The 72089-nt window shown below is 35.4% G+C and overlaps 7 protein-coding genes and 2 pseudogenes across 8 annotated transcripts; 3 read left to right on the forward strand and 6 right to left on the reverse strand.

Annotated features, from left to right (window-relative positions):
• Positions 1 to 9619: 9619 nt before the first annotated feature.
• On the reverse strand, positions 9620 to 11041 carry LOC143618622 (UDP-glycosyltransferase 88B1 pseudogene; annotated as a pseudogene).
• Positions 11042 to 20467: 9426 nt separating this feature from the next.
• On the forward strand, positions 20468 to 22002 carry LOC143618613 (uncharacterized). The gene is made up of 3 exons (XM_077090749.1): positions 20468 to 20813; positions 20904 to 21854; positions 21916 to 22002. Exons 1-3 carry the CDS (start codon positions 20646 to 20648, stop codon positions 22000 to 22002), a joined length of 1206 nt encoding a protein of 401 aa, XP_076946864.1. The 5' UTR covers positions 20468 to 20645.
• A 1574-nt stretch (positions 22003 to 23576) lies between these two features.
• Positions 23577 to 26211, reverse strand: LOC143618614 (ferric reduction oxidase 2-like; annotated as a pseudogene). The gene is made up of 7 exons (XR_013151053.1): positions 26033 to 26211; positions 25714 to 25950; positions 25090 to 25417; positions 24621 to 24861; positions 24299 to 24546; positions 23827 to 24267; positions 23577 to 23733 (listed from the first exon to the last, which is right to left on the reverse strand). The product of XR_013151053.1 is annotated as a ferric reduction oxidase 2-like (transcript).
• A 940-nt stretch (positions 26212 to 27151) lies between these two features.
• On the reverse strand, positions 27152 to 27831 carry LOC143618624 (uncharacterized). The gene has a single exon (XM_077090757.1). The coding sequence runs from the start codon at positions 27804 to 27806 to the stop codon at positions 27306 to 27308; it is 501 nt and encodes a 166-aa protein (XP_076946872.1). The 5' UTR covers positions 27807 to 27831; the 3' UTR covers positions 27152 to 27305.
• Positions 27832 to 34073: 6242 nt separating this feature from the next.
• On the forward strand, positions 34074 to 37135 carry LOC143618623 (septum site-determining protein minD homolog, chloroplastic). Its single transcript, XM_077090756.1, has 2 exons — positions 34074 to 34629; positions 36503 to 37135. The coding sequence occupies exons 1-2, from the start codon at positions 34110 to 34112 to the stop codon at positions 36928 to 36930; spliced, it is 948 nt and encodes a 315-aa protein (XP_076946871.1). The 5' UTR covers positions 34074 to 34109; the 3' UTR covers positions 36931 to 37135.
• Positions 37136 to 38441: 1306 nt separating this feature from the next.
• On the reverse strand, positions 38442 to 41888 carry LOC143618615 (glutaminyl-peptide cyclotransferase-like). Its single transcript, XM_077090750.1, has 11 exons — positions 41616 to 41888; positions 40832 to 40888; positions 40672 to 40707; positions 40459 to 40523; positions 40305 to 40368; positions 40112 to 40229; positions 39923 to 40020; positions 39767 to 39837; positions 39651 to 39678; positions 39522 to 39573; positions 38442 to 38720 (listed from the first exon to the last, which is right to left on the reverse strand). Exons 1-11 carry the CDS (start codon positions 41886 to 41888, stop codon positions 38602 to 38604), a joined length of 981 nt encoding a protein of 326 aa, XP_076946865.1. The 3' UTR covers positions 38442 to 38601.
• A 1110-nt stretch (positions 41889 to 42998) lies between these two features.
• On the reverse strand, positions 42999 to 45234 carry LOC143618620 (small ribosomal subunit protein eS10z-like). The gene is made up of 4 exons (XM_077090755.1): positions 45163 to 45234; positions 43991 to 44270; positions 43761 to 43899; positions 42999 to 43207 (listed from the first exon to the last, which is right to left on the reverse strand). Exons 2-4 carry the CDS (start codon positions 44185 to 44187, stop codon positions 43124 to 43126), a joined length of 420 nt encoding a protein of 139 aa, XP_076946870.1. The 5' UTR covers positions 44188 to 44270; positions 45163 to 45234; the 3' UTR covers positions 42999 to 43123.
• Positions 45235 to 48635: 3401 nt separating this feature from the next.
• On the reverse strand, positions 48636 to 51904 carry LOC143618619 (protein REVEILLE 6-like). Its single transcript, XM_077090753.1, has 8 exons — positions 51615 to 51904; positions 50074 to 50133; positions 49621 to 49744; positions 49405 to 49530; positions 49221 to 49328; positions 48989 to 49098; positions 48827 to 48886; positions 48636 to 48743 (listed from the first exon to the last, which is right to left on the reverse strand). The coding sequence occupies exons 1-8, from the start codon at positions 51801 to 51803 to the stop codon at positions 48636 to 48638; spliced, it is 885 nt and encodes a 294-aa protein (XP_076946868.1). The 5' UTR covers positions 51804 to 51904.
• Positions 51905 to 58722: 6818 nt separating this feature from the next.
• On the forward strand, positions 58723 to 59436 carry LOC143618625 (heavy metal-associated isoprenylated plant protein 39-like). Its single transcript, XM_077090758.1, has 3 exons — positions 58723 to 58744; positions 58864 to 58939; positions 59026 to 59436. Exons 1-3 carry the CDS (start codon positions 58739 to 58741, stop codon positions 59346 to 59348), a joined length of 405 nt encoding a protein of 134 aa, XP_076946873.1. The 5' UTR covers positions 58723 to 58738; the 3' UTR covers positions 59349 to 59436.
• The last annotated feature ends 12653 nt before the right edge of the window (positions 59437 to 72089 follow it).

Here is a 72089-nt window from a genome sequence, read left to right on the forward strand (position 1 = left end):
GTTACAGTATCTACATATTTACGCTTCATAGTTTACAACATATGACTTCAATAGATGGTGAAGTTTTAGTTAGGAAAAATGGTTTTTATTGGTCCCAACTTTTTCATTTTTGCCGGCGCTGGTCCCAACTTTCATTTTGGTAGGCAACGGTCCCAACTTCAACATTCGTTGCTTCCACCAATCCGCGACTGACGGAACACTAACTCCGTTATGTTTTTGCTTACGTGTCAATCTGAGTTGTCAAAAACATATTACGTGGCAGCCACCAGAACCCTAACTCTTCAACGCTCACTCAAAACCACCGGATCCGCCCTCTCCGTCTTCGCTTCCGGCGAACCCCTCGCTGTCGCCGACCAAACTCCCGCCGTCCTCCTCCCCACCCCTTCCTCCACCACCACCAAACCCCCTTCACACACAAACACCACTGAGTCGCCACACAACACACAGAGAAAGAGAGAATGACGAAGTTCGATCCATGGCCCGTATTCTTCAAGCGAGAGTTCAACCGTAACTGGCCGTTCCTTATTGGATTCGCCATCACCGGCACCATCATAACCAAATTCTTCCTTGGTCTTACCGGTACGCATCCAATTCCTCTTCAAATCAGATTCGATTTAAAACAGGTTCATTGATGGAGGTTAACGGCGGGTGCCGGAACCGATCTGGGTTTTGAGCTAGCAACAGATGGAGAGCGGGTCGACGGCGCCGGTGGTGGTGGTGGTGGGGGTTGGTGGAGGTGGAATGAAGGGGATTTGGTGGAGGTGGAGGAAGGGGTGAGGAGGAGGACGGCGGGAGTTTGGTCGGCGACAGCGAGGGGTTCGCCGGAAGCGAAAACGGAGAGGGCGGATCCGGTGGTTTTGAGTGAGCGTTGAAGAGTTCTGGTGGCTGCCACGTAATAAACCAATAATCCACGGTGGCTGCCACGTAATATGTTTTTGACAACTCAGATTGACACGTAAGCAAAAACATAACGGAGTTAGTGCTCCGTCAGTCGCGGACTGGTGGAAGCAACGAATGTTGAAGTTAGGACCGTTGCCAGCCAAAATGAAAGTTGGGACCAACGCCGGCAAAAATGAAAAAGTTGGGACCAATAAAAACCATTTTTCCTTTTAGTTAATATGTCTTTTTGTTTCATTGTATAATTTATAAATATGTGACATAACTTATAATTATGTTTTAAATTGTTATTTTTTTTCTATTTGTCTTTTGTATGTTGGGTTTTTTTAATTAAAATAACAATGTGATACCTTATAATAATAATAATGCTATATTATCCGACATTTACAATTCATTAAAATGTATGTAACACACGCGCACATGCGCACGCGCGTGCACACGCGCACACACACATATATATATATGAAGTTTTATATATTTTTCATCCGTGTGTAACACGATATTTAACCTAGTATAAATCATTATATTTGTTATTCCATCATATATCCATAACACAAGGACAAATTAAATTAAGTAATACAACTATTTAAGTTTATTATACTGTTTAATGCATATGGTTAGTAGTTTACGGGACAATTTTCTTTTAGAAACAATCATCCACGAACTTTGTTATTTAAAAAATAGTTAAATATCATTACCTAAGTTTAGGTTATTTACATAATACATACATTTTTGGCCTTCCTTTTTTATCCATGTATTTCCTTTTAATTTCATTCTTATACCAACTTTCTCTTCAATATTTAAACAACCATAACGTTTTCTATGTTAATAATTTATTAAATAAATCACACCATAATAATAAGTATGATATTCTCTTTAACTTGATTATAGCATTGTTATAGCTTCTTAATTAAAAAAAATAAAATAATAATAATAATAAGCATGTTACTTGATGTATATGTTATCGGCTGCACCGCACAAGCACCTCTATAGAAACATACATGTATATATCTACCTATTCTAATAAAGTAAAATAAATGTGGATACTTGTCATGTTTTGGTTAATTCTCACAATTTTTTCCCTCCAAAACTAATATACCCTAATATATGTAATAAATCAATAATTATTCACTTTTCTTTTACACTATATTTATATAATATCTATATATTTTTATAAATATAAATATTAACATTTTATTTTACTATATATTTTAAAATACTTGATGAATTTTAAAAATCAACAACAAATCATGTTTTTCAAATGAAAATTGTTTCGGGTTTTTTGTGGAACTTAAATTAGATTTTATGGGTCAAAAGTTGGTAAATAGATTGTTTAGTACAAGTTAACTGCATTTAGGTCAAAATTTGTTACGGGCCAAAAATGAAAATTTTGAGTGCTTTTAAAAGTTTGAGAATGCAAAATAGATTTATCGTCAAATTTGTTGTGAGTTCAAAGTGTTGACTTTAAAATGTCAAAAGTATGAAAGTTAGAATTTTAAACATGATTCAGGTTTCAAATTTATTTTTAAGGGCATTTTTTGAAATAATCAAAATGTTCGGGATTTGGCAAATTGACTATTTTTTCCATTAAAATTTAAAAAAAGATTGCGAATATTTTCGACATGCCAACCTCATGCCTATCAATGCTTCTAACCTTTATCAAATTTGAAATATTTATGTCAACATTAATTTTTTCTTAAATGGTGATCAGAACATTGTATGGGAAGCATGTCATGCAAAACTATGCTTAAATGAAACAAAATATTCACAAAATTGAATGGGTTAAGATGTTATTTTTTATATTGTCATTATGACAACCTCTAAAACTTATCAAAATCTTTTTCATGGTGTAGCTCAGAAACACATAGTTCTTGAAGAACATCCATTGCTACAATTTAATGTCCTACTTTCCTTTGATGGGTGGCAAATTGATAAATATATCAATAACGGTAACGCCTCTTTTGTATTTAGGCTGAGTGGTTAGAACTACTATTGTATGAGAAGTCTTATTTCCGAAATTGGTTCATAACCAAAATTCTTTCAATTATACATATGACACACCGAGGATGAATTTTTCAATAGAAAGAAGCATTCTCGGGTACATTTTTGCACCCCCAATTTTTTTATTAAATTCATTTAAAAAAAATCATTTTGTGATATAAATAAAATCAATTTATGTACACACTGTTGACGTAGGCTGTCGCAGTCTACTCAAACAATTAATTTTAAGACTTAAATACCTATACTAGTACGGGTAAGTAAGGTCGTCTCCACAGGGACTCAAGGAAAGTGCAAGTTTATTTAATTTATAACTAATTATTTAATCTAAGCGGACAGACGATGTCAAATGGTTTTTATGAAAAGATTTAACTAAAACTAATTATTACTTAAAAAGATTTGTAGACAATATTAATTAAAAGGCCATTTTGACGTAGGTTGTCGCAGTCTACTCAAAAACAATTATTTAAAGACTTAAATACCTATAACAAGTACGGGTAAGTAAGGTCGTCTTCACAGGAACTCAAGGAAAGTGCTAATTTTAATACTACTAAATTAATTATTAAACAAAGGCGGACATACGATGTCAAGCGGTTTTTAGAAAAAGATTTAATTAAAACTAATTATTACTTAAAAACGATTTTACTCGGGTTGTACTCGTGTTGGAGAGGCCCGTATCACGTGTTTGGATGTGTAAGCTGTGACCGAGTCAAATATATTACTCGGGTTTGACTCGTGGTGGAGAGGCTCGTGTCACGTGCTTAGGTCTTACCGCGTCTGGGTCAAATATATTACTCAAGTCTTGACTCGTGGTTGAGAGGCCCGTGTACGTGTGTTCGATGATGAATGTATTATTTGGTGAACTATATTTATTTATTTTATTATTATCCTCTCTGTTGTTTAGAACTATAACTTTGAAATAAAGTATGAAATATTGTTTATGAAAAACTTGAACTCACTCAGCTCTAGCTGACTTTGTGTGTATGTTAGATTGACTTTCAGGTTAAGGAGTGCATGTTACCACTTGGACGTGCTGGATGCTACTCGGACTTGATGGCATTTCTAGATGAGGACTTTAAAATAAAACAAACACTTCACTTTATATTTAGTTTTGGCATTTTAGATACTTAACTTTTTCCCACTGCTTATCATTTGGTATTTTTCCGGTTTTGGGAATTTTTTATGCTTATGAATTTCCGTTGTTAAATTACTCTGAGCTGGTTTTAAATAAAATGAAACGTTTGGTTTTAAATTTTTGGTGAAATTGTGGATGTGGTTACCAACTATAGGATTCCCGGGATTCGGGGTCTTACACAGAATGATCATTCCTTGTTTTCAAAGTCTATGGGATCATTAGTGGTTTATGTCGCTGTATATGTCGATGATATTTTAGTCAATGGGAATAATTTGGAAGAGATCAATAATCTCAAGACTTTCCAGGATTCATCTTTCAAAATCAAAGATCTGGGAAGTCTCAATTATCTTTTGAGAATGGAGGTTCTTTACACTACAAAATGTGTTATCATGTATCAACGCAAGTTCGCTAAGGACATGCTTTCCGAATTTGATACTTCCAATCTTTTTGTCACCAACTCTCCATTGCCTCATCATTTACAACTTAAAGCTCATGAGAGACTTGTTCTTGATGATCCTTTACGATACAGGAAACTTGTTGGTAAACTTAATTACCTTACTCACATAAGACCTGATATTGCTTTTGCTGTTCAATTTCTGAGTCAATTCATGCAAGGCCCGAGGATGTCTCATTGGAATGCAGCACTTCACACTCTCTCATATGTCAAAGGAACTTTATCTCAAGGATTATTCTTCAAAAATACTCTTTCCTTTGCTCTACAGGCATTCTGTGGTTCGGACTTGGCAGCTTGTCTTAATACTCGCCGCTCGGTTAGTGGTTCTTATATTTCAGTTGGGGGCTCTCCGATTTCTTGGTAATCTAAGAAGCAGCCTACTGTTTCTTTGAGCTCAGCTGAAGCCGAGTACCGATCTCTTGGACGTGTAACTGCTGAACTTGCCTGGTTGACATCCCCCCCCCCTCTTCGTTTGTGAAATTTTGTATACATCTCCCCCCAGTTTCTTAGTCCAAGCTTCGCTACTGGTAATATGGAGTCGGTTTGTCTTGTGCCTTTATTCGGTTAGGTTAGAGTTGCGCGAGAGCGAGTTTTGGTCTTGTCCGGTTTAGATTTGCATGCGAATAAATGTCTTAGATTGGGTTAGATATTGTTACCCCTTTATCCCTAGAGTTCCTAGTACAAATTTTAATTGGGTTTTGTCTCATTGAGTTTGAGAGGAGATGTTAGTTAGTTAATAAGACCGAGAGGTGATCTAGCGAGCTTTAGTTGATTTATCTTTAGATTCTAGTGTCGTGTGATTGGTTAATTCCATAGAAACAATTAAACTGTCAATAGGATTCTTAGCCTAGGTAATCGTTTCTCCATATCAGTTAAATTCTCATTAAGTTTGTTAAGTTAATTAAATTAGTTAAATAAGTTAGTTATAAAATAAATTAAAATAAACAAATTAGGTTATTAGGCGGGACTTGGTTAGGATTTAGTATTCTGAGCCACCTGAAGTGTCTTCGAGTTCGATATACAGACTTGCTTTTCTGTGCTGCTACACGACTGATATGTAACACCCCGACACTAGGCGTAATATGCCAGGGCGGAATATGTCGTACAGATTGCTCACAAGCTCATGACACTATTAATGTGACAAATATAATTATTTCATTTTATTAAATCACAAGTACACAATTTGCATGAATCAAATAACAATACAAGAACTTTGAATTTCAATAAGATATGTTTCTAATAACATAATTGTCCAACTATCTAGTAGTCTTAAAATCTTCAAATTAAACCTCAACCTGCAGCTTTAAAATAATATACTTGGTCAAAATAATGTTGGTGAGCTTTCATAAGTTTCTGTAGGTATATATAAGAAAACGTGCGATTCACTAATAATCATGCAATATATATTCTGGCATAAAGTAAATGAAAGCGAATAATTTTATCCTCCCGTTCCTTTAGCCGAAACCGAAGTAATAGGGGAAATGAGAGCCACCATGCATAGCAACCGAAGTTGAAGCGTTATGCGGCACATGTACATCCCGTCAGACCATCCCACTATGTGTATGTGTATGTGTATGCGCATGTGTATGTGTATGCGTCTCTTCCACCAGAAAAACAATAAACACGTTTTCACATATGAACAATATGAAAGAATAATATTCAACACGAATGATATAATGCGAATCGGTTTGAAAAAAAGTGCATAACTAATGAGGTAAAAATTAGTAACTTGCTACACCCCAAATATATCGTAAAGCGTTAAAAAGGGGTTCTGAAAATTCACTTGATAAAGCTAAGTGGACAAAAGATGAAATTGAACGTTTAAGCGAGCTGAACCAGGCGAGTTCAGTTCGACAAGCGGCCCTAGAAAATATTTCTAGGTTCAATATCGAATTCAAGAAAATAAACGGAAATGAAATACTTAGAAGATTCGGTTCATGGTCTAGTGTTTTAAACCTTTGAAAGCAAATATATATATTTACTCTATAATTGTATATTTTTAGAGTTTCGTCATAAAGTTTATAAGATGGTTATTTTTAATTATTTACAAGTTTGGGTCATAATATATCTTAGTCATGTTATTAAGTTGGGTTCGTTTCAAGAAAATCTCAAACGGCCCAAAAACGAGTTTAAGCGAGTGGTTCGTTTCCGGTAAGACCCAAACTCAACTTTTATGATGGGATCGTTTCCGACATGTTAAAAATACTATTTTTGAGTTGATGAGATGAAAAGAACTAGATTTTATATGTTGGAAAAAAAATAACTAAACTAAACCGAATGTGTATAAACGAGTCAAGTTCGTTTTGATGAACTTACGCTAGTGTCAAATTGATTTCAACATAGCGTCAAGTTCTCAAACATATCCGATGGTTGATCACAAGAATAAAATAAACCTGAAACTTAATCGGTTTGGGTTTTGGAAGTCAAAGTTGGAAAACAACCAGGATCTAGCTCATTCGTTATACCAAACAACCAATTTAAAATATTCAAAACATTATTAAGTCTCATCCAAACATGAGAAACATAAACCAAGCCAATCAGTAAAAGTTTTGCGGAAGCATAAAGTAAATGGTTTAAAAATAAATAGCCACTTGCTCAAACATGCACAACCCATCAAATGTAAACAATATCAAATAAAACTTCATTTGGCAAGTGCGACTCTAGACATATGCAATGCAACCCCCTCCTTAGCACATCTAGCAACCTAGGCAAGTATAAATACTCAATGGTCAACACGAGTTTGGTGAGTTCATAAGTTGTAGTAAAAAGCAGTATATATACTATACATAGTATAAGAAGTGAATGTAGATTTAGCATTTTCCGAATAGACCATGGAAGCTAACTCATTACAAGCTACTAATGTTTGAACCGAAGCTGGCTGTTTGTATACCTTCTTACCAAGTATATCACAAAGCAAAACCGAAGTGAGTTTGTCAAACCCAGTAGTACTACTTAAATTTCCCGCGATCCCATCCTAATGGTTCAAGGTATGTAAGGACTTTAAGTGATATGAGGGCATCTAGTATATAACTATGATATATAAGAAACTACACATATCCAAAACAAGTCGCTGCGTTTTCCTCCAAAAAACCAGTATATAAGTATGTCCGTGTTTTCAACCTAGAAAACAAGTATAAGCAAATGTTTTGTGTTTTCAATCCAGAAAACGAGTAAGGGAAAATGTTGTGTTTTCAATCCAGAAAAAAAGTATACGAAAATAGCTTTGTGTTTTCACTCAAGAAAACAAATAGGAAAAAGCATGAACTCACCTGGTATCGCATGTAATAGACTTTTCTAAAAACCAAAAGGATGCACTTGACTTGCTAACTGTTACCTAGTATAAGTGTATAAGTTATGAGAGTGTGTTCAACAACACATGACTCTAAGACCACATATGGACTCACACACAAACACAAACTTGACCTAACGAATCTTTGGTGATTGCAATTAAGTTCAATAGTTTTTGGTTGTTCTAGCATGCATCCTATGTCACATCATGATCAAATCATCAAGCAATTTTTATATAATTCAAATTCTGATCAAGCAGTTTAAAAGACAAAGATTTTATTCTCTAAGAAAAACTTATAAATAAATTCTACAGAATTTACCACAGTAGCATATATGAATTAGGTTTCTCAAACAATTTTTATTATATTTTTCTCATGCATACAAAACTCGCAATAATTCAATCGTTGCAGATAAGTACCAACAGTTTAGCATATATATTGTGCAACAAAAAGTAGTTTCATGGTTCTCTCAAATCATTTATCCAAATTATGCAAGGCTAATTGGTTTGCCTTCTAAACTCTTAATACTAAGTTCCAGAAGTGGAACCAACCCATTTAGTTTTATAATAAAAGAGTTACGATGTCGGGAAGATAGAATAGAATCTGACTCCCCACGTCAGCTTTGACACATTTGTTTGTAAAATCATAAAAACTATTCAAAACTCGTTCAAAAACTACAAAATTTACCTTTTTGGAAACTAGACTCAGAATACTATATCTTAGAATCAAGAAGCAATCAAAAGAACCTAACTATCATTGAGTTACAGTCACCACAATAAACAAGAACAAATCAGTCAGCAAACTATTGTTATCAAAAATCAAACCTTAACATGTTTATGACATCTCTAGGGTTCTAATTCGTCAATTAAGATCATAATCATCAATATTACAAAACTTTGGAAAATTAAGGTTTATCAAAAACTCATCAAAACATGAAATTGGTACATAAAACTTACCAATTAACGTTAGGAATGATGAAAATCACTCAAAGACACCACCAATTGCAAGAATCAAGATTGAATTGGACTTGTGTGTGTGTGTAGTTCATGATAGAGGGAGAAGAAAGAAAGGTCGACATCTGATTAGGGGGGATTTAGGGTTGGGTTGTTTTATTTAATATATTTTAATCAATTTTACAAGAATGGTCCCTATTGAAACAAGTTTGGCTTTAAACGAATTTTTTAACAATGAACCGGGTTATAACAAATCATTATGACTAAAATACTAACCCGTGTTAATAAAAACAAATTCTCGTTGATATCTTTGTTAAAACTATTTTATAAAAGCCGAAAACGTACAAATGACGCGCAATCAATCAAAATTTCACACAACAAGCTACGAACTAAACATATAATTATTTAGCACGTAGTTTCACATAGATAATATTATAAACATATGCTTGAAGTATTATTTTTATATAATAACTAATAACATGTTAAGCAAGAATAATGTACTAAATCATGTAACACATAAAATCATCTGGCACATAACAATCATATCCGAATTATTTAAACATATCCGATTCAACATTAATCACCAACGCGTACTGACAGACTCATGTATGTGACTCATTATTTACTGGTGTAAATATTATACATGACATGTAAGATAACGGAGTTCGGGTTAACAGTGTTAACGTGAAAGTGCAGGGTGTCACATCGTGCTTTCAGGTTTGATAATTAACGAATGTTACAAACCGATACACTTGCTAAAGCTTAGTAAGGTTATTCCGATTTTAAAGCTTAGTTGTGAGTTGCGACATTTTAATATTATTTCTATATATAGCTTCCATCACATCAATGATAGATTAATAGGATAGGGGAGTAAAAACAATAGGACGAGTATGTTTACCATTACTTATTTCGACATGAGTGACTACCACAATGCAACTAACTTCGACAGAGCCACCCGGGAAGACCCGCCCTCATTCAACGCCTTAGCCGCCTCCTCTTTTTTTGCCACTACCAACTCTCTAACTACTTTACCTTCATCCGCCTCCATCAACTGTCTAACCTGCTTCTCCACCTCTATTGTCGTCACCATCCCACCCTCTGATTCTTCCATTGGTAACGCCAACTTCATGTCATCGCTGATCAACACCACCTTATTAAACCTTTGTTCTGCATAAAGCGGCCATGCCACCATTGGGACCCCAGCACGCACAGCTTCCAAGACTGAGTTCCACCCACAGTGTGTCACAAAGCCACCCACAGACTTGTGGTTGAGAACAGCCACTTGTGGCGCCCATTTCTTCACCACGAGCCCTCTATCTATTGTATGATCCAAGAAACCTTCAGGTAGGAGTAGATCCAAGTCCGGCTCTGGGGACGGCAGAAAACAGTCTTCTTTTTTGTTTGATGGTGGGCTTCTAACCACCCAAAGAAACCGATATCCACTCTTCTCCAGCCCCTTCGCAATCTCCTTCAACTGATCACTCGAAAACACACCCAAACTCCCAAAGCACAAAAACACAACACTTCGGCTCGGTTGCAAATCTAGCCAATTCAAGCACTCATGTGAACCATCAGCACCAGCCGCCACCAACGGTCCCACACGGTAGATTGGTGGTGTAGGTCCATCTGGGACACAAACTCCGTCAGTTATTGCTTTAATCGCTCTTGGCTCCAGTGAATCAAACGTGTTGATGATGATTCCAGCTGATTTGGGCAAGTGCTCGCATATCTCAAGAAAACTAGAATAATCAATAGAGGTTTTATCAAGAAGTAGGCTTATCATATCCGATGACGGTATTGGTGGCAAACCCGGAGAATGGATGAGTGTATTCATATCCTTAAAGCTTTTAGTAGTGGTTTTGTGAAGTGTAGGAACGTAAAGGGATTGTGCTAGGCAGCATGCACCGGAAGTAAAGAAGTAGTAAACAGGCAGGTTAAACTTCTTAGCCACAGGCATAGACGACATACAAAAAGTGTCCATGACAAACGCGGTGATGTTAGAAGATGAGGAAATAGATTGTAAAGCTTGATGGACGTTGGGGTTGCTTTGTCGAATGAGTTCGAAGATGATGGCTTCCATTGAAGGGAAAACTAGGGGATCAAGAGGGATATCAGGGAGGTGGTGGAAGGAGATCGCGGGGAAGGTGGCAGACATGTGACGGACATAGGAGGCGGTTTTGCCGGTGTTGAATGAGGGGATAAGAGTCAGGACGATGATGGAGTACGAAGGGTGGTGTTTGGTAATGAGTTTTTCGAGCTCCACCATTGAAATGAGGTGGCCCATGCCCGGAGATGGATACAAAACTATAGTCGCCATTTGTGTGATTGCTTAAGAGATTAAGAATGAATGGAGTATGAAGTTATATAAAATTATATGAAAATTAGGTGAGGTTTTGAAACGTTTTTAAATAAAAGCAAACAAACAAACGAGTGTTGTCTTCCATTTTCTGTGTGTCCGAAATGGCTAGGCGGTCGGAGTTTTTGCAATCGGTGGTTAGGTGGTTGGAGTTTTTGCAACCGATGACTAAGCGGTCGGAGTTTTTTTTGCAACCGATGGCTAGACGGTCGGAGTTTTTGCAACCGGTTGCTAGGCGGTCAAAGTTTTTTGCAACCGATGGGTAGGCGGTCGGTGTTTTTGCAACCGGCAGTCGGAGTTTCTGCGACCGTTTATTTTCGGTTGCAAATTGCAGGAAAAATATATGAATTGTGACGGTTTTAGCGGTAGCAAAATATAATCCACATATTAAAATGTTTTATGACCGGGTCTCCCCATCGTGATCTGGAGGAGTAGGGGGACTTAGGTCAACTATTATATTAATCGGTCATCAAATCATCCCATCAAAATAAACAAACCCCAAATCTCCTTTCCACCATACCAGGCCACCACCTATCACTGGATAATTCATGGGAGATCTTCAAAGCTAATCATTCAATTTCACATGGAGATTCAAGCCTCTTCATCTTCGAATCACGTACTCTTATTTCTTTCTATTTCTACCTTTCATCATCGTTGTTCTATAAGCCCTAGTTTCGTTAAGTGTTCAATTCGGTACTTTAGTTTGGTGAAATTGAAGCTTCGCGTGTGTAATTCGTGTCTATAAAGTTCGTCGATTCAATTAATGAAGTGCTTGATGATTTTGTAAGCCCTAATTTCATTAATCACTCGATTCGGTACTTTAATTTTATGAAATTGAAGCTTCATGTGAGTAAGTCGTGTCTAGAACCTTACTTTCGTTAAGGTTTTGATTGTTTAAAACCTAATTTTGTTAATCGTTCGATTCGGTACTTTAATTTGATGAAATTGAAGCTTCGTGTACGTAACTCGTGTCTGGAACCTTCGTCGGTTTAATTCATGAATTGTTTGATTAGGTACAAGTATTAATGCACATGCCCTATATGAAGATGATTTGATAATTGTGTGTGAATTGGCTGTAAGTTTAAATTCATCTTTTAGGTTATTTTGGTGCTCGTTCATTTATTTTGTGTGTGAATCGGCTTTTAACGGTGAGGATTTTGAAATTGTAGTGGCCAAAGCAGTTGAGTGCTCCACTTGAGGTTGTGGATCCTGAAATTGTAGATACAATGAGCTTGAAAAAGCTCGTCAATGGAAGGTCACCTCTTATTATCCGATACTGTTACTTTGGATCTATGAGCTTATTGTTGGAAGATGCTGGAAAGAAGCTAGTTGATGCTCGTCATTATAACAAAGATTGGAGCTCTTAACAACAGTTCAGAGTTTATGAAAAATACAATTTGAATCTCCTTACTTTGTGAATTCTTCATTTCTTGATATAGTTGCATTCTATTTTGACTATATAAACAGTAATGCTTTTCCATCGCTTGATGCTATAAGTAGACTTACAGTTCTATTATGTGAAGTGAGTTTCATTTACATATACTTAGGGCTGCAAACGAACACGAACAGAGCATGCTTGTGTTTGTTCATTTAACTTTAACCGAATAAACGATCAAACACAAAAAATTAAATGAATGCGTTGCATGTTCGTATTCGCTCGTGAAGAAAACGAAGATGTTTGTACTCGATCACGCTCGCTCATTAACATGCTCTAGTAAGGTACTAACCAACTTTTCTTGATAATAATACAATTACATAATTTCACAACTGCAAACAATTTAATTAATATATTATATCTTGTGAAACAGAGTAACTATTGCTAGATGACATATTAGCTAAAGTCCTATTAATGCAATTGCATTTTTAGCTGATGGAAGATATTTAGCAACTGTTGGCAGCTATGGTAAACTTTGTTTAATTGTTATATTAATTTATTAATACATATATAAGTCAGTTCCTTAAATCTTAATTCTTTATATTACTTTTTTACATAAGTTATTTACAAGGGTGTTTCTGCTACTGCTTAACCTAAATTGAACAATTGGACACCAAGTATGGATCGCAGCTGATATTTGGTGGCAAAAGTTACTATGGTGCTAAGTTTGCAGCTCACATCATTCCGAGCATTTAGTGATGGAGCAGCTTCCATTTAGCAAAATTAATTAAAGGCACGCATTTTTTATTATTGTTAATATTTATTTAATCTGTTAGATGCACATGTTTCTGTTACTGCTTAACCTAAATTAAACAATTGGACACCTAGTTTGGATGAATAATTAAACAGAAAGAGGGAAGTGGTTTTAGCTGCCCCTAGTTATTGATTTGATGCAAATTGTTCTGTTATTGATGATTTTAAGTTACGCGGATTTCAGATTCTGAGAGAGTTTATTATTGGAAAATGGAAATGATCAGAAAAGAGAGAGAGCTTTATTTTCGTTGGAGGTTTGTTGTTGGCCGTAACCACTTATGAAGGGACTCACAGCCATACTCTCTCACCCGCGGCAATAGCAATGACATCAACATGTATGTTGCTGCCAAGATGTTCAATGATAATTAATCCAAACAATGAAGATGCTAAATATGCTATTGGTGGCAAACAAATTGCCAAGGTTTGTTATTTTTATACCTCTTTCATTCCAATGCCAGGTTGTTGTTATTATTTATTCTATTAATATTCACTTAACACTCTGTTTTCACAAATCAAGAATTTGTTGTTGGTAGCCACCTATGAAGGGACTCAACCATACTCTGCCACCTGTAGCTATAGCAATGGCATCCACCACAGTTGTTGCAGCCACCATGTTGCTTTTGGGTTCAATGTCAAGTGATGATGGTTTCATGAACCCGAACCTTTTAGTAACAAGACACTCACGAAGATATCTAATGTTCCAGTTTACCCCGAGACCAAGAGTTACTTTTCAGAAGATGAAAAACTGGCACGCACATGTGTAACAGTGGCGGTTGATGGGAAGGTTGAAGGTGCTTGTGCAATCACTGACTTTGTCACGCATGAGGTTGCAAACGTGATAACTTTTTTATTTGTTTTGTTAGGTTTGTTAATATTGAACATCTTTGATAGAGATTTTTAGTTTGATTTGTGTTTGTATCTATGTATATGATTTTGTAAATATTTGTATATAAAAAACATTTTAATATTTTTTTTGCAAAGAACAATGCTACCAAATAGTAGTTATTAGCAAATAAATTGCTACTGTAATGCCGCCAAATAGTAAAGGAATGGCTGCAAATCCATTGGGTAGCTGTCGGAAGGTCCATCACAAAGTTTGCAACTGCAGCAGCAACAGTCGCAAGATCTGCGACTGCATCAACAGTCACAAGATCAGCAGCGGTTGCAAGAACTACCACTGCAGCAGCGGTCGCAAGTATTGCGACGGCAACAGGGTGGCAAGATCTGCCACTGCAGCAGCGGTCGCAAGTATTGCGACGGCAACAGAGTGGCAAGATCTGCCACTGCAGCCGATTGCAAATGTAACAGCGGTTGCAAAACGGTCACAACAGAGCAATTGCGACCTGCGTTTTTCCAACCGCATATTTGGTTGCAAAGCGGTCACAAGACAGTTGCGACCGTTTTGCGACCGGAAATGTTGTCGCAAATGCCCAGTTTTCTAGTAGTGCGGGTGGTTGTCAATACATGTTAAAAAAACAATACGATATATCTTATCGAAGAATCTTTTCCAGACATTTATTATTTGCATAACATGCTTTTACATGAAAATTTTTCAATATATCATATACTACTATTTATAACTTAACTAGTTTTTAGACCAGGGTGATTAATCTTTGTAACATGATGGGGTGGCTACTCTTTATAATACTTTGTTGGCTTTATTACTTTATTATTTGTGATGTAGTTAAGTTGACTTTATTATTAGTACGTATAGTAATTCTAATAGAACTTAACTGAAAACATAATTTATAGTTTGTGTTTTTCCTTTTAACTTGTTTTTATTATTTGTTATTTGCTAAATGAAAGATGATAAAGGAAAGTCATAACATTATAATTCATAACGTTAGTTGTTACAAAAGGAATTTATATAAATTAGTTTTAGTACAATAATCAACCTTAACTCTATATCTTAATGTGTCTCATCATATGTGAAGTGGTTTGTAGGTTTAGATCTTAATTGTTTTTAAGTTTTCGAATAAATGTATAAATGGTATACTTGTGACGGTTATGTTATATTCCATGTACCCTTATGCATTATATGTGCACATTGCTCTAGGTTGGTCTATTTTGGTTAGGGAATATTAGAAAGTAGAGCCAAAGCAGGTTTCTAGACTTTTTACTTTGTATTTACTTTTAAGCTATTGCTACAACCATAGCTAAAAAGAATTTATTTTTTTTAGTCTACAAATCCGTTGAATTGAACATATATGGTTTTGAAGAAACAAAAGAGAGGTGGTTTTAACTTCTAACTATTGAAAACCAACCACAAAAAAATAAAATCTTTTCGGTAAGCCAATCCATCTACCAATCATCCCATGTACGCTAGGATCTTACAAGTTAGGGTCAAGCGAGTTCGTGCGACGGTGACGCCAGCAAGACAGATGTGGTGATGAAATCATCACATAAGTCTATGGTCGGAATCTTAGGTCACTCTCTCCGTTGTATACAACATGCACACACCGATTGAAGTTCCCGCACCATACAGGCATACACCTTGATCTGCTGTAGTTATCTCTACTACTACTACCATCGATTGAAGCACACACGTAGCATGGAAGATTAAGTTATGCTTAATTGTATATAAAGCAAGAAATGTTGTACCATGATAATGGACAAAAGGATTCACTACAAACACTACAGCATAATACACAATCTCTAAACCACCTTGTACAAACACTAAAGCCTAAGATACAACTAAGAAGTTGTATGGAAATTGTAAATTAATAATAATAATAATAGTGGAAAAAATTATCTAAATAAGCAATTTGACCCCAAAATAAATTACATAATAGGCGTATTGATAATCAACCAATCATAGAACAATAAATAAGCAAGTGTCAAAGGCGGCTAAGATTGGCCGACCTAGAAAACATGGAAAAGTATAGGTGGGTGTTGGGATTTTGTATATCTTTTATAAAAATATTAAGCTAGGGAGAGGACTTATGATATACAGCATTTTGTAAATGTTTTATAAAACTCTCACCATTGATCCACTTGAAAAAAAGCCAAAAACTAGAAGAATAAAAACCATTGAAGATTTAGATAGCTAAAACATTCGAAGAGAAATGTTGTCCTTTAGAAAGACGTTGCCAAAAAGTATCCACGCCAAGCAATTAGCTCCAATAAGGTGTCACCCAAAACAAAGATTGTCATGATGAAAACTCATAAAGAACAATCTTCTTCAAAACGTATGATGTTTAGTTTGAGCAAGTAACACACGAAATGCTTATGGACTTCACACAACATCCCCATCAAGTTATGGTTTTCACCGAGCCTTGGATTTTGTGTGTTCTTGTTCTCTCACTCTCGAAACCTTGACCAAGCATACATGGATGTTTCTTTTCAGGTGATGATGTGTAATGTCAAGTAATTTGGAAATCCAAGAATAACCAATGACAGTAACATTTTATACCACTTTTGACCAAGCCTTCTGAAAATCTTCAAATGGAGTTTGCACTCCAAGACATATAAGATATATAAGATAGAAGACGGATTGTGTGTAGGCAAGAAAGGATCGAGGGTGCCTATATATCTTCCTTAAGTTACAAAAGTGTTGTAGCTTATACAACATTCATTAGAGGATTTTACCACACGGCTTTCCGACTTGTCAAAAACATTATTTTTGAGTTGATGAGATGAAAAGAACTAGATTTTATTTGTTGGATAAAAAATAACAAAATCGAACTGAATGTGTATAAACGAGTCAAGTTCGTTATGATGAACTTAAGCTAGTGTCAAATTGATTTCAACAAAACGTTATGTTCTAAATGATAGAAACATGCAGAAAAATGACTCAAACATACCCTATGGTTGATCACAAGAATAAAAGAAAAAACCTGAAGCTTAATCGGTTTGGCATTTGGAAGTCAAAATTGGCAAAGAACACCAAATTAAGAGAATAACAAATGATTTTTGTATGAATCCAAACTTCACCTCTAGCAATAAGTTTCAAGATGCGTTGTTTTTAAGCGACTCATTGAATGAATCCAAACTTTACCTCTAGCAATAAGTTTCAAGATTTTGATAATTTTCAGCGCACACAATCACTTTTTTTGACGTTTTAAATGCTTCATGTAGTTTCAGCTAATATAAAATTTGACATCTTATTCTTTGTCTAACAAAATAAAAGATAAATTTAGACTTGTGTGTCGTATACCAATTGTCTAATTAAGTCATCACTCAATTCCCAATTTGAGTAAAGCCCCAGTGGTGGCTCAACTTATGTCACTTAAATACAAACTTTAAAATGTTGGAAGCTACAAAGAAACTTCTCATAGTAAGTAGTATAGTTGTGTGACACAAAACACTAGATATTAAGATGATAGAATACCCCACATGATCATGTAGAAAATTCATATGGTTGTATGCTAAGTTATCCTAGAGAAAATTCATATTTTAACAAACAAGTGGCATGACTTGTTCTACATTTACAAACTTTTAAAGTCTATATTGGGTGAACCTTAACAATTAACATGTTATGCATAGTGATCAAATCACTTTTACCATAACACCTAGGATAACTTCTAACACAATACCATCATTTTATTTAGTGAACTTTAACATCAATAGCTAAAAAGTTATGAAACTTCTTCCCTTTGAAACTACTCAATATATTTCATATTTTGCTTTTTCTTTATTAATAGGTATATAATAAACCTAAAACATTTGTAACTTTACAACTTATAGCAACCTAACTTTTAGATCATTATTTGAAATTTTTCTACGTGAATAATTAAATGTCGTATTGAAAATTGACTATAACATGTTAAGTTGCAAGCCCAAACCCTCGATGAAATATCACCTTTAAATTATAATATTAGATTTTAGCTATTAAATTAATAACCTTTCAAGAGGACAAAATACCCCAACTCTTAGCGGGAAGCAAATCACGTTTGGGAAGTTGGTAGGAATGATGCCATGAACGAGATAAGTCTTTCGGCCTTTTATATTATCGATCCAAACTATGCCTTAGGTAAAACAGATGAAGCAACAAACATTCCATACACACACATGTTGCAAGATGAAATTGTAAACGTTAGCCCGCATGATAAAGGGAAAAGAAGATAAAAAGATAAGATAAAATTTTGTTTTTAAATGATATATTATTAAATGGCAAAACTAATAGGCAAGTTTCTTCTTTAAGGAAATTATATGTTGCGGTATGTTGCCAAATTTTGTGAGTTCAAATTTGACAAGTAATTAACAAATAATTAAGGAAATAAATAAACAGCTAATTAATCATATGCATTTGTGAACTCACAATCAACTTATTTAATAATAATAATAATAAAAAACCTACACAATAAACTTGAAATTTATTCATGGTTTTATGTGCCGTCTACTGCTCTAGTTATTCACGTATGAATCTCTCAGTTGGGTTATTTGCTCCTTGTTAGTACCCACATACCTAAAACACGTTGCATTTAAATTTAAATGGCACTCAAGCTCGAATCAAAACCACCACATATGAAATCGGAATACATGAAAGAATTGTTTGTGTTTATTTTAAAAATAATAGCATTACTATTGTTTTTATTATATACATATATATATATATATATATATATATATATACCTTCTATTGATATAAATCTAGCTAAGAAAGGACACTTATCTTCTTCTTTTACTTTGGCAATGTATCATGTTTAAATGTAGTAAATAATTTTTAATTTAGTTTATAATGATAAATACATCAATAAGTAATAACCTTACATCTAGTATAGAAACGATGCCGGGATTACAACTTAGACACGCTGGTGTAACTTATTTATCTAAATGAATCAAATGAGTTGGCAAATCAAAACACATTAAACGAGTTCACATTTATCAGTCAGATTTCTAATAACTTTAATACAATCCAAACACGACTATTACATTAAACGAGTTCTACACGTCTGTCAATCATAATTCAAATTCGTATAAAATTTGAATTATTACTTAAATCTAATTCGTATCATGTTAAAATTGTCACACCTAGAATTTTTACCATATCTTGTTACGCAAATTTACATAAAAGGAAAAAGTTTAGAATTTTTGAAAGATTAACCTTAATTGGAATATAAGCCAAAAATAGTGTTTAAAAATAATAAAAATATAACACAAGAATAGTTCTTTTCTTTTAGCATAATTTTCTCGATATATACATACAATATATATATATATACAACGATACCTTCAACACCCCTTCGTCCGTCGTCCATAAATACATCATCGATTTCTCCCAATTATTATTAGTCAACTTTTCTGGTTCTTAACTTGTTATTCTAATCGTCTAAACGACGTCGTTCAATCGGCTGATTCTTCGCGTTTAATTGAAGCAAATCGTTTGATTGACTATGAATTGTTGTTCGCCTAGGGTTTGATCTGAGACCTGAGCGTACGGATCTGACGGTTTTGTTAAATTGAAGATTGACTGAAGGTTTTTGGTTCGAATCATCAGGATATCATTGAAGATTGAACACAGGTACTGAAAGAGCATACGAGTTTTTAATATTATTAGTGTTTTTAGGTTAATTTATGCAAGAGGATTCGTTCAAGGCCGTCTAGACTTCACAGAGAGATCAGATCTGGTGTGTTTATTGTAGATTCTTCGTTTACACGATGATTTGATGCTTCAGAAACCCTAATTTATGTTCCTTACGGTCTAAATCTCGTGAAATCGATGGAACGCTTGTGTTTCGTGTTATTGAATAAGTAGATTCACGAACAACTGCACGAGCTTTTGAATTTGCCTCGTGTAATTCCCTTTCGGCTTGATTCGACACCGAAATAAGGAGAACTCTGCATGTTTCGATTATAAGAACTAATCTGAGGGTTGAAATCGTACTTTTTATCGTCTGTTAACTAAATATTATTTTAATTACTTTGATCTGGATGTGTTTATTGAAGATTCTTAATGATTTGATGAACCGGAAACGCTAATTTTTGTCGTTACGGTTTTAATCTCTTGAATCCGAAGGAACGCGTAGATTTGATCTTCTGCACTTGAGTTTAATTAATTTGATCTGGCTGGTCTGCAAGTCTGCAAATAATAAGGTTTTCTAGATCTGCATAATTATCCGATTTTGCCTTCGGAATCGTTTTCGCACAATTTTTTTGATCAATAATGAACTAATCTGAAGGCTGAAATCATACTCTTTCAATTTGATGTAAATAACTCTTGGAAACAGTTCTATCATAAGCCTGCATCTTCATATGCAGTAATCTATCTTCTTTAGACATCATGATTTGTGGGTCCTTGATGTTGGGAATATTTACAATATATGTTTCTAGGCGTGATTCGCGTGAAGATAGTAGGGTAGATTGTTTTTCATTGAATGATTATTGGATCTGGTTAATAATAAATGGTCTCTTTATGTTACAGAAGTTGAGATTAAAATGGTTTTGGAGCTTGTTAACTTTGTCAACTCGGACCTCACATGGAGTGCTGTGAAAAAGGGCCATAGGACGATGAGGCGCCCTAAGAGGACCGAGTCCAGTGGTTCTGAGTTTGAGTTTCTGTCAGGGAACAAGTTGCATGACTCGGTTGTTCTTGATTATGAAAAGGTATTATTTACTTGGTAGTTTATAATCTATAAATGATATATTATATATGTTTCAAAAAAGCATGGATTTTTATTAGTTTTCCTTTTGCAGTCTGGTGTAGCGATTCTTGGACAACACTTTGCGGAGGAAATACTTGATGTCCCTATAAAGAAAAGAATACTTAGGGATCAGGCTCGGTCACCTCATTGTGAACTGCCCGAGGGAAGTAAACACGGGGCAATAAAACTGACTGAGAAAGCTGTTTTAGATCTGCATGACTTTTCTGGTATTGAACTACTTGCTGCAGCCGCGTGCCATAGCTCTGGTCATGTGGAGTCTCCTATCGTGGAAGAAAAGTCAACACCAAGAGTTGAGTCATATTGTGATGATACAAAACAGGATATTATCGCAATGGGCTCAAATGATTCTTCAGTTCAAAAGCTTTGTGATAATAGGAATGATGAGGGTGTTAAAACCCCTGTTTCTTCAAAGGCTGCTCGGTTTCATTGGGATTTGAATACTGTGATGGATGAGTGGGAGGAACCGTGCGATACTGAAAAAAGTGACTTAAAAGATGTTAGTAATGATGGTTTGCCGAGTGAAGCTATAAAATCACAAACTACTGAGACTCTTGGTGACCAAGTAAGCAAGTCAGATGTAATCGATTCATTCGTTAATCCCCCCATATGTGAAAACATAACTACTTCAACTGCTTCGGTTTCACAAGAAATCGCAACAAAAGTTGAATCAGAAGATAAACAAGCTGTTTCGGAAGTAGTACAAGATAAACTTACTTCAGAAGATCATCTGAGTGATTGTTGCGGGTCAAATGTTTCTCAAGATAAAGTCAAATCAGGGTATGATTCACCTGTTGAAGATGGTGAGTTAAGAGAGGCGATTACAAACATTTGGGAGAAAGAAGAATCCGAGGAATTGGAATGTGTTGATTACGAGTCAGACAATATGTATGAAGATAATTCTGATGCTATTGAATCCGTTACGAACAAAATCATTGATGATCATGATCATCCACAAGCCGTTAACGATTCAGTTTCAGTTTCGGTACAGAATAATAACATTCCACAAGTTGATAAGCCAGATTCTCAACCTGTTATGTTTACAGCAAAGGATTCAATCTCTAATAAATTCCCACCTGAGAAGAAAAAAATGTCGTGTGTTGATAGACCAACATCAACTTCAACAACATTGACATCTTGCATACGTCGTAGCAGGTAATTACAGGATAATAGTTTGCTTTAAGTAGTAATACTGCATATTATTTCGTTTATCTAATCTTTTTCTTGTGTACAGATCCGAGAGGGACTTTGTTCAACCATCTTATCACGGTCGTCAATGGGTTGACTCCTTTTCAAGAAACAAGCACGGGTCAGGTGGGTACCCGAGGCCAAAGAATGAAGCTTTGAGTTATAACCCGAGGGGCGCTTATAGAAACGAATCTTTTGGTAATTATAACGGGCCACCACCATCACGGGACGTTAATCGTGACAGATCTAGGGATGGATACAATAATCCCGATCCGTGTTATTCAGAAAGACAGGCCTTGTTTTTTTGTCCGAATGTTAATCAAGGTCGGTCTCAAAAACAATCCAGGCCAAGATCTCGGTCAGGGTCTCCGATAGCTTGGCACTTTCAGAAGAAACGGAGCGTGGATGCAAAGCAACAAAGCCCAGATTATAATCCTGTGTTTCGGAAGCCCAACGAAACTGAATCGGGCCTTGTTTCTCAATGTGTTTCTAGAAGGTTTGATGACCGGAGCGTTATCAGAGAGAGAAGATCATCACCGGTCAGAAACCGGGCCTATCAAAGGTATGATGCTCCTGGATATGTTGGAAAACTGAAGTCAAATGACCATTTTGCCCCAAGATTTCCGCCCAATGGCAATAACTATAGCAGCATACGTGACGAAAGAAGGCGTTTTAGGTATGATGACGACGAGTCGTTTAAAGGGTATTCTCGTAATAAAGATGACGGGTTCAGATACACGCGCTCGGATAATAAGTATTTCAGAGATTCAACGAATACAATTGAGGAGAAAGGTTGTAGATACACTACTAATAGGATGTTCAACAGCTGCGAAGGGTATTTCGGTAAAGATAATTAAGCAAAAGAAATTATCAAGTTATGGCTTTGGCTTCATGTTAGGTTTGCATTATGTTATTTCAGTTTGAAAAAGGGATTATTAGTTGGTACATAGGATATTTTTGGATCTATAATCCCCTTGTTTTTTATTTATGATTTTACTTTTTTCTTTAATATAACCTTTTAGAGTCAACTTGTTAGGTTTTTTTTTTGGAAGTAATATGAAGGAAAATATCATTTACTTATATTATTATAGATAAAATAGATAAAAGACCAATACAATGTCGTCTTATCATACATTACGTACAATATAGCATATATCAATGAAATTGATTTATGAAATCACATCACATGATCTTGAAAAGTTGAAATCGTCACTATATATCCAAACAATCATCAGTTTATCCAAACAAACAGATCTGGATCGTCAAATCGATTAATTTTTTATTTGTTCATATTGAAAAACTAATTTGAGCATGATTATGGATTTGAGGGTAATTATGATAAATATATCTGTATTTAAGCCTAATTATATTTTGGGCGTAATTTATATAAACCTGCCTTGTTCGAGTATGCAATGCATAATAGGCGATTATTATATTGTAACTTTCCCCTATTATTAGAATACTTATGATGCATCAAAACATATATGATTTCAAGCTTTTAGAACCATATTTCTTGAACAAATCATCCAATTTAGCTCACCAAGTGAAGCTAATGGACTCAAATTGCAAGTTTCTTGAAGCTTTAGATGAATATATTGTAGCTACATCTTGTCTCATCTTCTTTGGTCCACTTGCTAATACTCCAATGTTTGATCCTTCAATTTCCATAAGTATTTCTGCATATATAAAATATATATTATTAGATGTTTATCTTTACATACTTAAAAGATTAGTAATTATTAATTAATCAAGTAATTGACTTGGCTTACTCTTGAAATCTGGTCTTTCTCCATAATTAACATTGATACGATCATCAAAAGATCTATTAGGAAGACTTTCTAGCTCTCTATCTGGTGATGCCATTGGAGTCGGTCCATTCGTCGCTCTAATCCGCCTCGTTTCGGTTAAATTCCTTTTCTTGTTCCACAAGAAAGCTATAGTTGCACTTATAGCTATAGACATGCATATAATCGACATGTTAATAATCGACCTTATAGTATACGAGTACATCGTATTCGTGTTATGATCAATTGGGTATACGTAAAACCGCGTAACAATCGCAACACTCGTTACACAAATAACCGAAAACCAAACTATTATCATCGCGAGCCAAAGCCAGGTGTTTCCACCTAGAACTGGAGAAATTGGTGCGTCGAGAGCGTTGGGCTTGAACCAGGGCCGGGTAAGCCTGTTGGTTTTCTGTCACGGGCCTGGGGGGCCCATTAGGCCCACCAGGCCCACTCTCCTGTGTTACATATGCTTGGATTTGTAACCCCAAATGAGATGTATCATAATCAGTGCCTGAAATAGGAAGTACAAGGTCTAAAATCCCAAGATCTAGTGATGTCTTGAAAGCTGAAACTAACAGAACTTGTGGTGTTCTGTTGGTGGGGTCCGCGGTGTCGTTTGCCACGTGTACAAGCTCACGGATAATGGAAATAAACGGAGTAATCCCGCTCCCGCCACTGATCATCACAAACTTTTCATACCTGCATCATGCAAGTATAAATATAAACGTTTTTAAACATGCGTTATAACTCGTTAGTTTTATTGTTTTGCTCACTTATGAAAACGGGTTGTTGCGGGCCCGTATGGGCCTTCAACCGAAACTTGAAGATGGTTTATTGAAGGATTAGAGAGTTCTTCATATAGCTTTTGTGACCAATCTCCTTCACTTTTTATAACAACACTTAACTTTTCGGGTTCTAAATTACTGCTTGAGGCTATAGTGAATGGATGCCATTGAAGTTTTGATACTTTGGGCACGTTTACGAAGATTGAGCTTGTTGGATTGTAATGCAGCCCTGCAAAAATGAAATAACGACTAGGTCAGTGGATGAACCAAATGTTCAGTTAACTCATTTCGTTCGTTCATTTATGTTTGTTCATTTAACTTCATTTATATTAGTTCATTTGCGCTCATTTATGTTCGTTTGTTTATATATATATATATATATATATATATATATATATATATATATATGTCCATTACAATTTAGTCTAGTTTGATGTAACCAAAATATCACCCCTACCTGGGGTTTTGGAGAAATTCAATTCGACAGCTTGGCACGGTAAAACCCGAGCCGAAACTAACCGAACTTTTTGCTGCGATTGCATGAACCGTAGCACTCGATCGATGAGAAACAGATAGAATCCTGGAAGTGTAATCCAACAATAACTAAATCCAACATGAAATATAAAGAACACCACAAACATAATATACAAATGATGTGTATAATAAAAGAGCTCAAACACGTTCCTTCTTACGCAAGGCACACTCGTTAACCATATACCCAAACCCGTAAACAAGCCCGCTTCTCCCGCCACATTCGATACCCCGATTTTGTCCCATTTTAGCATCTGCAGCATTAAACAAATCGGGTTTTAAATCTTTATAATCTTTTAAGCATATTAAAGAGAAAATTGCGCAAAAGGTCAATGCCAGTTGACCATATTACAAACTTAGTCCGAACACTTTTCCATTAAAAAGACACAGTTTTGAATTACCCGTCACACAAACCTGTAACCATTTCACAAATGTTTAGACAAAGTGTGCAGTTTTCAAAAACCAGGGACCAAACTTGCAATATAGTCAAACCACAAGGGCCATTTGTGTAATTTTTTCGAGATACGGTCAAATAGTCAAACTTTCATACTTGTGAGATTTGGTGAGTTTTAGCCCAGAAAACAGTGTAACATAAACCATGAGCAGTGAAAAACATCATAGTAACATGTCCAACCCATATATGATACTTGACACTAGATTCTGAAGTTAGCCCGATTAACCGAAGCAGTGGCGACCCGCGGGCCACGGGAAAAAGAACAAAAAAGCTAGACATATGTTGCCAACAAGTCCTAGCATTAATGCCATGCTGTCTAACTTCATTTCCCACCTGTCCATAATATTATTAATTAATTATTTTTGGGTTAAAACTTTTGATGTGTATATAAGTTTTTGGAGTGAGATTTGTGTACACTTTTTCTTTCATTCTGGATGCTGACTGTGTAGTGATGGTGGCAAACATGGCATGTATGTAAGCTGACGTGGACCAAACCAAAAGCCCAATGAACATGGACAGAAGCAGTAATTCTGTGCAGGTGACCATACCAACTGGGCCTCTTACGATCACGGGCCGGGCCCACAAGCCCGTCATTTTTTCCTTGGAGATGCTTGAGCTAGCGAAAACGATTAGCGAGTTAATTATGAAATTATGATAACAAAACAAGATTTATTCGTGTAATAAATAAATCTTTGTATTTAGTATGTTTGAAATATAACATGACACCACTAGTTACTTAACGTGTTTGAAGCATCGGTTGTTAATTGTTTTCGGTTATGGTTTAGTATATTGTTTACCTTTGGTTGTTTTGATGGTGGGAAGGCTTGTTTTGTAGGTGAAGGTATATACATGCTAATGCTGCAATAAATAGGACCGGGGTTGTGTAAATTAGAATGTTACCTCCTGCACATGTAATATTATAATATAAGCAATGAATTAAATCTAGTAAAAAAAAAAAGTTCGGTATCGACTGACACGGTGAAGGAGACGAACCTTGTTGGCCAAGAAACGTCGAATTGGTGGCGGAATGGATATGAGGCAACCAATGTAACCAAAATGTGTTTGTAGGCATCATGGCCCATATCAAAATGTATCCCAAGAAGATCAATGTTGCCAACAACCTTATTGCTGTTTGAATCATGCTGCTCATATTCTCTTAATTTCAGGATTAATATTTTGTTATATAGAAAGTGGTGTGGAATCTTGATGGATTAGTGGTCACAGTAGTACAAATTAGGAGCTGATTTTCAGATAGGTGGGAAAAAGATTTGCAAGTTTCCCTTAATTTGTTATTATTCAAAAAGTTATATTTGGCTACATTATTAATATGGAGCCTAGATGCATATAAGAGGCGCATATTTGGGCCGTATTAAAGTGTCACGTCACTGACCCATTAATGGTGAATCTTAACCACACTACATTTAACAAGGCTGTTCAAGAAAACCAACAGTATTATATTCATGGTCATATAAATGCATCATTATCAATTATTATGATATTGGCGCAGCTCACTTGCAGTAAAAAGAGACTAAAATAACCAAATATACTTCATTTTCAGTACCTGACTTCATTAAAAAACAAGATCAAAAGAGCACCAAAGCTGGTAATACAAACAAGACACTAATAATATATACACACCAGACATTATTAAACCACCATTACATCAAACATAACTGAACTTCAGCCCATCACCCTCTCACCATTCTGTTGAACATGAAGGCATTAATATCTTCATCATCAGCAATCCGAAGGCCCGAAACCGCCTGTGCAGCAAACAGTCCAGCTGCAGACACTTCATCGAATGACCCGTTTCCACCCGAGCCGTATCCATTCCATTGACATACTGATCCTCCATTTGCATTAACAATCCAACCAAATTCTTCACTTGGATTATTATAACCTTGTTGACCATAGTTGACCCGACTGCATTGATCATCTGAGTCTTCACCACTTAGGACCTGCAAAGCAACAGCTTCAGCTATGGCAGCACCCTCTTCGTCCAGCCTCTGCTGTTCTTCTTCCTTCTTCTGTTTCTTCTTCTCGAGCTCCGAAATAATGGCTGCTGACGTGGCTAGCACTTTCTCTAACCGCCTCTTTTTCTTCTCGGCTTGTTTGATTCTGTCTGATTCATCTTTCACTTGCTTTTTCTTCATCTTTCTAACACCAGATGGGGCTTTACCACTTTCCATGTCTCTATAAATATAAAAACTAAAACTCTCTTATGCGTATATGTTCTTGTTTATTTCTACTGCTAAAAACTCAAAGTAATACTAAAACAGTAAACTGTAAATTTAAGTTAGTTTCTTGACCACTACACCCACTCAGAAGTGAATGAATACCGAATCTTACGAACAGTACAATCCCAAACAGATATTGCAGGATCTAACATAAGAGAAACTTGATAAGAACTCGTTAAACTGTCTTCTGGTAGCACCATTTTTTCCAATTTTCCACAGCCCAAACATTTGCTCATTTCGTGCAACAACCAGACAATTTATCTAGTAGCCCAAACACACCAAGAATCTTGATCCAGTTTAAAAAACACACATGGCATTCAAATCTGAAAATAAATCAAAGAACTCCATGGTAAGTAGGAAATTAAAACAGCTAGGGTTTGTACAATCACAGATAAAGCTACAAAATAGAATTCTATGCACATTCTTTTTGCACTAAAATTAAAAGTTAAAACGAATCATTTGGTGATCACAATTCATCGACAAATTGTAGATGGTCATAAAGAATAAAGCTACAAAAAGTACAAAATCACTATCCACATGTGCATATTCATCATGGATATCAACTAACAAGACATCCAACATCAGCTACTTCCTACCTCTTGCTGCATGATTAAGTATTCGAATTCTAACGAAAAATCATTATTGATAATCCAAGACCATACATATTGATAGACAGAGCTGCTATTTATTTGCTGAATAGACAGATTGACAGAAAAAATCATGACTATACTTAACAATTAAACACTGAAAAGCCCACATACGACGAAGACTTTTTGTTGCTGTCAGGAAAAGAAGAAGTCCCAGCCCTGTTAGCATAGTTCTGTTAGCATAGGAACTGGAAGTCAAAGAAAAGGTATTATACTATTATCCACGCATACTGATATGTCTGCTCCATAAAAAAAAATTAAAAAAAAAAATCTTAATTAATCGTTTCCGATTCACCGAATCTTGCCAAAATCCAATTCTCAAAAAAAAATTAGATCATAATCCGAAAACTTGAATATATAAACAATTATACATGAATCCAAACAAATATAAATTCAAAACCCTAGCTTCAGATCATCACCTCTGCATATCCTATCGAGTCTAACTCACACACACATCAACCGGTAGCAAATAAACGTGTTACAGTCAACAAATTAGCGCGATCAACTAACCGAGGCACAAAACTAGGGTTCTCACAACTCATAAACTGACCTCAATTTCACCAGTTACAACCAAACAAATCAACTACTGTTTAAGATCCGTGTAACCAAAGCAAACACAAATTCAATCATCGATTAACACTATAACCACATAAAAACCCTAAATTGAATCCAAAACCTAAATTAAAATCAAACACAGTTACAAAATTGAATTCAATCGGAAACATAATTGAATACATATTAATAATATTAATCAATTATATATTTATATATTATATATATTAAAGAGATCATGAAGTGTAAGATGATACCTTGAGAGCTAGGGTTTGTGAAATTGGATCTGAAGATGAAACCTATGAATGAATAATAATAATAATATAAGAGAAGATATTAATAATATTAATTAATAATATTAATATTTGGATAAAATAATAATAATAATAATAACTGATCTGATCATCATCACATGATAAGAATAAGAAGAGAGTGTGGAACGGCAAGGGTAGAATGGTCAATTCGGGACACGTGGCGGGAGATATTAACGCAATCTAGAATGTCAAGTCATGGATGGTATCTGATCCGACAGCTAGATGCATGACACGTGGAGTCTGGTTGGATCGAGTGGTTAGCGGCGGGACCAGGGAGAGAGATCTGGGGCGTTGGTTTTTCGACGGTTGTGATTCGATTGGGTGAGGTGTTGATCGGGCTTGAAGGGTTTGCAACCGTTGAAAACTTGAAATGAAATTTATAGGATCTTTTGAGCCGAAACAAGGTTGTTGGTTTGATAGACTGATTTAGGGTCTAAGAGCACGCTTAGGTTAACCGAACCGATTTGAAAACCAAACTGATTTAAAACTAATTGTGTAAAAACCGGTTTAGATTCATATGTTTAGAACTTGTTTGTCATTTTCTCTCTCAAAGCCGGTTTCAAACCGGTTAACCAAACCAAAATTGACAAAAACCGGTCAAACCCGAACCGAAACCGATCGTAACTTTGTCAAGAAACCGGTTTCAACCCGAACTGAAACCGACCATAAACCGGATTTGACTTTTGTTGATCAAACCAAACCGGTTTCAACCCAAACCAGTTTTGAGTTTTTAACCGGTTTGTGCACCTCTAGTGGTAACTAAGAACGTAGGATGATGTGTCACTCCAGCCAATAATAACCAGTTTTATAGAAAGTGATGTAGTATTAAAAAGCTTCAAAAGTCAAAACCTCCACTTGCAACCATTGCTCAATTATTATTCTTTTAAAAATTTTAATATAAATATAAAAAAATGATTGGACAAGGCATGTACCCACCGTTATACATACAACCAATGTTTTCAGACCTGGCCTGAACGTTGACCCAGGCGCCTTACCGGGTCAAAGGTCGGACAGACCCGGGAGGGCGGACCGGTGTTTGACCCGGATGACGTCATAAATAATTTAAATATATATTTACATATATATATATAATTCATATACATATAAAAAAGACAAAATGACAAAAGACGTCCTTTACGTTTGGTCGTTTTTTCAGTAAACGTCCTTTAATGAAGGAAATAGCAAAAGGCATAATTCATGTTTCAAATTTGTTTCATGTTACGTTATTTGTCACTAACCCAGTTAAATATTTTCGTTAAATTTGGTCGCACATGAGGGTATTTTTGTACATTCATGCATTTTTAATAACTAAAATAAAAGAATAAAAATATTTTAAAATAAAAATAAGTCCTCTCTGTTTCTTTCATCTCCTCTCTCTGTCTCTCTCACCTGCATCGCAGACCACACCACCACCGGAATCCAATCGGAATGAAACCACCATCGCAGAAAGAAAACCTTTCAAACCAAACCACCACAGCCTAAACACCTGTTGTGCTCCTCCTCATCATGCTTTATCTACAATTCAGCTTTCTGGCCTCGCGACATGATGCTAAATCCCCCACCCCTAAATCGATTCCCCTTCTACAACAGACGTGTCAGCGGTTGACGTCGGTCATGTAACAGGGATTTGCTATGTAAATCAGTTTATTAGTTCTTGATACATGGAATTAGGGCAATTTGTTATACCTGAATCGAACATTAATCAGACGGCGCCGATTCAGTTTATTAGTTCTTGATCCACTTGTCAAGGTTTGCGGTGGATTTTGTGACTTGCAACAGAGCGATGAGATGCCAACGGTGTCTGTTGCCGGCCAATTCAGGGATATTGATTATTTCCTGGTGAGTATTTTTCATTGATGAAACTTTAATTAAGCTTGTACAAACACCCGTAATCTGCTGAGATTTGAATGGATTGGACTTTTCAGATCTGAGATTATCCCTAATTGATTGGATTGGTCTTTAAGCGGTGGTCCGGTGGTGGTGTGATCTGAGATTATCCCTAATTGATGTGGTGGCTGACGGTGGTGGCGTTGGGAGTTGATCGGAGTGGTTGACGGTGGTGGAGTGAGCCAGAGAGTGGTGGTGAAGGGGGTGATTGAAGAAAGAAGATGATGAAGAGAAGAAAGAAGAAAGAAGATGATGAAGAGAGAGAGACTATCTTTTTCTTTTTAAGTTTTAATTATTAATTATTAAATAATTGTATAAAAGTACAAAAATACCCTCATGTGTCTTGCACAATTATTAAATAATTGCACATGATCATATTTAACGAGAAAAATTAACTGGATTAGAGCCAAAGGACTTAACGTGAAAAGGATTTGATACATAAGTATGTTTTCTACTATTTTTTTTTGCTAATGGACGTCTACTGAAAAAACGATCAAACGTAAAGGACGTCTTTTGCCATTTTGTCTATAAAAAATAACAATAACCAAAAATAATAATAATAACAAACTTTACTGTTTATTTATGTTTTATACATTGTTTTTTAAATATATGTGATTTATGTTTGATCAATAGAGACATCAATGAAACTTGGATGGTTGGCTTATGGGGTAATTATTAAAGCTTCTATTTCTGAAATGACCCAAGTTCGAATCCCGTCATATACATTTCATTTTGGATTTAATAAAAAATGGGTTTTACCGGTCCATCCGTCGGGTCAACCGGGCCGACCGCCACCCATAAAACCCGGCCGGGCCAAGTTTCAAAACACTGCATACAACAAGCCCACCTTTAACTAACCTCAAAACTAACGGACGTAGGTAGGGCTGGCAATTCGTGTCTTAACAGGTTTAACAGGTATGAAGCGACGCGCTGAACACAAGTATCAAACATGAATACGACTCGTTTAACTACTTTATATGTCATGACTACAAGACAGTTTTAAGTTTCATGTACCAATAAGGAAATACGATGGAGTCTAGCATACTAATTTCAATTATTTAAAAAAATTAAAAAATCGCATACCGCACTTTTTTGCTTAACAGGTCTTATTCTGTATTTAGCAGGTACCCAATTGCCAGCCTAGACGTAGTGGCGTTCATCTTGGTTTGAAGGTAGTTTTGCTTCCACTACAGGTGGTCTAGATGGTTCAATTTGAAATCGAGTGTATAAACCGAACTAATTGTTTAATTTTTATTATCTTTAATAATTGTTGTATTCTTTTAATGTTCTATACAAGCTAATGATATTAAAAAATAAATAAAATAAAAAATCGTTTGTAAATTGTAACCATCAAAATCAAGTCGCTAAACCACCGAGATGGTATAACTGATCATACCAACCTACACAACTCAATATAGCCGGTTTGGTTTGCCGTTTCCAAAAATCATAGACAGGAGTTTGGCCTAGAATTTCGTGGAAGCTAACTGAGATAAACTGTTAACAATCCTACCTTTAGTCGTTTTTTTTCTTAACATTTAAATTTTAAATTAGAGAACAATGTCATTTTTTATTTATAAGATTTTGTCATTTTTGTCACTTTCATCCAAAAAGTTAAGTCATGGCATTATACTTGGTTTGATTTTTGGATTATTTAACCAGTGACTGAATTTGAAGATCCTAGAAACATTGTGTTCAACACAAAAATACTTGTTACACACGAAATTGTGAATTCATGTATTCATCGGTTCGCTTTTTGGAGAATGCAATTTTGGATTTTATTTGCTTATAATCGAAAATCAAACCAAACCAAACCAAATACTTAGTGTTTAGCCAATCAATTTTTATCATTTTGGCGGCAACTCTAAAAGTGGTCCTTCTCTTTGTAGATCGGTTTGTAAATGAGCCAAGCATGAGCAAGCACTCGCTCGGTTAAACTTGGCTCATAGACAACTCTACTTGTAAATGCAAAAATTGACCATTAAATTGCCAAAATGATAAGATTAGCCAGGCTACACTCTACCCAACTCAACCTAGTTGGTTCAGTCTCTGCTTTTCTAAAACCGTAATTAGTGGTAAGCCCCAAAATTTACGTTAAACTAGCTGAACCGGTTCAAATTTAGCCTTATGTTTTCATAAATTTTAAAAACTTTAAATTGCCCGACTTTTAAAATTGACACGATAGCAATCAAAATATTGGATCTGAAGGTCTCGTAAACATTATTCTCAACATAAACATACTAGTTATATACAAACATACAGATAAGGGTATTTATCGCTTCGGTCTTCTATTCTCAGTCCACTCAAGCTATTAACTTCACCTTATTCTATTTTCAATTTCATTCCATCGTAACTAAAAAACTAACAAAACCAAATACAATAACTCTTTAGCCAAACCCAATCCTATTCGCTTCAAACCAACCCTATAACAAAGAATTTTTTCAGTTTTGGTTCAGCTCAGCTCGTTTATTCATATTTGAAGGCCCTGAACACGTTGTTGTCAACATAAGCATACTAGTTATATACAATTATACAAACATACATATAAGGCTGCTTATCGTCTCATTTAATTGCTTCCAATCTACTCAACCTATCAAACTTCGCATTATTCTATTTTCAGCTTCATTCCATCGTAACTAAAAACCGAACAAAACCAAATAAGACAACTCTTTAACCAACCCTAAACAAATAAAATCACTCGTTTTGAGCACTTTTAAGTTTCGTGTAGTTCGGTTAATCGGTTTTCGATTTTGTATTAATAATAAAGATTCCGTGAAATATATGTGTAGTGTGGTTGCTATCACTGCTTATTTCCACCGTCGTCCAACCCACCACCTTCCGCCGCCGTCGCCGGCGAGATGACGTCACTATTCTCATCCACCTTCATCCCATCAAACCCACTTCACAAACCCCTAACCAAACCCCCGAAACCCTACCTACCACCAATCCACTCCGTCCTCCAATACAACCGCAAACCCCAACTCTCCGGCGACACGCCACGTGTCGTCGTCATTACCTCCGGAAAAGGCGGCGTCGGCAAGACCACCACCACCGCCAATGTAGGCCTGTCGTTAGCCCGGCTAGGGTTCTCAGTCGTCGCAATTGACGCTGACGTCGGCTTACGTAACCTTGACTTGCTACTTGGACTTGAAAACCGGGTCAATTACACCGTTGTTGAGGTGCTTAATGGCGATTGCAGGCTTGACCAGGCCTTGGTTAGAGATAAGCGGTGGTCAAACTTTGAGTTGTTGTGTATATCGAAACCTAGGTCGAAATTGCCCCTAGGGTTTGGGGGGAAGGCATTGGTTTGGCTTGTGGATGCGTTGAAAGACCGGCCCGAAGGGTCTCCGGACTTTATACTTATCGATTGCCCCGCGGGTATGTGTTCTGCTCGGCGGGAAGTTTGTTTATTTAATAAACGAACGAACATCGTTTATGTTGGCTTATATTTATATTTATACAAGTATAAACATAAAATGGGCTCGTTAAAATTTATTTTATATTTACTTGGTTAAGTTTGTATTTGTGTTTGTTTAAATTTGTTCGTTTAGGTTTTAATAAATACATAAGTAGCTATATAAGCATAAAATGGGCTTGTTAAGGATCACATTTTTAGTTTCTGGATCAAATACAAGTCATTCTTAACGTGAAAACAGTGAGCACCAATTTGTTGCTATTATTAGTTTTGTTTTTATAAGTGTTTGCTGTTATTTGTTATTCGTATTTGTTGATTTTTGATTACGAGACATTATATGTGTTTGTTGATTTACATTTTGTTGTTATTATTAGGTTTTTTCTTAAGCTGTGTTAAAAGTATTTGCTGTTATTATTTTGTTGCTAATTTTGATTCTTTTGTTGTTATTGTTAGGGTTTTTTCTTTGTTATTATAAAACATTACTTATGTAGATTGGTATTGTGGTTGGTATTGTTTTCTATGCTCTCATTTTTGGTAGATTCGTATTGTTTCCTACATTCTCGTGTTAAGATTATTTTGTACATGAACCTTCCCCCACATTTTTATGCTTGTTTAAATTTCAATAAATACGTAACTGGCTATATAGACATAAAATGGGCTTGTTTATGTTCATTTGTGTTAGTTTATGTTTGCTTAGGTTCATTCGTTTAGGTTTTAAATGAACGAATATGAATGGGCACTGTCATGAACGAAAAGAATTATTTGATTATATGTTTGTGTTTGTGTTCATTTGAAGGATCTCCGGACTTTACACTCATCGATTGGCCGGCAGGTATTGTCTTAAATGAACCGGACGATAGACGGGAAGTTCGTTTATGTAGCAAACAAACCAACATGAGCACACGTTTTGTTTGTTTCGTTTAAATTTAAATAAATGCATAGCTAGCTATATTGTAGAAATATAAACATGAAATGAGCTTGTTTATATTTATTTGTGTTTGTTCAGTTATGTTAGTTTAAGTTTGTTTGTTTGTGTTCATTTAGGTGTTAATAAATACATAACTAGCTATATAATCATAAAATGGGCGTGTTTCTGATCACATTTTTTGTTCATTTAATTAAACGAACTAACATGATCACATGTTTTGTTCTTGCATTTATGTATGTGAACGCTCGTTTAAATTTTAATAAAGGCATAACTAGCTATATAAACATGGGCTTGTTTATGTTCACTTGTGTTAGTTTATGTTCGTTTAAGTTTGTGTTTGTTTATGTTCGTGTAGGTATGAAATGAACAAACACAAACATGAACAAAAAAAATTGTTTATGTGTTTGTGTATGTTTAAGTGTATTCGTTTGTGTTCATTTGTGTCTTTTTACGATCGTGTACTGTTTGTTTAGGTTTTAAATGGATGAACATGAAGAAAAAAATTTGTTATATGACACATTCATGCTCGTTTAAGTTTATTCATTTATGTTTGTTTATGTCTGTTTATGTTCGTGTACTGTTCGTTTAGCTTTCAAATGAACGAGCATGAACAAAAAAAATTGTTTGATTATATGTTTGTGTTCATGTTTGTTTAGGTTTATTCTTTTATGTTCGCTTAGGTTTTAAATGAACGAACATGAACATGAACATAAACAAAAATCTTGTTTGATTATATGTTCGTGTTCAATTAAAGTTAAATGAATGACCACGAACAAGCCTGTGTTTGTGTTCATGGGCTTGTTTACAGGCCTAGATAGGGTTAAGGTTTTGTACTCGTACCACCCACGCTGACCCTGCATGCTATATGTGGGATTTTAACTGGTTATGTTTGTTTGATTGTCCGGCAGGTATTGACGCCGGATTCATAACAGCGATCACTCCAGCTAACGAAGCTGTTTTAGTTACCACTCCGGATATTACAGCATTAAGAGATGCAGATAGGGTTACTGGTTTACTGGAATGTGATGGAATCCGGGATATTAAGATGATTGTTAATAGGGTTAGAACTGATTTGATAAGGGGGGAGGATATGATGTCGGTTCTTGATGTTCAAGAGATGCTGGGATTGGCATTACTGGGAGTGATTCCCGAGGATTCGGAGGTGATCCGGAGCACGAATAGAGGGTTTCCGCTAGTTTTGAATAAGCCTCCGACGTTAGCTGGTTTGGCATTTGAACAGGCTGCTTGGAGGTTGGTTGAGCAAGATAGTATGAAGGCGGTGATGGTGGAGGAAGAACCGAAAAAGAAGGGATTTTTCTCGTTTTTTGGAGGCTAGTGATTGAAGTCTTTGAAGTGTTCCATGTGTACAGGAAGCCGATAAGGTTTGTTTTTCTTCGATTCGTGTTTGTTCTAAGATTTGAGTGACTGTAGTGAGAAAGTTAGATTTGTAGGCAGTTTTTATGTGGTCAATTGATTGTATTTGTTTGGTTTCAGTAATGGATTTGTTGGTCAAAAGTCAAAAGTCAACTTTTTGTTGTTCAAATGGAAGTAGACAGGTTCATCTGTTTGGTTTTGCCTCTTTATTCATCTTACTGTTCTATCCAAATATTGTAGTCACGTTACGAATTCTGTGGTAAAACAATATCTTATATAAAGTGCAGTCAATCTCAATGCGTTTCATACTTTGTTGATAAAGCATTGGACCGACTGTTACATACGTAGGATTAATATTGTCACACCATAAAGTAGGTGGAACGAGAAGAGACGTGCATAATTCATGAAGCATATACGCTACCTAGCGAAGCTCATTGATAGTATGTGCAGGCATTCGATATTGGACCAAACAACCATTTGTTGGTTTTTCGAACTCAACTAACGCCAGTCATCTGGACACGAGTCAGCATCAACATAAGCATGCGGATCATTGCTAAAAATCGTCAAATGGTCAAACCGGGTGAAGAGAATAAAGCAAATGCTCGCTTGGTGGGACTCGAACCCACACCAGTTTAACGAGAATAAAGGCCTTATGTAACCAGGCTTAGAAATCGGCATTTTAATTAACATTCGATTTGGAAATGATTTGTCTAGAGCAATCAAAACTATTAACATGTAAGCCCTTGAATCTTGTAAGGCTCATCGTCGTCAAGAGCAATCAAGCAATGCTTGGAGAGCCTCACAATTAAAATAGATTATTTTGCTACAGTAGTTTTGTTTTGTTTAATGTTATTACAATTATCATCTTATTACTGAATTTACAACGATATAAGGTGATGAGGATGGTGAGTATAGAATGAGAGCAATTTATAATTTTGTTTTGTTTACTGTTATTACAATTATCGTCATAGTACCGAACGGCCGAACATATTTAAAATAGATAATTTTGCTACAAAAGTTTTGTTTTGTTTACTGTTATTACAATTATCGTCCTATTACTGAATTTATAATGATATAAGGTGATGATGATGGTGAAGTATAGAATGCGAGAGCAATTTATAATTTTGTTTTGTTTACTGTTATTACAATTATCGTCCTATTACCGAACGGCCGAACATATTTAAAATAGATTATTTTGCTACAATAGTTTTGTTTTGTTTACTGTAATTACAATTATCGTCCTATTAATGAATTTATAATGATATAAGGTGATGAGGATGGTGAAGTATAGAATGCGAGAGCAATTTATAATTTGTTTTGTTTACTGTTATTACAACTATCGTCCTATACTCCTATTACCGAACGACCAAACATATATAATTGTTTTGTCATGTTGAAACTTGAAACTATTAATACTTTTCCATCCACTTCTAAATCTATATATTATTAAAATTAAAAGATTTGATACACCAATCAATCTCTACAAAGATGATCAACACATGAAACCTCTCCCTACTTTTCTAATCTAAGTGACTTAAGATTCTCAAGTGTAGCTTTAATATCTAGTTATCTACTCAGATGACAAACATTAGTCATTGCAAAGTGTTTCATATATCATTGATCAATCTTTACTTCACTTCCTTAAAAAATGAACTGGGGCCCGCAAGCAGAGACGTTCAACAGGTGCGGGCAACGGTTTCTTCAATGGCTGCAACTTTATCTCGTAGAGCTTTGGCCAGAGTTTCCCGGTCACTGCAACAAATCATATGTTCAATACATATTAGAGGTCAGGTCATACAATGAACAGGTCTGGCTGACTAACGGGTCAAAACTCAAAACAAAGTTGACTTAAATATTTTGTGTCCAATTTATATGATTTTTTTTATTATTGTTATTTCAATAATCATCCAACATGTTGAATAAAATGATTTAAAGATTCCGCATATCAGAAACACACACTTTGTACTTTCAACTTGTCTTTTAAGTTTTAGCAACTTTTTAGCTAATTTCTGATTTAACCCTATAGGCCTTTAAGCGAACCGAATGTTAAGTGAACAATTCGTGAACCGTTCGGCGGGAAGTTCATTTATGTCCGTTTGTTTCAGAATCAAACAGACATGAACATACAATTTTGTTCATTTAGTTAAACGAACAAACCTGAACACATGGCTCCTTCGTTTACATTTGTTCATTTAAAATTAACTTATGTTTATTCATTTAAGTTTGTTTACACTTAAATACTTTTGGCCCATTACAATTTAGTGTAGTTATAACACCTTTTTAGGCCCAACACACTGTTCTTCACATTACTTTTAATTGGTTATAGCTCAGTCATGTTCGTTCGTGAACTGTTCGTTTGTACTGTTAACGAGCAAACATAAACAAACATGAGCATCTTCATTTTATTAACGAGCAAACGAACATGAACAAAAGAACACTGTTCGTATAACTGCCCGGTTAAAGTTAAACAAACGAGCATGCATCGTTCGGTTCGTTTACAAGCCTATGTTAGAGATAAAAGCATAGCCAATACAGACTCCGGTGAAATCTTACCAAAAAGACGTTTCTTATCTTCATCCCATGCTATACCGTTCAACACATCAATCTAAAAATCAACCAAAGTTAAAAACTTGAAGTGAAAAGTGGAATGCTAATAATAATCAATTCACGAACTATACTTACTCTGTTTCCAGCTGACTCTAATCCCTGTCTAGAAAAAGCAAAATAACAAAAAGATATAATTACTTAAATCATATATGCAAGTACCAAATAAAAAACCAAATGGATGATGGTTATACCTCAATTCTGGAAGAACAACCCATCCAATCACAGTCCCGTCTACAGGCGAGATTCTGGCTATGCAATCACTCTAAGCGAAAATAATATTTTTAATATCATAGGGTAAAGAAACAAGTGTTCGCGTATAAATATAAAATATAAAATATTATATATACCTGCCAAATGTTTGCCCAAACTTCATTGTTTATGTACTCTAATTCGTTTAAGTTATGCACTTCATGACCTTTATATTTAACAACATGTTCTTTTATAACTGCATTAACAAGAACAAGAAGATTATATTAAGTGAAAATTATAATTCCAAATATCTGCCCGAAAATGAAAGTTAATCTAATATTATGAACCTTTCATTGATTGAGGGTTGAGATGATATAAAGAAGACGACCCGTCACTTCCAAAGAGTATTTTCCCATCAGTTGCTAATCCCCAACCGTCTTTCATACCATGAGTAAATTTTTTGAACTGCAATGGATATTAAAATGTAAAACAAAAAAAAAGGACCATGAAAATACGCACAGATAAAGGTGAAGCACAAACTTTGGTAAAATTATATCGGTCGTATATGAAACCAGTGTTCTTCAACCAGGTAACTTGATACAACCTACAAAAAAAACAGATATGATTAATATATCAGAGAGATCGAAAACTAAAGTCGTACAAAAGTATATATAGAGAAGGAGTAAACAATTACTTTTTTCCCAAAAGAGTTAAACCCTCTCCAAAATCAGAATGATCCATTTTTTGCAAGGTCTTGATCTGGTAACACACACAAAGTACACAATTAACTTCAAGTTCAAAATACTAAATTTAGAAACTTGTGATTCAATGTGCAGCTTCATTTCAATAACATAAATAATAAACTCTACTTTAGCAAAAATGTCTTATCAAACAAAATGCAATGTACCTTTCCAGTCTGAAGATGCACTTCCCTTACCGATGACTGAAATCACAAAAAGTAAAATAAAAAAAAATGATATTGTAAATCTGTAATACTCAACATATTCAATCAAGTATGAAATGAAAAGTATGTAAAGTCTGTTGATTTAATTAGGTTTCAAACTCACATGTCCATTGAGTCCGGTTGACTCCAATAGGGTATCATTTCCTCCATACAAAAGCCCCTGAAAAGCAGCATTGTAAATATCAGAAAAAGTTGGCGACTAGTCGGTTGTCGGTGAACTACTGATTAACATTTTGCTAATGATGTCGGTCAAATCAGTAAAATTAAATTAGACCTGTTTATATTCATATTTATTTTTTTGAAAGGCAATTGGGCATTAGTTTTCTCATTGATTTGTTATGTGCTTATGTTTATGTTTGAAGCATTAATGTGAAGATTCATATGCAATTTTCCAAAATTATGTATTTAAGTATATATATACATAATATTGAAATATTACATATAAATAATAAAAATTCCCAATCTGATTAATCTAGATTAACCTCTAGTCAGCACCCCCACCGCCCGACTAGTGATCGTGTGTATGGCAGGTTCGGTTTTGGTTTTTAGTTGAGTTCAGTTCGATTTTCGGTTTTTGACATTTGGGGTTCAAAACTCTGGGCAAAAAACATAGCAAAACCGAAACCTGAACCAAAATTTCAGGTTTTAAAAAACAAAAAAACGAAACCGATGGTTAGAATTGGTTTTTCCGGTTATTTCAGTTTCATAGGCATTTCATCAAACACTTGGTAGGCAACACTTCTAAACCCCAATTAATCTCCTTATCTATCACCACAAGAATCATTCTTTAATCTCTAATTCGAAACCCATGTCCCCAAATCCTCCACAATCATCATCAAAAATAATTATAGTATTTTTTTGTGATCTAGATCAATTAAACAAGTGACCTGTGTGAAAGCAGCAGGATCATGTGGGAACTCATTGACGATCTGAAACGAGTGAATTTGGTCGGAAATAACAAGGGTTTCAGATCGGAACGTGTTCCACGAAAGCGTGATGACGGCTACAGCCGATAAGATTGAAATAAAAAATAAGGTTTTTTTGGTGCGAAATGGTGAATTGGAAGAAGATTGATGCATTGTATTTGTAGGTTGTTGGGGTTTGACGTTATTAGATCGGTTGTTAGCTGTGGTTTTCTTTCTCATTGATACACGGGCCATGAGATTGGTGAGTTGAAGGACATTTGTGATTTGAGGATGGTGGTTGAAGAGGGTATGTTGTGATGAAGAAGCATTCATGTTTATTTATTAACTAAAACGTTGGATGTACAAAACTGACCGAGAGCTTCTAATAATAATAATAATAATAATAATAATAAACAATCATCATCTTCATCATAGTACCCATACTCAGGTAAATCCCACAGACAACAAAATGATGGTAGGGATGTCAAATTCCGGTGAAACCCCCAGCTTGATAGTATTTTTGAGTTAAGCCTTTGACATAAGGCGCATAGCAGTCAACCATCGGCCGATTGGTGCGTGTACCCTTGTCTTTCGGCTATCAACGTCACTACATGATGCATGATTAACCTTCCGCCACTTTTAACGCTATTTTCACTAAAAAGGTAAAATAACGTAAAAAAAATAGTGTAGCTTTCACCCCCGCGCGGGGGCATGTTATATACACAAACCGCAAAATGCATATTATAAGTTTTGCGACTAAACAAATGTTTTGAGGATCTTCGTCTTTAAAAATGAGACCTGTTTTTTTTTTATCTACAGTTTTACGTTAAAGTACAACTATACAGGTTACACTGTTACAACATAAGAACAAAATACAAAAGAGAAAGTCGAAGGAAGACCAAACAGAGAAAGGCAATGGACGAGGAAGCGAGAAAGAACAGATATTAGTAGCAAATTACACATCGTACTTCTCTCAATGGTAACTCTAACTCACGTCTTCTACAATAATCTTCAAAATCAATCAGAGCCAGCTCAAGAAAGCACAGCCTATACATGCAGACATGCCTCTTTGTAAAGAGCTAAAAGCATACACACCTCAGTTACAACCTACGTCGTACCAAAGAAGGGGCAATGGCAGGCACATTTTCTCAGAAAGTGATTAAAGCTACCGTACAGAGCCCCATAACGTGTCCGGTGGTTTGTTTACATGCAGTAAAAACCAAAATCTCAAAACAGTTAATGTGAAACGACCCGTCAACCACGCACCACATAAACATTTTAAACAATAAACTGATAATCAAAAATAGCAAAACCCAATATTTAAGATTAGCTAGAAAACAGAGTAATTTAGAACAACAGTATCTGATCAACAAAGAACAAAATCCATGATTTAACAAAACCACTAGATAACATAGCTCTCAAGTACTATAACAGTAACATAAAAGTGAATCCAAACATTTTCAAATTCAACCGGCAAAACCTAGAAACATTTAAGAGAAACTTGAGCTTGGGGGTGCAGCTCCTCCGAAGCCGCCACCTCCACGACCAAAGCTAGGCCTTCCACCAGCACCTCCCTACATATGACAATATGGCAAAAATTCTTAGTCAGCATTACAAATAAGTATAAAATGTAAAACAAATAACATGATGTTCTAATAAACAGATAATCGGTAGCCATATATATAAAAATTCAACCATATTTAACCTTTTCACCAAAAAAGAACATAATCATGTTTAACAAATGAATGATATCGCTAGAAAATAAAGGTGAATGACAAAAAAAAAGTGGGATCTGAAAACAAAGAATCAAGCCGGAAAAAAAAATCGACTGTTTAGATTTATGTTTTCTGTAAAAAAATCTAAACAAACCAAACCAAACCAAACCTAACTTTTAGATTTTTAATTTTAATAATTTTTAATAGATATATAACTCAGTTAATTCAGCACAAATGTATAATAAATTAATAATCAATTGGTTATTAATATACAAAATAATTTTGAAGCTCAAATGGCAAAACCAAAACCGCAACCAAATGGTTTTCAAAGGTTCGGTTTAGCCTAAAACCAACCCAAATCAAACTGTACACGCCCTACTATGCAGCAAATAAACCATGTGAATAACATTACCCTGTTAAAAGCAGGCTGGTAGTCAGCTGGTGCTCCACCCTTATCACCACCAAATTCACCAGGAGGCCCTCTTGGGCCACCACGGTATCCATCTCTGTCACCAAATCTCGGCCTATCTCCTTCAAATCTAGGAGGACCACTGGAAATCCAATCACATTCATAACATATTAACACCACAATTAACAAGTTAACTCACTAACACAAATTAACAAATTTCCAATTAATATTACCGTGAGCGGTCACCGGGGGGTCCACCGGTAGGACGTCCAAGAGGCTTAGCTGACTTCTTCAAGATAGCGGGTACAATGTCAGATGGAAGATTCAAGTAAGTTCTGAGAAACTCAATCCCATCGTTGGTCAAATACCAGTAGTAGTGCATCCAAGCAAACGTCTCCTTGACGTACTCCTTTGATTTGAAGCTCTGCATGAGCTTAATCACCTGTAGATTCGGTACATCGATCTCCGGGTGCTTCGCGAGATTGTAATCCTTCTTAGCAAAGCAAACTCCCTCTGTTTAACAATTAGGACGCTAATAACAAATAAATGAATAATCAACATGAAAAGTAAAATAACTGCATAAAAATTATACTTCTGTGTAACATTTATTAGAAAAGTATCAATTAATCGATGCGATAAGTATATAATATTAGTCAACTACATAAAAATTATATATGTAAAAATACTAGCTAATCGAAAGAAAATGACGCCTCGGTAAACAATTAGTAAGAAAACATCAATTATAAGACCTAAAAAGTATAATATCTGTATAAAAACTAGTTAATTACATCAAATTAATATGTAACAATTAGAAAAGTATCAATTAATCACCATGAGAAAACATAAAATCTGTATAAATTCAAGTTAATTACATGTAATTGATACCTCTGTGTAGCAATTAGTAAAAAAAACCAATTAATCACCATGAAAAAACATGAAATCTGTATAAATACTAATTAATTACATGAAATGGTACCTCTGTTTAACGATAAGTAAAATATTATCAATTAATCACCTTGAAAAAACATAAAATCTGTAAAAATACTAGTTAATTGCATGAAATTGACAAATATATCAATTAATCAACATGAAAAGTATGCGATATGTATAGATACTAGTTAACTGCATGAAATTGATGCCTCTGTGTAACTATTAATAATAAAATATCAACTAATCAACATAAAAAGTATAAAATCTGTAAAAATACTAGTTAATTACATGAAATTGATACATATATCAACTAATCGACATGAAAAGTATGAGATATGTTTACATACATACATACATACTAGTTAACTACATGAAATTGAAGCCTCTGTGTAACACTTAGTAATAGAATATCAATTAATCGGCATGAACATTATGAGATCTGTATAAATGCTTGTTATTTATATGTAAATGATACCTTGAAAGAGGTATTTGGAGATAGCCTTGCGATTCTTGTCAGGAATGATCTGAATAATAATAATGAAACGGATAGATTAGGCTGCTAATTCGCATGCTTTTAACGTGAATCGGAAAAGGATGAAGGTAGCTTACCATGATTGCTTGCTGCTTCGAAATGGATGAGATGAAGGCTTAGGGTTTGTGACTGCTGCTGCTGCACTTATTGTGGCGAAAGAGAAGAAGAAGAAGAAGAAGAAGAAGAAACCCTAGTAAATGGTGGTGGTTGTAGATATGGACCTGTTAATTGTAATGGGCCGACGTTCAGGCCCGTTTCGTATGGTCAAATTAGAACTTTTATCATCGTTTATTTAAGTTATTTATTTATTTTTTTTAACAAGAGTTTCATGTGATTAGGTTCACATAAATTTGGAGAGAGAGTCTCCTTGTATTATTTTGGCCAAGCTATGTTGTCTTAAATGGGTCTAAAGCTTGGGTCGACTATCACTTAACAGTCGTTGTGTCACCATAGAGCAGAACTCTCTGACATAATACACAGTGAGACAAAACCCATGTGAACTTGGGATTCAAACCGACAACCTTACACAATGCCTAACTCAAATCATTCATTGTCATAATCCCAAATGTAACGCAAGTGGGGATCGAACCTTACACAAGACATAACTCAAATCATTTATTATACTAAATTTGTAAAACGTTTTTAGATTATTCGATGGAAAATCGTATAAATTATTAAGGTATGAAGTAATTCAGTTTTGTTTTGGCTGTCATGTTAAGGTGAAAAAACAAAATTATTTGCGCAAATTGATGCAATCAATAAAACTAGGGATATTGAATTTTAATAATTCAAACTTTGGCCTATTGGTCGATATTAATATCAAATTAAGAAATTTCCTAGAATAATCTCAACGTTCACTCTATTGACCTTCACCGAGCCTTTTCTTAACAGAAACCAACCAGGTTAGTTTTAGGGTAAAATATGTCATTTCTTCAAGTTGATGGGATAAATGAAAAATGTAATTTAACTTAAAAACTCACCACTAGGTCGTCGCCACCCCTACCACCATCGTCGCTTCCGTTGCTGCCGCCACCGATACCGCCGCCACACACACCGCTGCTGTCACCACCGCAACCACCGCCGCCGACACTTCCGCCACCACCGTGACCGCCTCCACCGACATTGCTGCTGCCGTTACCACCACAACCGCCGCCACTGACACCACCACTGTTGCCACTGCGACCTCCACAGCCGCCACCAGGTGGTAGTGGCGGGTGGCGTCGGCGAAGGTCTCAGAGGTTGCGGTGGTGGCGGCTTTGTCGACGGTGGCGGTTGCAATGGTGACAGCGGTGGTCGCAGTGGCAGCGGTGTGTGTGGTGGCGGTATCGACCGTGGTGACGGCGGTGGCGGTGGTGGTGGTGGTTGGGGGGGGCAACTGCCGTGGTGGCGAGCTTTAAGTTAAATTACGTTTTTCATTTGTCCTCTTCGATTTGAATGATGACATATTTTGCCCTAAAACTAACGAGGTTAGTTCCTGTTAAGTAAAGGCTCAGTGGAGACCAATAGAATAAAAGTTATGATTAATCTAAGAATTTTCTTAAGCTGGGATTAATATCGGTTAGTAGGCCAGAGTTTGGATTATTAAAATCTAATATACCATAAAACTAAATCATGTAATGGGATAACTGTTGCATTGTTAATGCAAGGAGATTTGAGGTTTCCGGTTATCGGTTATAAGGCGGAAGGGGCAATCATGGGTATTAACCAGGCACCGGTTAATCACGCGCTTCGACCTCATTTCTAGCCTTTACTCACAAACCATAAAATTACTGGCAGCATCTACCCACAGGTACCCTATAACTTTATTAATTCATTTAATTCTTCAATGGTCAACAATTAATCAATTTTGTGTGACAAACCTATATCATGGAATGAAGCTATGCACCTTACCCACATAAAATGGGTGGTGTTGCCATATGGTTTGGAAGCCATACACCTTACCTATACGGGTGTCCCGTCTTCTCTAATAAAGTTTACAAAAGAGTAGTTTTTGGTTTGGCTCGACCAGTCAACAACTAAATTGTTTATTAAATAGTTAACTGTTAAATTTAAAACAATCTCGTTGGTTATGTATAATTTTGACTCGAGAAAGCCTGTAAGTTACACCAAGTGAACCGACACAAGACTGGTTAGGAGCCAATTTTGCATCTTCTTATTTGATATTTTCATTGTTTGGTGTCCACTATCCAATCATGTTCAGACAGGCCTCGTTAAAATGTTGATAAATACAAATTGAAGGATATTGAACGGAGAAGATCATTTAAATATCTATCTTTGAAATGTATTGATATGTTTTGCTTTCTATAATTAGGGGTGCAAACAAACCGAGCTGGTCGTGAGCTACTCGAAATCGGCTTGTTAAAAAGCTCGATCGAGCACGATAACGAGCTCGAGCCTAAAAGTAAGCTCGTTTAATAAACGAGCCCGAGCTTCCCGTATCGAGCTCGTGCCAGCTCACGAGCCTAAATAAGGCTGCCATTTATATAATTTTTTTAAAATATATATTTAATAATTATTAATTAATATATATAGTGCTATGAAAAAAAACAAATAAAAATAACTAAATAACATGTATTATTTTATAAATAAAATTATAATTAAAAAATAAATAAAAATGCTTATAATTATATGAAAAATAATTAATAAATAGTAAACAAACCGACCTTGAGCTTGAAAATCTACTCACGAGCCGAGCTCAAACTTTGAAAATAGAGCTTGAAACGAGCCGAGCTCGAGCTTTGTATAAGTTAAACAAGCCGAACTCAAGTAGGCCTATCTATTATCACAAAAAACGTGCACAAATGTAACGTCTCTACTTAATTTTTAGCCATTAGGTAACATTCTTTCAGAAGGTATAACTTTTTGTCTATTAACACTTTATTTATTAATTATTATCTACTCATTTTTACAATTACAATTCAATTAATATACGCATGTCTTATTTAGTTTTTTTTAAAAGCATTTCATTTTTATGCAAAATAATTCAGTTATCAAATATAATTTCAATCATCCATAAAGGTATCAAGTTTATTTCCTTTCATTTACTACATCTTTGAATCTTATTGCCATGAACATACACCAACCATGCACCACAATATGAAAGCAACATACACAGTTTAAGATACTAAACTATAAAGAAAATGTCAAAACTTGAATGTTCACAAATCAAGCTTTACATTTTTACATTCCCGCAACATAATTATCGACTTCTTCACCCCAAAACCGTTGCATATTTACACATAGTTGGAGCTCAAACAGGCAAGCTGCACAACAACTCATCATGCTTACTTGTGATACAACATATGTTAAACTGCAGGTCTCGGCGCTTTGTTCAAGTCCTGTAAATGTTTTAAACCAGCTTTAATTTTTTTATAACGAAACAAATAACCTAGCAGTGTTATCGTGTTCTATTTTCCTTACCCAAAATGCCCAACTTGTTCAGGTTGACAGTCAAGAAAGGCATTCACAGCATCATCCAAATTTTCTTTCTCCATATCAATTTCATATGTTGACAACAATGTCCTCTGTAATACAAACACAATTTGGTTGATTTTTGAGTTTTGATGTGTGTGTGCGCGCGCTATAAAATAAGTTGATGAATACTTACATGATCCTCAAAATCAGGACTGGTCAAGTTGATAGAAAGGTTTCTCATTAGTAACAACACCTGAAAGATGAAAAGCAAAATTAAATTTGTTAACTTGAATTTCTGTTTTCAATTACACCACAAACACTAATTGTATAATGCTATAAAAGGTAGCATGCAAACCGTTTCAACATCAATGGGGTCCATCTTTTTGAGCCTCTGCAGGTGACCAATCGTATTTGGATCAAACCCGCTTCCAATGAAGCCATAAACTTGAGCAAAGTCAGGCAAAACTGAACCAATTAAAAACAAATAAAACAATTTCAAATTAAGCTTGTTTCTAATATGCATAATAATAACAGAACATGTGTTAACCAAAATTTGGTTGTAAAGATATATTTATGAAATGCAAAACCTCTTGATGGAAGTCCATGTATTTCAACTTTTGGCCGTGTTTTTAGTGCAGTTTCATCACCGCTGCAACAGTCAACATCCACAGGTTGACGCCCAGATACCGCATCATCTGTAATGGAAATATGCAATACCATGTGAAGATAGTAAACAGTAAAATACAATCCATAAAACTACGTGTATTTTACCTTTTGCAATACTACCAGTTTCCACAGGGTGCTTCACCATTTTAGACAGATCAGCCCGTGATAATTCAGGGTCAGTAAGAGCAGGTGTGGTTTGAAATGATGCAGCAGCATTTGAAACCAATGGAGCTGTTAAATTCAATAACTTTGATTAATTATGATATCATAATATCGTATTATAAAGTATACGCCTAAAACCGTGTTGTGACATTAACTAACCGCTTTTTGCAGCCTTTTGGGGATATGGATGTGCAGCTTTCCGTTTTGGACGAGGTGGAGGCAAATGTTCATGAGCACCACTTTTTTGAACCTTCAAAAAGTACTTCTGTGCATGACTACGAATCTGCAAAACATATATTTATCAACAAGATTTCAACTAGAATTATCAAAGTCAACTAGAAACTATCACCTAGAAATAGTAGAGCACGGTCTGGATATAGCAAATAACCGAGGACAAAGAGTAAGAAAAAATGAAGGTATGGTCTTTTCTATAAATGATGAAAAGGTGATTCTACTTCCTTTAAAAAGGCGAGCTAGTTGTGGTTTGTCAGCACATATATCGTAAGAAAACTATTGCATAAAAAAGGGATTCTTATAGTACCCTGTGTCGCATGTGCTCTTAAAATAAGTTGCATGATAAAAGGGGTTGGTGTAACAATCAGCAGAATTCACCTGGATGACAGTCTTTGAACCTACGAATGCTTCAATTTTCTTCCAATCACGATCAAAGTTGTAAATCAATGAACATAAAACAATCAGGAATCTATTTCAGGTTATACAATCCATAATTTCACTCAGATTCAAGATACACCGCAATCCCTGACCAGCATGGCAAGTATCACCAGAAGATTAGCATTAAATTAGAGCAAAAACCTAGTGCTTTAATTGATAACATATAGCTTTTCTGCATTCAGAATTCCCTTGTATGCATATACACACACATATTATTATATACACATGACAACAATCAGGTTTAACACTAAACCTCCTCACATAAGATCTATTAAGCCCTTCATGACACGGTATGCATGTGCATAACATGAAAAATAAGAACATTGAGAGGACATGACAAATTTTGATCTGTTGGTTTAGGTTTTCAAAGTCTTTTAAACAAATAAAAAAGAAATTTACAAGATTTTAGAATCATGTTAGTATAGATTCAGCAAACTTCTCAATTTTCATCCAGTAAATAAAACTCAACAAGGAGGGTGAGCTAAGGTTAACCCTGTAATCCTTGGCAGATATAAATAGATATACAGAGAGATATCTGCAAAGGATCTGAATCCCTGGTCCACTAGTTCTCTAGATTAAAAGCATACTGCATGTGCTTCCTGTCATGTATAATCTTACCACATAAGTTATAACTGATGATAGTGACACTTATGTTCATCATGTGACACACAAATCTAAAACACAGAAGAAAAATATCTTCATCCCAATCCACCACCAGCATAATTCATCAGATTTGCAGCCTAATTTCTGTGCATATGATGAACCTAACATCTAAATCACTTAGCATTCACCAATCATATAATAATTCACCACCAAAATTGCCTAAACATCACAAGTAAATAAGCAGTTAATGCAGAAAATATCGATATCTCAGACATCGGTTATCGTGGTGAGATATCGATAATTTTAATATCATGTAAAATTCACATATATAGCAATTTAACACTAATAATTCAGTATACTCTCCTACCACTAACAAATTAACCTTTTGCAACATGCAAAACACTAACAATCATAGCAAGTAGGAAAAAATGATTTAAGACTCAAAACACTAACATTGAACACTAAAAATTGACAATTAAGACTTAAAACACTGATATCGGTAATATCGATGATATATCGGTCAATATCACCGATATCAGTACCAATATTCTGACTGATATTTTACCAAGGGACCGAAACCAATATATCACCGATGGGCGATATCGACTGCATATCTGTAATTAATCACTCTACCGATACGAAATTATCACGATTCCGTCGTAAACTAGCGCAATCACAGCTATCAGAATTCAAATTACAGAAGCTAAAGTAAACAAACAACGTAACAATTATTCAATTAACGTATAACCTAACCTAAACCTAAAATTTCAACCTAATCAAAAACCGAAATCAAATTGTGCGAATAAAACTAAACCCTAGGTACATCACAAAACCGAATTCAAAACACAAAGCTCAACTAAGCGAAAATTAACTAACAGTTGAAGAGCTTCAAGGAACTTATCGTGCTCCGGTTCAGTCCAACTCTCTCTTGACTTCGTAATTGTGTACGGCTTCCTTATCTTCTTCGAAGCGTCATCGGCGGACGAGGATGACGAGTTCGTTGACGGCGGAGCAACAGCGGCCGGTGGAGTGGATGCCGTGCCGGAGTTATGCAGAGCCATGCCCATTGGATTGAGGTGGTTAGGGTTAGGGTTTCAGTTATGCGTGTGTGTGTGTGTGTGTGTGTGTGTGTGAAGGATGAAGAAATGATGTGGCTATGGTTACATGCGATGCTAGCCTACCATATTATTAATTACTTACACATCATAGATACTTATGGTTATGGCTGATTTACAACATATAAAATATCTAAGGCTGAGGGGTGTGGGGGGCTCTAATGGGGGCGCGAGTGGGGGCTCCAGCCAATAATATTGTGACGTGTGGCAGAGAGAGAAACTGGATAAGGGGGGTGTTGGAGCCCCCGTTGGAGCCCCTGGCCCTGGTGTGGAGGGGCTCCAGCGGATTTTTTTTTTATTTTTTTATAAATATATTCAAAAAACGTATTATTAAAAAAACTCATAAATTATTAAAAAAAACACACATTAAAAAAAATACATTAATATCTAAAAATAAAATAAAAATAAAAGTACTAAAAAAAACATTATTCTTATTCTTCGGCTTGGTCTTCTTCGATCAACCTCTTTCGGATACGTTCCTTTTGCTTTTCCATTAGCATTTGATCGACCGGATTTAGGTTACTGAAGTCTCTAGTAAGGAAGTCCAAATCTCTCATTCGACTTTTTTCCTTTTTGTCATTAGAGACCACCTCCATGGTTTTGTTGAATTTATTGAGGGATTCAACAAGATTGGCGATGTTTACGGCTTCCCCCTCAGCCGGTTTTTTCCCCTTGGCGTCCCGTCCCAATGGTCGCCTCTTCGGCGGTGAAGACGTTTCCTCCCCCGCAATGTTTAGGTCGAATCCAACGCGGCAATCCGACCCGGCGGAAGTGCTATACGCTCCAGACGAACTAGTTTTAGTCCGTTTCGGCCCTACTTCCGCATCAAGGTCCGGCGCCACCAGCTCAACCCACTTGGAACACCTTTTCAACCTCTCCCACAACTTTACATCGTCCCACGTCTTCACCGTCCCCTACCTCCGCAAACACTCCTGCTTCCACTCTTCGACAGTGAAATTGTAAACCGCCAAATCATCACTGCCACTTGGTCTCATACGACCGCTGTTCCTGTTGAAAAGATTAGTAAACAAGCCGACAAATTTTCTGATTTCGGACCACCGACCCGAAATCATATCGGCGTTCCGCTCTGTACTCCCAACGAGCGTATAGAACGTCTCCCTAACCTTTGTCCAAAAAATCTTGCTCTTTTGGTAGTCGGCTGCAAAATGAATAAATAAATTTGTAAGTCATTTAACTTTTTTATTTAACTTTTTATTAAAAATCATTTTTAAAAACGTTAAAACAATTACCGCAACGCCGATCCTCAGAAATGACTATCCAAGCCCGACACAAGGCTTCCTTCTCATCCGATGACCACGGAGTGGTTTTCCGTTTCGTCCTCGGAGTCGAAGCCGGTCCCGACCCGTCCGTTGCAACTTGTTTTTTCCGGTGGACGCGTCTTCTTTGTCCCGTAGCTTCACCGTGTGATTCTTGTGTCTCCGGAACAACAAAGTTAGGAGACGGTTGTATGTTGGATGGTTGAAAGCCGGATGATTGTTGCGGCTCCAAATAAAACATCGGTTGGTCCGGTGACGACCATAAATCGTCGTCAATATAATCTGAATCTAGGTTTGGGTACCAATAAAGTTTGGAAGATGGGTTGATTTTGGGTTTTTTTTTAAGTTGTGATAATTGTTTTAGATGAAATGGGTTATATATAGGAAGAAAAAACTTTTTTTTTATTAAATAAGAGCCCAACAGCTCATTTTTAAGCTCCAACGGCTCTTTCACGTTTTCCCATGCCCCTTTACGCCATATTCGTCCCGCGAAGGTGCTTGCGCCTGCTTTGTTTTTCGTGCTCGCGCCCCTCTCGCGCCCCGGGGGTGTGGTGCTAGCGCCTGGGGGCGCGAGCGGAGGGGCTCTAGCGCCCCCGTTGAAGCCCCACACCCCTCAGCCTAAGGGTTCTATGTTTAGTCCAACAAAGTGAATAACTTTTTTTTTGTTTTAGGTGTGTAACCTAATGTTTTCTAAAGTAAATTATACGACAAAAATGTGATACTCCCCGGAAGGGCCGGACTCAAAATGTATACAAAATTTCACAAACGAAGGGGGTCGTGTTCAAATTTTCGGTCGAAAACGGCTAAATTTACACTACGTATAAAAAATTTCGGACGAAAAAGTCTAAATTTTACACTACGTATAAAAAATTCCGGACGAAAATTGGTTAATTTACATTGCTGTGTTAAAAAACAAGGGGGGCCGGGGTCACCCCGGGCCCTAAACAACCTTCGCCATTGCTTTGCAGGTTTATACTTCCTTTTGAGTTAGCTTTTGATCAGCATGACTGTCAAAAACATCGAGAATCTATGAATGTGTTGCCGAGAAATAAGGTTAAAACCTGATTTAATAAGTTTTTTCGAGGTTTATTACATAGTTCATCAATGGTTTGTGTAGTTTTTCACTTTCATTAGTTTTAATTGAAGTTGGGTTCTAAATAAGATATTCTTTTTAAACAAATCTTTTAATATGTAGATTTTGAAGCATGTAGTTTTAAGGATGAAATCAGTACCGATCCCGAGATTCCCGATTTTGATTTTCTTAAAAACTTAGTGCCGGTACTAAAATGCTTGTTCTGGTACCGGTACATGTACGGTACCGGTTTGGGTTTGCTCATCCCTGCGTTGTTTGTTGTAACATTTACCTTTTTATATTTTAGAAAGGTATATCCTATTTCTTCATATATCAAAAGTTAATAGTGTTATGAGTTTTAGCATCTATCTACTCAATTATTGGTCAAATAGAAGCAGCTAGTTGCTAACGACAACACCTTTTCATCTTCAAGATCGCTATGAATTTGTATTTTTATTAGCACAATATAAATGGGTTTAACAGCATCCTCGTGTGATTAATCATATTACCAGTAACTTGCTACAAGAAAGTCTAGCTTGTATGCTTGTTTTAAAAGTTATTTTAGCAACAATGTAAAGACACGTAAAGATTTTCTTGTTAAATAGATATCTACCTATACCCGAGGAATTACAACACCACAAATTAGTATACCAATATTTAAGATTGCATATAAATATGACATACTAAATCCGGATTAAGTTAGTGTACATTTAAATCTTTTACTACTATTTCAACATGTAAAATATTCTTTAAATCGACCCCGTATTAAGTTAGTGTACATTTAAATTAGATAAATAACATGTATAATAAAACTATAAATAAACGGATAAGATCATAAGAGCACATGTAACACCCGACCCGGCTATGGGCTGACGTGTCACTATTACAGAATCATATACAAAAGACATATTTTTATATAACAACTGAACTTTGTTACAAAATTTTTTCCTAACGATTTATTTCATACATTATTAAACATAATAATATGCTTCCATCTTATTTATTTATCTCTCTTCATACAGTCCCTTCATCCCTGATAACCTGCTGAAAAGAAAGAAATGCGAGGAAGCAAAATGCCACGAGGGGATAATAATAATAATAATAAAAATAATAATAATAATAATAAAAAGAATAATTATAATTACTTGACATAATTAAATAATCTTATTATTATATATGGAATACCCATTGAGCCCGATACATAATATAACAGAACAGGAGGAATCAGGTAGCTAGTCCAGAACCTATGTGCGACGGTGTACGGGCATACATACAAACCATCCACCAGAAATAATAATATCCTAGGATCGATCCATACGCCTCGAAACATATAACCGGCACTCCGTAGAGTTTAAATTAAACAGGCGAGACGCTGTGATTTAGGCTCACCGTCACAGTCGGTGCCACGCCATCGATGCCGCAATGACATGCTTGTGGTCACACCCACAAGTAGGGGCGTGCTCGGGTATCGGAGTACAGGGGTAAAAACTATTAATGTATATATAGTTCTTCAATATATTAACGAACGTAATTCAATGTGTCATGCCAATCCTATTTTATATCGGAATGCGATAGTGAATACAATTTAATTTAAAATAATATCGCATGTAATATGGTTCTAAATTGATTTTCAGAGTCAAACTGATGGAGACTGGCAAATGCCCGAATCAGAACACGACACGAACGAGTATATAATATGAGATAATTACTTGTAAAAGAGGATTAACGAATGAAGTTAAAAAAAAAACCTATACTATGCAAATAGTAAAGGAAGATATCCGCGCCTTTATAGGTTGTGATGTCCGAAATGAATATCCACTTGTTTACGAGCCTTCATAATTACCTATATGTTTAGTTGCACTATAATTAGAATGATATTTCAAGATTTTTTTTTTGTTTATTATTTTTTTTATTAGTTTATAATTGATTTTGTATTATTTAAGTTTAATCAATTTTTGTTATGTAAATAAATTAATTGACGAGAGTTTATTTACATCTTTTGTTTTGTCAAAGTTTTACATTTATATAACTACGTATATGAAAATATGTCAGTCCCTTTTAAGAAATATATTATTTATATAAAAACAATTTATAATTTGGAACCTCTATCAGAGAAGTAAAACTTAATTGATCCATTACCCTACTTTTTATATTTAGTATTTATTTATTTGTTATATTGATCAAGTTTGTCCAGCTCAAATATAAGTTTGCCCAGCTTCATCTTTGTCCTTTTCATTTTTTTTTTAACTTCGTCAAAATTTCATTCTAGCAGGACTTGAGTTTCTAATATATACTAATACAAGTAATCATATATAGGTAGGTAAATACGAAAGCTTAATTATTTTAATACCTTTATAAAACTTGATAGATGTTCTGAAGGTCTGACGGAAAAACGAACTCCTTCCGTTTATATTTCGCGGGAAAGTTGTTTCGGTTTGTTCAACAGAAAGAGTTTATGGAAGTGGGTAGTGCTAACCTAAGAATATTAAAAGAGATGTGAATATGATTTTGGTTTGTGATTTTGGTGGTACGCTACGAGGGTGCCGCCATACCGTGAACTTGTTTCAGGTTGGAATTAATAAATAGTAGGTGGAGACAAAAAGAAAACGGAGATGATGGTCATTAGTTTAGTGTTTGGAAGTTTGATATTTTACAGCTAATTATTTTGGAGATACAAGCATCGCTCAAGTATCCATCACTCATCCTATTACGCAGTTCCGTCTTTACACGCTTCACTGAAGAAAAACTTCTCTCAACACTCGACGTTGCAATCTGTAAAACTAACGATAACTTTATTAAAAGATAGAACAACAGGAAATCAATGTGCTTTCTTGTTTCCATCATCTTTTTGGCAAGCTCACTTACCCCCATTCAAGTTGTTAAACCACGCATCTTCTTTCACATTAGCAATGTAGTTGTCGAGTTCATATACAAGCTTTTCTTTTTCATCAAAATTAAAATCATATGATTAAAAGAAATAAAATAAATAAAAGAAATAAAAAGAATAAAAACTTACGCTAGAGAAGCTATTGAAAACAGGAAAGGAAAAAGAATAAAAACTAATCCTTGATGCTAGGAGAGTGTTTTGAAACCCGGGTTTGTTCAATTAAAAGAAGGATGTTTACCACTAGACTAGAGATATTATAAATGGGTTCACTCTCAAAATATACGTGGGTTCATTCTCATCAGTTATGTAGATATTCTATATAAATTTTAAAACTCAGTGAGTTCCCGTAATACCATCCAATGCATGTAGATCCGCCCTGAATCTAATCATTAAACTTATGCTATATAGTTTTGGTTATTTAAAAATGATAATGTAATAATAATTATATTTTGTATCAACCTTAATCTGTCCAGTTGGCCAAACTATCCACGATCACCAGCTTCCGGACACCGACAAAACCACGGTGGACAAAAGGCAATCACCATCGTAAAAGCCAAACATGTCCAAAACCAAATTATTGTTGTTCCTTCCACGAAGCCATCCGGCTAGCTTTCTCCGCCGTACCGGAATCAATCAATATCTTAATTAAATCACACGGCTTTTATATAGCCTTTTTCAAACCTTGGACCCCTCACCATTAACTCTTGACAATCTTGACTTAAATATAATAAATTGTTGACTTATTGACTTAGCCCAATCTCACACATGTGGCTTACTGGCTTACTTAACCTGGCTAGACCTATTGGCTCGGTTGGCTTAGTCAAACAACCCCCAAATTTAGGGGTGTATGAAAAAAAAAAGAAAAAAAAACGAAATCGAAAAATCAAACTAAAACAAGAACGACAGTTTGGTTTTATATTTTTGTAAAAATCAAAGTTACTGTTCGGTTTTGGTTTTACATGTGATAAAGACACCGATCCGAACTGAATTTATATTTATCGATTTTCAATTTTCTATTTATTAAAGTAATTTACAAGCGTTTAATAAATTTCAAATATTTAGTCTAAATGTATAATAATCAATTGATAAATCGACCCAAGGATGAAAAAATCAAACAAAACGACGGCTTGGCTTTATGTTTTCGTAATAACCAAAATTACGGTCCAGTTTTGGTTGTACACATGATAAAAAGTCGATCCGAATTGAACTTATAGATTTTTATTTTTTACTTTTTTAGAAACAATTTATAAGAGCTTAATAGATATATAGATATGTCACTCAAATATTTAGTCTAGTTGTATTATCAATTCATTATTTGATTACAAACTAACAAAATGATTTAACCTCAAATTTACAATTTTGATCCAAGTTTTTATTTTCGGCCCAGTAATTTTAAACTCGAATAATAAAACTGGTTTCGAAATAAACTAAAACCACACGATTCTAAAAAAATCGTTCCGTTTGTTATTCGGTTTTAATAAAAAAACCGTACCATGCACACCTCTCACTCAGTCACCCCACCCACCCTTACCCTGTCTTTATATACCACAATCCACAAAGCAATGTAAACATATTATTGCTCTGCTCTAAACACCAAAAGCCTGCAACTTTCTCTTTAACTCTCACACAGATCTCTGCAACTTCAAGAAACATGAAGGTACCGAATTACTGTCTTTATTCACCAAATTCACCTTAAATTTTCACAACCCATATCATAATATGTGAAATCCCACATGGGTTTTCAAAATCTTAATAATTTCTTCATCTTTTTTTCAGAAAGTTGTGCTGAAATTGGAAATCTTGGATGAAAGAATCAAGCAAAAAGCCATGAAAAATGTGTCCAGTCTTCCAGGTACTGCAAAATATTGTGAAATGAACACAAACCCAGATCTAATTTGCCATAAAGATTGAAACTTTAACATGATTTGGTAAAAACAGGTGTGGATTCAATACCAATGGACATGAAAGACAAGAAACTGACAGTAACAGGGGATATAGATCCAGTGACAGTGGTGTCAAAACTGAGAAAGATTTGCCACACAGATATTGTGTCAGTGGGTCCAGCAAAGGAGCCTGAGAAGAAGAAAGAAGATGATAAGAAGAAAGAAGATGACAAGAAGAAAGAAGCTGCTAAAAAGAAAGAAGAAGAAGCTTTGAAGTTAGCATATGCTGCATATTATCAACAACAGCAGCAGCAGCTGCAGCAGTATCCTTATTATTATAATAATAATTATCAGCAGCAGCAGCCACAGCAAGGCTAATATCAGTATAATCATCCACCAACACCATATTATTCAAAGGTTGTTCAAGATGAAACAATATCTAATTGTGTTATTTCATAATCAGTTGGTAAAATATGTTGGTGAAATGACTGAAATCAGATCTTGGTGGTTGATGGAGTGACAATTTGCAGCTTTTTTTAGTGATGTAAATTATTATATTTTTATTTATATTATAGTTTTATTTTATTGGGTTGAGGTTAAGTTAATTGCTAGATAAAAATGTTTAAATCCTGAGTAGTCATGCATTGGTGATTGTGTTTTATGTATTAGAAGTTGTATCCAGTGGACACGGTGTGACGTAAGGTGTCTAGGAAGTCATGGTTTTTAGTCCCGTCGTGAATAAGTGTTGTAGATTTATGAGTAAATTTAGAGAGTCTGAGTCTGTCATGAAAAAAGTGTATTAGAAGTTGTGATTCACTTGTTTGGTGAAAGGGTTTTGACAGTTTTGTAATCTTTGTTTTCTTAGCAATCATAATCTTGAAAAGTTGTGATATGAAGTTTTGTCTACAAAAAGTGTCAATCATTTGAGGAGTTTACATGTAAATAGATTGTGTTAAACTTACATATAACAAATTATATTAGTTATGGTAGAATTTTATTTAAAACTAATTTTATATTTTACGTTACTTTATGTGAATATTCGTAGAATTTTAGTGATCAAAAGAATAAAATCCCATGCATTTGATGATTATCTTGTTAAAGCCTTTACAAACATCAGAATCATCATTTTTATGACCACGCTACGTGTGATGTGAATGACGAAAACGAACCTATACATTGATTGTCATTTTGTAATTAGTCAAATATATACAAACTGTGACGTTTTACTTATCTATAGAAGATATAAAATAAATGGCATGTTTCTCAAATTTATAATGCTAAATGTCAATTTCAAGTATATAATGCCTGCAAACATACAAAATGAATACCTAAAAAGCAAAGTTAGTTAACACATATTTTTTAATTAAAATGTCATTTTCATTGTAGAAGACAATATATGAGAAATTATTATTTTGAAGACCACATCTATATATATTTTGGGCGTGTGCATATTGTACATGTATAGGGGGTGCGTACTATTTTGATGATGTTTAGGTTAAACTTTAATTCAAACAATTAACTCTCTAAATCAAAGCAAACAATGAAAAGATCATAAACCAAATCAAATTGCTACTACAGCTAGGTTTACGATTATTTCAGTTGAGTTTATCATGTTTTTAAAATAGATTACTTTTTGCACGGATTGGCTTCACCGGGAACTTTTAGAAGCACGTATCTTTATTATCGGACGTGGGTTGATTTTCAAATAAAAAATTAGCTTAAAGTAGGAAAAACAAAACGTTGATTGGACACGCATTAATAATGTTTATAAGATAAAATATCGATCGAATACACTATACAAATGGTTTTAAAACTGAACTGGTCAAAATTCCTATGCTTATTATCTTTTGAGTTAATTTCAGGCCGCTAAGTAAGCTATGTAGTTGTTTGATGATTAAGACATTTTGGCCACTATCAAGATGTTGTTTTTTTGTCCAATAGCTGGTATTTTTTTTGATCTCCACATTCTTGAAATATTCCTTTGTGACATATGTATTGGGAACATTTTATAAATATGGTCTTATAATTTTTAACTCTTTTAAATTATCCACCAAAGTACACATGTGGAAGTAACTGTTATAATATTAAACTTAATGGTTACAGACATACAGATTGAAGAATCTCCTTTTATCAGCTTTAATAGGATGTGTTGAGGTTTTTTTCTCTGAAGAGTTTTAATGAATCAAACAGATTCAATTACAACCAAACCAAACTGAACTCCATTACTTTCATATTCGGTTTTAAAGTATAACACGTTGTGTAAATATCACACGTCTATTATTGAGTTACATATGTAAACTTTATAATTGGTCCCAGATTTAAAAGATATTGAATCCTAGTGTAAAGCTATTCCTTTGACTCCTTTTTACTTCCTCATTCTGTACCCTCTTTAAATATTCTATTTTTTTATTTATTTTAATCAATAAGGTTAACTAAACTGATTAACTACTCTGCTTTTCAATAAGGTTAACTAAACTGATTAATCAATAAGGTTAACTAAACTGATTATCTACTCTGCTTTCACTTAACTAAACAGAACATATTTCAAATTATGTAGGGTTTGGTTTTAGTTTAGTTTTTCTTGTTTTAAAACAAATACCCAACGCCCCTAAAGACTTAAACTTACGTAACCAAGGGCTTATAGTTAACCGGAAAAAAATCAGGAACACCACTCGTCTCTCTCTCAAAAAAATAAAAAAATGAAGGTTGAGAAAGAATGATCAGATGTGTATAAACAGAATGAACCTCATATAGAGAAAGTAATAAAATAATAATATGTGTGTACTGTCCATGCAGAGGAGTTCGTATGGAATTACCATGATCCAAAGATCAACCCCCCCCCCCTTCCTCCCCACATATTTTCATATCTTCTATCTTATCAACGCTTAATCATTTGAAAATCAATTCATTATATGTATTTGTTTACCCGACTAGTTTTTTAATTGATTGGATCCTTTTTTGATCAATGAAAGTACTTGAATGTTGGTTATTTATGTTGCTTATGTTTACCGCAAACCCCATTTCATGTATTTCATACTCAAAATTGTATCTAATCGAAATCCATGGGTTAAAATGTCAAAAGGTAAAACTTTCTATGATTTTCGTCTGTCGCGCATCGTGAAGAACTTCCCTTCTTCCCTTCGCGACACACGACAATTCTAGGGATTTAACACTCATCCAAGTGGCTCTGACATGCAGAGATCTGAGCCCATGTCTTTCACGAAAGGCGACGAACCTCAAAAACACACGAGACCAGATTCGGTCGCGCGTCGTGAAGAACTTGGCTCACAACCTTCACGACACACGACATAGTGCCAGCAAGCACGAACATCAGTTTTCAACGAGCTGGTCTTTGGCTTCACTAGTTGAACACTCTATTTAATCATTTCAGGGTGTTTAAATGAATCTAGGCTCTTCCCCTGCATATTATCATTCATCTTGGTCATTTAAGTTATAATATTCAACTTTGCTAAAAATGAACACTTGACCAGTTTGATCAATTTACCCGTTAAATCTTGTTATTGACGAGATTGGCTACTTATATTTACCTTTTAGCCTTTGCCCATTCCTCACCACTACTCAATTCACTCTTACGTAACGCTCTTGTTATTCAAATTTTGGTATTCAAGTCAGCTGGACTTTCAAAAGTCAAACCCGACCTTCAATCTCATCCTTCTTGTACAATCCTTGGGTAATTGTTGTTTGATTATTCATTGTTAGTATCTCTTGAGTGAAACCCCTCTCTCAATTCTATTTGATTGATATGCTTCATCATCCAATTTCAACAAAGTTCATTCTAGGTTTTATGTTTCTAAACAAAGTTCGGCGACTAATGAAGAACCATCACTGGCGACGGTTGAATGACTATTTTGAGGATTTTGTGAAAGTGATTGGCTATTATTAAAAACTGGGTGGTTAAGATGGCACTTCGGGTCATTTTCCCTTATTTAAATAGTATTTTGTTATTTTATTAATTTACTTTAGGCTACCATTTGTAACACTATACAAACAAAACATGTGGCATAATGTGTGACGTCAAAAACCCAATTTAAGATACACATCCATACATCCAACTAAGTGTTAATGTGAGTTCATTTATTTTCTCACATCTTATTTATTTTAACAAAAACTAGTCAAAACTTGAGTCTTTAAGTCAAAAGTCAGCGTCAATTTTTCTTTCATTTTATTGAATCGCTGGCTTGGTTGGAATCTGTTTTTCAATCATTCACTAGTAGAGACTTTGCTTTAATTGAATATTATTATTAGCTTTCACATTTAACTAACATGTGAACTGTGAACTAATTAATTTCTTATTAATCCATATTTAATTAAACAATAATCTTTGCATACTTTTAAATCATCAAAAGGTTAGTCATTTGTTGGTTGTGTTACATGACTATATCTCTATAATAACATTATTATGCAGAAGAATCTCTATAGTTAGGCAGAACAATTTCACGCAAACATACGAGTATATATACATGAATATTTGATTGTCTGTCTACGTTTATTCTTCTAGTCTAATATTTCATTCTCTAATCAAATAAAATACATACTGAATTTATTACACGAATAACAGCACACACATAAACTATATGTGACATAATGCCATGTATCACATTAGTTTAAGATAGAGTATACTACAATTCGCGTCTATGCGGTTTTTTTGGCGAGTCAACTTGAGTCCACACTTTGCAAAATTTGCTTCATGAGTCCTTTGTTTTCAAATTCGTAACATCTACTCGATATTCACCCCCTTGCCACTATCTCCAATCATAACCCCCCATCATTCTCCACCCATAAACCTAACCGCACCACCGTTGCCCTATGCAACCCACCACAACTCTTATGCAACACTTTGGTACGGCTAGACCAAAACTCTTTAGTATTTGAAGTCATTTAAATACATTTTTTGGTAAAAGATTGTAAATTCAAAAGTTTTAGCTTTTAAGGGAAAGAAAAGAATATACAAAAACAGTGTTGAACATCCAAAAAGCTAGCGTGTTTAAGAAGCTACAAGTGGATATATTTTTATAATTTCAGTTCATGCTACATAACAAACACTGAAATAAGTGATATGATTGAAAAGACGACATAAATATAAATATTAATAATATAATTCATATGTAATATGTCCTCCTCATATTATACACACCCTTCACATTAATTATACAGAATTACTGAAATTATTTTTACCTTTCATTCAAATTTCACTCGTCGTCCATAATCTTTAAAATTGATCTTTTGTGTTATTTACGTTTTAAAATCCTTCAGCGTTTGTCCTTTTTGCCTAACTCGGTTAAAAATTTATGTTAAGTCAGGTCATGTGCCTTACAAATGTGAGTAAATTGATCATTTTACCTATTAAATTAAAAAAATATTTTAATAAATAAAGAAAACAATAAATATATATTTAATTTCTATCTCTCTCTCTCCTCCTCCACTATCAATTTCCGGCAGCCACCACCACCACCGTCTTTGACAAAGAAAACCACCTTCACCTCTACTCCCACCGACCACCACCACCACCACCTCCGATGAGTACCGGTGAACCGCCATTAACACCGGTGAATCCGGTGAACCTCCGACGAGCAACTGTGAGCATCTGTGAACCGCCGCCAACACATAAAATGAATCTATTTATCAACCTCCGACGAGCAACTTTTGATTTTGATTTTTTTTATTTGAAATTTCTTTAGAAGCTTCACAAGGAGACTTGACTTGTGATTTGTGAAACCCGTCATTCACGACTGTCTTCATCGCCGACATTCATATATAATCCAATCCCAAATTCCCTTCATTTCATTTCAATAAACGCGTCGTGTAAACTTTAATCAATCAATCAATCAATCGGAGTGATGTCATCAATGACGGAGAAGAAGCCCGAGGAACCCGTGATGAGGATCCCATACAACCCAAACTACCAACAGCAGCAACCGTCTATGTACGCACCCCAACAACCACAGCCGCAATACTACGTCGGACATAACCCTTATCAGTCCGGTCAGATCCCACCTAACGCCGTCTTTGGCGATCCCAAAGGTATCCCTATTCAACAGACTGTTTACAGAGATACCCCTGCTCCGGTTAACTGTGCCTTCTGCGGATTGATAAATAGATTCATTTTATGTGTTGGCGGCGGTTCACAAGTGCTCGTCGGAGGTTCGCCTTGTTCACCGGTGTTAATGGCGGTTCACCGGTGCTCATCGGAGGTGGTGGTGGTCGGTGGGAGTGGAGGTGGTTTTCTTTGTCGGAAAAGACGGTGGTGGCTGCCGGAGATTGGTAGTGGAGGAGGAGAAGGAAGAAGAAGAAGGAGGAAGATAAGGGGGAGAGAGAAAGAAATTAAATATATATTTCTGGTTTTTTATTGTTTTCTTTATTTTTTAAAATATTTTTTTAATTTAATAGATAAAATGACCAATTTGCCCTTATGTGCAAGACAAATGACCTGATTTAACGAAAATTTTTAACTGATTTAGACGAAAAGGACAAACGTTAAAGGATTCTGGAACGTAAAGGAGAAAAAAGATCAATTTTAAAGATCAGGGACCACGAGTAAAATTTGAGTAAAAGATAAAGGACAATTTCTGTAATTCTGTCAATTAATTAAATACTTAAGCACTTCACAATAAACAATCTTCAAACAAAAGAATAATGGATAGCCTTTTACATTAGATGTCATACAGACGTATACTCATTTAGGCGATGATAATACGTGTATAGTGGATGGTTTTACGTTTTGCACCGGATAACATGTGTTATGGAGAGGTTGAGAAAGATATCGGTCATCGGTGATGCATTGTAGAGCAAAATGATTGGTTTGTATATTAAGTATTAATTAAAAAAATAAAAATTCAAACAACTATCGCTCTCACGCCCGTGGTACCCTCTACAGCGGGTCTGCGTTTCCACGCCCCCTTCAGATTTACCACAAGGCGACAACCATTTAATTTTTATAAAACTAAGTGCAATGTTTATTTCTGTAAAAATATAAAATAAATAACATAAAACTAAACTAATAAAACAAGGCTTCGTTAGAAAAACAAATGAAGTACAAACCTAAATTAAAAGACAAAGGCTACACACGAAAATACACAATCACATAAGACAAAAACATTTTATATTTTATATTTATATAAACTATTGTCTACTGTGCATTTATGCTTATACTATTTCCTATTAAATAAATGATTAAAAGATATTTAAAGTACAGAAACGCAGGAATCGTCCAAGTTTCCACAGACAACTGTTCATGATTTATCATCATATACGTGTATGTATATGTGTCTATGAATATTCATGAATGTTACACTTTTATGATATAAAATATAAAATTATGTTACATGCAATCTGTTTATTCTTATGTTCAGGGAGTGTTCATGACTTTACTTTTGTAAATGTGTTAATGATTACAACTAGACCAAAACATTAAGTATACTTTTTAGAGTGTGTAGAGTGTACATTTGTATAAACTAATACAAATCGCACACTCGCTGAACGATAAAATTTAAAGCGTTGATGGGTTCGATTTCTAATTGATATAAACAATATATACAATCATACCCAAATGTATAAATAGCACTAATTCACACGTTTCTTTTGTCCATTTTTCAAAATGTGACATTATCTTTCAAATTTAAAACCATGTTATAGTTTTGGTGGATTACTTAAAAGGTCAACTTCCTAATAGGTTCCATTGCCCACCAAACCTCCATAATTAATGGAAGTTCAGTTCAGAGCTTAAGTTACTGGAGATTCCATCATTTAATAATAATAATAATAATAATAATAATAATAATAATAATAATAATAATAGATCCCGATGTTAAATCCACTTGTGCACATGGTCGCCTAAAAGAGTACAACAAAACATGCACAAGTTACAGCTTCTATGCCCTACACATGTACTAATAAATAAATAAGCATTTAGTTAACCGTCACTGCATGTTAAATAAAATTCAACATACTTCGTTAATACTTTCGTAACCAATGAGTACTTAGGGGTGCAAACGAACTAAACTTCCTATGAGCTACTTGAGCTTGAGCCGAACCATAAATCTAATGAGCCAAGTGTGAGTAGCGTTAGATTTGGGTTCAGCTCGGTCTGGCTTAAGACGGAAATTAGAGATGTACAAAAATGCCGGTATGGGCCCACTAAACCGGTTTAGGAACCGGGCTACATAAAAAAAAAGCAAGGTTGGGCAAAATGGGTTTGGACTCTATCCAATTTGTAGGTTCGTATACTAGTTCGAAGTCGCATTCACTTAAACCAATTTTGGACTCTAACCGATTTGAAAAACATGCAAAAAAACCGTTTTTCCCCAAACCAGCATAACCGAACATAGCATGTTTGAATATTTTTCCTTCTAAACTGGCTTATAGCCCGAACCATTTTTTTTTAAAACTTACTTTTTAATCTGTTGACCAACTCAATTCGGTCTATGACTTAGAATCATTTTGTACGCCTCTCACTTCTATAGGAAACCACTTGAAAGTTTCAAATAAACTTGGACCACATTAAAGAATTTTCAACCTGTGTCCTATAATTATGTAAGTGGGTTTCGTAAATTATATTATATGGTAACTAGTGATTATGAGTAGAGGGAAAAGAGAACATACGTGAAAGCTAACTTTAAGGTGATTATGAGTAATCAACCAATCAATCATACCCAGTGGCAATCCCACCAATAGCAAAGTTATACGTAAGTGATAATGAGTGAACGAGAGAAAAGATATTGTGATAAAAATATAAAGAAACTAGCTTTTAGCTCGCGTGTCACGTAGGTTACTTTAGTTTTTTTTATCTAACTATACTAATAAACTAAAATAATGAGGATGATGTGGCAGTCTCACATTCATTCTTGGCCTAATCTTTCTTTTCATTCATCCTATCTATTCATGGGTTATTAGGCAAAACTAGACGTGCACAAATCGGGTTCAACTGGAAAACCCGAACCGGTTCGAAACCGGTTTTTTCACACCGGGTTGTAAAATGGAACCGGTTCCAATCAAGAACCGGTTCGGTTCCCGACCCGAACCGATGCCCATATATGCTAACTTTTAAGAACCGGGTAGGGTATGAACCGGAACCGGTTTTTACGTAAAAACCGGTTCCACCGGTTTTTTTGAAATTTAAATATTATAGCCGTTAGGAACCGGTTCCAACGGCTATATAGCCGTTTTTGACCGTTGGAACCGGTTTTTTAACTACAAATAGGTTATTTTCTTACTATAAATAGCAAGGTTTGTTTGTGTACTTGTTAAACCAATTCCAAAACTATAAAACACACTCCAAACCACAATTAACCTTAAACCGACAACAAATGACAACTAATGATGACGTTGTTATGGTGATCGAAACAACAAGATGCCCCGATGTTTGGGTTCATTACGATTTGTGTCTCATGACCGACTCACATGAGTTGGCACGTTGCAAATATTGCTCGAAGTTTCTTAAAGCAGGGTCCAACTCGACATTACGAAAACATACGAATAAGTATTGTCGAGAGAAAAGAAGGTTGGAAGCTAAAAAAACGGAAGTGGGAGAGTCGTCCGGCTCTACAACCCAAAAATAAGTATTCCCAGATTAAAACGACGGACTTTGTTTTTTATGTTTTAGTTGTTATGTTTAGTATCGTTTATGTTTTAATAATGTTTGTAATAGTTATTTTTTAAATAAATAAAATGTTCGTCGTTATTAAAAAAGTAACAAAAATTAATCATGAGTAACAAAAGTAATTATAATAAAACAAATCAAAACTAAATATTAGTTGAACAAGTTACAAATAATTTTACCAAAACAAATAATTACAACTCTTCTTCGTCTTCATTCTCGTCTTCACCCTCGTCTTCGTTATCGGAAGAAACCCCGTCCTCCGCCTCCTCATCATGAATATGACGCTCTATTGGTATTTCGTCTTCAAAGTTCGCCTTGTGTTGTACACGATCCACCGCATCCAAATGGTCCTTTAGGCAAATGCAAACCTCTAGAGACTCGGGAGTTAGCTTTGTTCTTCGCATAGATAACACCCTCCCACTAAGAGAAAAAACCGATTCGGAAGCAACCGTTGAGGCTTGTACGGCAAGCAAATCACGAGCCATGACGGATAGAATGGGAAATTTGTTTTGTTTACCTTTCCACCAAGCCAACAAATCAATATTGCGAATTTCGTCGACCGTTGCGCCCTCAACATAGTTTGCTCCACTATATCGACCAAGTTCGCTACTTGGTGTGTTTCCTCTTTGCCTCTTAGATGCCGATTCACGAATCCCATTCATCAAGTTTATAAGTGGGTAATTGCACGGCCTACTTGTTGTTTTTTTCACAAAAGACGATCTCGTGCTTGGACCATACATTTGAAAATAATGGTCATAAAGGTCTTGAAGGTTTTTGTTGAACTTGTCCTTCGCTTCCGTCGACAACTTCGGGTCAATCTCGTGCATACCTAAGTTGTCGAATATTTCCTCAATCGTTGTTTCAACCCCATTAACATTCCAATAGGGGTTTAATGCGGCGGCACAAGTAAAGACCGGCGGTATGTTTTCAAAATATTTTATGAACTTTTCTTTTATCACCGCAACAATATTTTCGAAGAGTTTGTTCTTCTCCGCAAAGCTTTTAAAAACACAAGACATATAGTACAATTCTTGCAAAACCCAACAACTAGTAGGGTAATAGACTCCCGATAATTTTGTTGTTGACTTTTTGAACACGTCAAGATACTCCAACAAATAACCGACTTGGACCCAAACACTTTCCGGAAACATATCGGCCTCGCGTTCTTCAACAAGATTGTTATGAAAAGCTTGTAAAGTTTGGCGTTGGGCAAAAGCACACTTTAACATATGACAAGTTGAGTTCCAACGGGTTGGAACGTCCCAATTCGGCCCCAAATACTTTCTTTCAACCGACTTGCAATAGTTATTATATTCAAGATGTCTTCTTTTACCACTTTTGAAGACATCTTGTAACATAAGTCTAAAGTATTTTAAATCATCACAAATGTTTTCATTGTCAAGACCTATTTGAACAACCAAGTTGATGATATGTGCAACACATCGGACATGAAAAAAATCCCCGAAACAAGGTGGTGAATATTTAATGATAAATTTTTCAGCCGCCTTAGTATTGTTTGAAGCGTTGTCAAACGAAATCGAAAATATTTTATTTCTCAAGTTGTAAGTCGTTATAACTTCATCAAGTAATTCAAACAATTTTTCGGCGGTATGTGGGAACGGGAAGTTTTCAAAAGCGATGGTGCGTTTCATCAATTGCCATGTCACCGGATCAACCCAATGAGCGGTAACACATATGTATGATTCGGGCAACCCGTGTGGTGCCGACCAAACATCGGTAGTTAAACTAACCATGGCTTCTAAAGAATGAAAAGACTCGATTAACTCTTTTTTAGCACACTCCCACAACCTGATACAATGACGTCTTAAGGTAGTACGACTTACATGTGTGTATCTCGGTTGTAGAGTTTCGCGAATCAACGACGTCAACTCCGGGTCATCAAAGTGGTTAAACGGCAAACCTCGTTGAATAACGAACTTTGCCATTCTATCTTGAACTTGAGTCGTGTTGTAACGAAATAGTGTACCATCTTTACTCAAGTCAATTTGATCGGTCGTGCCAATCCCTTTCAACGCCTTGCAATATGGCTTCTCGATGTGCTTTCTCAAAGTAGAGTTGAAATCGTGCTTTAATATTGAACCACATAGTTTGCAACGAGCCTTTTGATAACCTTCGTCATCCACAATCAAATCCCAATTCTTCCATATGTTTTGGTTGCGGTTATGGTTGACTACCGTAACAACCCTTGGGTCCTCCGTAACAGGAACGGGGGCAACAAAAACACTCTTCTTAGCCTTCTTGTTAGTTTTTTTGATGGGTGCCATAATAATATTTAGTTGGATGGTCCGGTAAAGGAACGGGTTTGCTAAAGGAGTAGTATTTTAGTTTGTTTTTGAGTTTGGTGGTGAAACAAGTGGTGGAAACAAGTTATATATAGGTTTGGGCATCAAAAACCGGTTCCAACGGCTATATTACCGTTGGAACCGGTTCCAACGGATCTATTGTCTCAAAAACCGGTTCCAACGGCTAATTGGTGTCTAAAAAACCGGTTCCAACGGCTATATTACCGTTGGAACCGGTTCCAACGGCTAGTTTGACTTTTGTTTGACCCTTCAAAAAAAACCCGTCGGAACCGGTTTTTCCAGGTACGAACCGAACCGGTTCCAATTAAGAACCGGGTAGGAACCGGGTTGGAACTGATACTGACATACAAATAGGAGAACCGGGTACGATTTTCGGGTACAAAAATACCCAAACCGGGTATTGTACCAACCGGGTTGGAACTGGAACCGGTTCCGGTTCGGTTCCACCAGTTAGGTTCCGGAACCGGTTTTTTTGTGCACGTCTAGGCAAAACCATTTTGGCAAATGAGTTATAATTTTCTTCTAATTCTCTAATCTCCCATTTCATTGCAACTGCATTGACCATCGACCGATTACATAATGATCGTACTGCTCTGTGCAGGGAATCAATGTAGTGAAGTATTAAAACAAACTAAAAACCATAATATTACAGCAGTGAAACATGCATACCTAAAAAATTAACTACATCATCAAATGCTAGAGTTGGGTAATTAGGAAGACAATGATAAGTAAATGAATTCTTCGTAAAGATGCTATCTCGCACTGCTAAGAACATACCCGTGTAGGTGTAGGCCCGGACCAAATCAATGCCTATTAAAAATGACCCGTTTTGAGATGAAACAAATTGATACCTTTTTAAAATAGCCCAATACATTTTTAAAATGGCCCAATACCGCTCCATAATGGTTGCCAATGCTCAAGATGGTGATTTGATATGCTTAAGCATATGTTGGCTTGACTTTCAAAACGTCTAATCGGGATCAAGCATTTGTCCGCTTCTTTTGCCATTGACGGTAAAAGCAGGATTAGTCGACACCACCGTAATATACATGAAGATGCTTTTAACATGTCTCCTCACCCATGGCTCACATTTAATCCCAGCCGCTGCCTATAATAGCTAAACATAATTACATTATATTATCTGAAAAACAAAGTGATAAGGCAGGAATACAAACAGAT

Source organism: Bidens hawaiensis, unplaced genomic scaffold (genome assembly GCF_021521415.1).
Source record: "Bidens hawaiensis isolate Kalapana, Puna unplaced genomic scaffold, B.hawaiensis_p1.1 tig00419493_1, whole genome shotgun sequence".
Taxonomy (NCBI): Eukaryota; Viridiplantae; Streptophyta; class Magnoliopsida; order Asterales; family Asteraceae; genus Bidens; species Bidens hawaiensis.

Bases quoted from the DNA above. Each gene is read 5' to 3' on its own strand.
- LOC143618613 (XM_077090749.1), top strand. From the start codon at position 20,646: ATGGTTTTGGAGCTTGTTAACTTTGTCAACTCGGACCTCACATGGAGT. The intron at 20,814-20,903 runs GTATTATTTACT...TTCCTTTTGCAG, and splicing joins TTGTTCTTGATTATGAAAAG to TCTGGTGTAGCGATTCTTGG. The intron at 21,855-21,915 runs GTACAGAATAAT...TTATGTTTACAG, and splicing joins ACGATTCAGTTTCAGTTTCG to CAAAGGATTCAATCTCTAAT.
- LOC143618624 (XM_077090757.1), bottom strand. From the start codon at position 27,806: ATGGAAAGTGGTAAAGCCCCATCTGGTGTTAGAAAGATGAAGAAAAAG.
- LOC143618623 (XM_077090756.1), top strand. From the start codon at position 34,110: ATGACGTCACTATTCTCATCCACCTTCATCCCATCAAACCCACTTCAC. The intron at 34,630-36,502 runs GTATGTGTTCTG...ATTGTCCGGCAG, and splicing joins ACTTATCGATTGCCCCGCGG to GTATTGACGCCGGATTCATA.
- LOC143618615 (XM_077090750.1), bottom strand. From the start codon at position 41,888: ATGGCCCGTGTATCAATGAGAAAGAAAACCACAGCTAACAACCGATCT. The intron at 39,838-39,922 runs GTATATATAATA...ATTTTCGCTTAG, and splicing joins TTTGGGCAAACATTTGGCAG to AGTGATTGCATAGCCAGAAT. The intron at 38,721-39,521 runs GTAAGATTTCAC...GATTTGTTGCAG, and splicing joins AGATAAGAAACGTCTTTTTG to TGACCGGGAAACTCTGGCCA.
- LOC143618620 (XM_077090755.1), bottom strand. From the start codon at position 44,187: ATGCAGAGCTTCAAATCAAAGGAGTACGTCAAGGAGACGTTTGCTTGG. The intron at 43,900-43,990 runs GTAATATTAATT...TTGGATTTCCAG, and splicing joins CCCCCCGGTGACCGCTCACG to TGGTCCTCCTAGATTTGAAG. The intron at 43,208-43,760 runs GTAATGTTATTC...TGTCATATGTAG, and splicing joins ACCAGCCTGCTTTTAACAGG to GGAGGTGCTGGTGGAAGGCC.
- LOC143618619 (XM_077090753.1), bottom strand. From the start codon at position 51,803: ATGGGCATGGCTCTGCATAACTCCGGCACGGCATCCACTCCACCGGCC. The intron at 49,099-49,220 runs GTTTTGCATTTC...TAATTGGTTCAG, and splicing joins ACATGGACTTCCATCAAGAG to TTTTGCCTGACTTTGCTCAA. The intron at 48,887-48,988 runs GTTTGCATGCTA...TTCATCTTTCAG, and splicing joins ACCCCATTGATGTTGAAACG to GTGTTGTTACTAATGAGAAA.
- LOC143618625 (XM_077090758.1), top strand. The intron at 58,940-59,025 runs GTACTGCAAAAT...TGGTAAAAACAG, and splicing joins AAATGTGTCCAGTCTTCCAG to GTGTGGATTCAATACCAATG.